Source organism: Camelus ferus, chromosome 4, assembly GCF_009834535.1.
Source record: "Camelus ferus isolate YT-003-E chromosome 4, BCGSAC_Cfer_1.0, whole genome shotgun sequence".
NCBI lineage: Eukaryota > Metazoa > Chordata > Mammalia > Artiodactyla > Camelidae > Camelus > Camelus ferus.
This window is the reverse complement of record NC_045699.1, coordinates 44,544,637-44,605,584: the sequence shown is the minus strand read 5'-3', so window position 1 is coordinate 44,605,584 and position 60,948 is coordinate 44,544,637. Positions and strand designations below refer to the sequence as shown.

At 46.3% G+C, this 60,948-nt stretch overlaps 2 protein-coding genes across 6 annotated transcripts; one reads left to right on the top strand and one right to left on the bottom strand.

The window, feature by feature from the left end:
* The first annotated feature begins 1,791 nt into the window (after positions 1-1,791).
* Positions 1,792-23,557, top strand: ZBTB5 (zinc finger and BTB domain containing 5). Of its 2 annotated transcripts, XM_032478003.1 has the most exons (3): positions 1,792-1,934; positions 19,341-21,516; positions 22,170-23,557. In XM_032478003.1, exon 2 carries the CDS (start codon positions 19,345-19,347, stop codon positions 21,376-21,378), a length of 2,034 nt encoding a protein of 677 aa, XP_032333894.1. In that variant the 5' UTR covers positions 1,792-1,934; positions 19,341-19,344; the 3' UTR covers positions 21,379-21,516; positions 22,170-23,557. The 2 variants fall into 2 exon arrangements, with proteins under 2 accessions (XP_032333894.1, XP_032333893.1); XM_032478002.1 differs by lacking the exon at positions 1,792-1,934 and adding an exon at positions 2,051-3,301 and having other exon boundaries at positions 19,341-23,557.
* GRHPR (glyoxylate and hydroxypyruvate reductase) lies at positions 12,863-33,122 on the bottom strand. 4 transcript variants are annotated; one of them, XR_004319316.1, is made up of 12 exons: positions 32,967-33,122; positions 31,863-31,993; positions 31,395-31,467; positions 30,578-30,694; positions 29,340-29,428; positions 28,135-28,239; positions 27,287-27,422; positions 25,935-26,065; positions 24,424-24,731; positions 23,852-24,336; positions 22,902-23,026; positions 12,863-13,065 (listed from the first exon to the last, which is right to left on the bottom strand). XR_004319316.1 is itself a non-coding variant. In XM_032478004.1 (9 exons), the coding sequence occupies exons 1-9, from the start codon at positions 33,047-33,049 to the stop codon at positions 24,610-24,612; spliced, it is 987 nt and encodes a 328-aa protein (XP_032333895.1). In that variant the 5' UTR covers positions 33,050-33,122; the 3' UTR covers positions 24,388-24,609. The 4 variants fall into 4 exon arrangements, 1 of the variants encoding a protein (XP_032333895.1); XR_004319317.1 differs by lacking the exon at positions 22,902-23,026; XR_004319315.1 differs by lacking the exons at positions 12,863-13,065; positions 22,902-23,026 and adding an exon at positions 20,984-21,117.
* Between the last annotated feature and the right edge of the window lie 27,826 nt (positions 33,123-60,948).

Genomic DNA, 60,948 nt, shown 5'->3' with positions numbered 1-60,948 from the left:
ACTACTAAAGCTGTGATCAAGAGTCTCCTACTTATTTTTCCGCATGTCTTTATTTAAGTAGAATTTCTGTAAAGGAATTGCCAGCTGTAAGGGAATGAATGCATAACTTAAAATATGAAGATACGAAGTTATCTTCAGAGAGTGGCAATGATACTCCCAACGACAATATAGGATGGGGCTTTTTTCACACACTCTCTTAAGTCCTGCACATACAAATCTTTTTAATTTTTGCCTGTAAATCTGAGATAACATCGAGTTTACAGTATGTTTCTAAGAGTCACGTATGTTAAAGGACCCCTCACATTGCCTGGTTTATTGTCAGCATTACTTTTTTTTTAATCGCCCAATCTAGCGGGCGTGTAATCTACATGTGTAAGGGCTATAAAATGTCAGGGAATCGTAACAGAATTTACCATCCGACTTAAAGAAAACCACCCCAAAGGCAACATTTCCAACCTGGTCTGGAGGGATGGATCAGCTGTAATGATAACTGAGTGTTAAGTTCTGAAGTGGGGTGTTCCCTTCTTAAGATAGTCCCGCCCCCACTGCCACCCCCAAAAAACCGAGCGGCTTTCCCCAGCCTGCCTTTGTCTCCGGAGCCACGCCGAGCTCCCGGACAGCTCCCACCGGGCAAAGCCCCTTACGGGCTTCCTTCTCTCCTCTTCACCGGGGAAGGAGGGCTTCATCCCTGTCACAGGGCCCAGCGACCTCGGAGGCCCTCGGGCCGGTGTCCCTTGGAGCTTGGGCTCTCCATCGGAGCTTGCACCTGGGAGTCCGGGAGCAGCCTGGAGCTGGCTCTTTTCTGACAGCGTCCCACCAAAGTCTGCGACTTTCCGCATTTCCAATTCTGTTCTGTGGAGGGTCAGTTCTGGAAACTACAGGCTTAGCTGACCTGCGGCACGGAATGCGGAGCAAAGTGCAAGCAGGGAGCCGGGAGCTGGAATGGGCAGCCGCTGGGCAGACTCCTCAGGCCCCAGCGTTTCGAGACGTCGCCACCGGGACTTGACGTGGGGCGGCGTCGGACCCAACCGCCGTCGGAGGGACAGCATTTTCGGTTCAGCGTCTTTAGCTTAGAATTTTGGCTTAATTCAATCTAAATGGCGTCTTGGAATTCATTTTATTTTTTCCAAAGCCTACGAGGTGGGAACTCAACCTCGAAATCAGAGTATGTGCGTGGGTCTCGCGAGGGGAATTCGCATCGAAGAGAGAGCCCGGGGTTACCGACGGGCCGGGCGCCGCGAGGGTGGGCAATTCAGGTCCAGCCAGTGGGGAGACACACCACCTTGCGGGTTCACCTCGCAGCTCGCTCACACCTCAGGCAGTCGCGGTTGTGATTGGTGACACCAGGTGGAAAAGCCGCTGGCCTCAATCACAACCCGTCTGGATTGGCTTCCGCGCACAGTCGCTTTTCTATAGTCCAAACCCAGTGCCGCTTAGTGATAAATCCCGCCTTAAAAGGCGTTTGATAACAGTTTTACGTGTTGTAAGGCAAACCATGATTGGTCGCAGCGCTCAAGGATTCGGTCCGTAGTAAACACAGCGAAGCTCCCGGGCAGCGGATTGGTCGGTGTTCCGAGGGCCGAGTAAATTCTCCGGATTCCGCGCGCCAGCTGGCTGCCCTTCTGCCCCGGCCCCGCCCCCTCCACTTCTAATTGGTTGCAGCTCGGCCGGAGGGGAGGAGGAAAGCTGCGGAGTAGGCGACCTCGCGTTGCGTCACTTCCGTTTACTGCCGGCCGTGGCCGCGGTGTTCTCAGAGAGAGGCGGCGAACGCGCTGAAGGAGCTGGGGGACGAGAGGCCGGGTGGGTGGGAGGGGGAGGAAATCCCATCCCGGGGGGGCCAGCCTGGACGTTCTCGCCTCCTCCGACGCTGTCGGGTCGAATAGGAGAAGGGTCACCGCCTCCTCCAGCGAGAAGGGGGGCGGAGCCCGGCTCAGGTAAGGCGACCCTGTCAACGCGAGTGGTGGTGGCGCGCGCGGGCGCGCTCACGTGGAGACGGTTGCGCTCTGGGGGAGCTGGGTGGGCGGCGCGAGCAGGGTTTCGTCCAGGCTCCGGGTCGCGCGCAGACGCGTACCCGTGCCCCACCTCGCCTACCCTGCCAGTCTTTCTGAGGGGGTATTGTTACCCTTGGAGCGGAGAGGCCAGGCGGGTGGGAGGCGTGTTCTTCTGCGCAGGCGTCTCCGGTGTCCCGACGACAGGCTCTCTGTCTGCCGGGTGGAGCGGGGACTCTTGCCCCCTCGGATGTGCGGCGGGCGGCGTTGGTTACTGGGATCAGATGGTAAAGGCCTGGGACCACAGCCTGGCGGAGTGAATAGAGGGTCTTCGGGATGAAGTCGGGTGGCTCCCTTGCCCCCATCCTGGGTCTCTTTGAGCGACGAGGTTTCATTTCACCGGAGCAAGGCCAAGGCGGTCTGGAATCGGGAACCGATGGCTGAACCTGGAGGGGTGGAACCAGTGTTTTGGAATGCCCCAACTTATCAGAGGACTAAAGTGTTTGCAGGCTTTCATTGAATACCCACTGCTTCCAGGCTTGTGCTAGGAGCTGTGGGGGATGCTGTGGTAAGAACAGCCTTCCCCCCTCCCCTTGTTTGGAGGACATACAGATTTGTATGTAAATGTTAACATTAGGTAGTGAATTAAGGTAGGGGTCGACGGTTGGTTTTTTACCTTCCAAAAAAGGCCATTTGTTGTTTAAGTCAATCTGCATTCTGGCATAGTGGAGGGTACTGTGGAAGCTAGTTTCTGAAGAGGACACAAATCCTAGGTACTTAATGTGGAGAAAAATTTTTAGGTAAAACTGCAGTAAAGTCTTGATTACGAAGCAGTATGCTTGGGTTCTGGTTAATTTGAATGAATGGAAGTAAGAAACCATTCACCTTCAAGAATTGAAGCAAAAATATTTCCGAAGTATGTTCATGTACTTTCCAATTGTAGTAGGTAGATAATATTACATACATTGGATATTTCTTTAGAGGTTGAAGAGAATGCTGTGCCTGAGTCATCATTGGTTATCCTTGTTTGGGCTAGTGTGCCTTAGACGATTAAAAGAAGGTGGGCTTGGTGCCTCATAATTTTCTGGAGAAACTGCATTCGGTAAAGTGTTACGATTGCGGTGGTGAGGATGGTAAGCTAAAAGAGCAGCGGTGGGAGAAAGAGACTAGGTGGGGAGACGAGAGAGAGAATTTTACTGAAAAGCCTCCAAACGAAGGGAAGGCCTTCCATTATTGCTTTAGTCCTCTCTGGAAATCCCAGGAAACTTGGGAAGACCGGCCCCACCACCACTGTCAGATTGGTGATCTGCCAGGTAAGACTGGTTGAGGACCTGTTCTGGGCCCTTGCGTTTTGCTAAAAAATGAGCCAGGACCTTTTAAGTAAGAGTCCTGAAGTCAACTTGTGTTCTTATTTGGCTTTTCTCTCCTAAAAGTTGTGTCAAAACATGGTATAGTTAGCGGAGGATACTGGCAAGCTATATTCTGGCTATTTGAGTTGTCCAGCAAAATTCTGAAAGTAAGATTTGGAAGAAGAGCATCTCAGAGTGGGTGTTTACCTAAACTTAGTGGTCATTGCTCTCAAAAGAGACTGTCACAAGACTATCATAAGATGTTAAAGTCATTTAAAAAATCACTTGGATATGAAATGCATGTAAATGTTTAGTATTTAAAGTACTTAGAATGAATTCTATTGAATTGGAGTTCTTTTTTTATTGAATTATAGTTGGTATACAGTGTTGTGTTAGTTTCTGGTGTACAACATGGTGATTCAATATTGATATTGAATATAGTTCCTATGCTATACAGTAGAACCTTGTTGTTTATCTATTTTATATACAGTAGTTAGTATCTCCAAATCCCAAACTGCTAATTTATCCCTCCCTCCCTCCTTTCCCCCCTGGTAGCCGTAAGTTTATTTTCTATGTCTGTGAGTCTCTTTCTGTTTTGTAAATAAGTTCATTTGTGTCTTTTTTTTAGATTCCACATATAAGTGATGTCATATGATATTTGTCTTTGACTTACTTCACTTAGTAGGATAATCTCTAGGGCCATCCATGCTGCTGTAAATGGCTCTATTTCATTCTTTTTTATGGCTGAGTGGTATTCTGCTGTGTGTGTGTGTATATATATACATATATATATATATACACACACACATATATATATATGTATATATATATATACACACACACATATATATATATATGTATATATATATATATATATACCACAACTTCTTTATCCAGTCATCTATCAGTGGGCATTTAGGTTGCTTCCATGTCTTGGCTATTGTAAATAGTACTGCTATGAACATTAGGGTGCATGTATCTTTTCAAGTTAGAGTTTTCTTTCAATATATACACAGGAGTGGGATTGCTGAATCATATGGTAACTCTAGTTTTTTAACTAAACTTTCGTGTACACTGAGATATGACAAAGCTTGCTGTTGTGCTGACACAGAATCTTGAATCTGCCTCAGTTTCTCCTTGGAAAGGAAAAAAAAAACCCAAGGTATTGATTTCATGTTAGTCTTGAAGTTTTTTTTAATGTAAACTTGTTGTCAGCAAATACTTTTCCCCCGTCAGTTATAAGCATGTGCATCCTTTTATACTGTACTTAACAGTTCTCAAATAAGGATGTTGTCTAGGAGAGCCAGATTGTGTTGGTGTAGCAGGTGGGATGGAGTGTAACACTACACGCACCTTTTGTCTAAGTATGACGTGAACTTCTCATATGCTAAATATCAGCTGTTTCTGAGTGAATTATTGCTCTTACAGTTGTTTTCATCATTTTCAGTCACTGAATAGTGGCTTTTAATCTCCAGATTCTAATGGGGGGGGGGTACCTTTCATTTGATTAATTATACATCTATTTACTAAAAGCTTTGATTTATCTTTCTGACAGCTCAAACAGATTAGGAATTGTGCTGGTGTACTGACATTTTATTGAAATATAGGTAGATTACTGTCTTAGTATCTAAGATTATTTTATCTGTAGATAATTTTCCATGTGATATTCTGACTTATTTGAATGGTACGTTTAAGGTTCCAGTATTTCCCTAAACCACATTTTAATCTTGAAGACAGGATGCCATAAGTAAGCATTATGTGGAGCTTAATTGGCAGCTTTTTTCCCACTAATGTTAAATGAAATGTTGCATTTTATAATCACTGGCATCTTAAGATTTAATGAAACTTGGTACAGTTAAAAGAATTTTGTACCCAATCAATTCATTGTTAATTGTAACCAGTTAATTTTCCAAATCTGCCTTTGTACTCTGGAGAAAGAATCCTATTGGAAGTAATACTTTTTCTCATATATACATGGAAATTAATGTATTGTTTTGTTTCTTTGACAAATTTTAAAGGATGATTGTATATTGGATCTGCTCTGTGGAAACTATACTTGGTGTTATTTTGTGTACTTGATAGCAAGCTTACACATGCTTTATTTTCAACTTCTTAAGTTTCAAACGATTAGGGTGAATTGCTCCCCCTTTTCTTCTGTATATGATATTGTTAACTTGCTGTAATTGATTTTTCAATACATCTTAATCAGTGAATTATAATTTAAAATTTGCTTAGCTGTCTTCTAAAAATGCAAGACCTTCAATTTTGTAGTCCATCTGTTTTAAGAGTCTACTGCAGAGAGGATTTGAGGAAGGACAGGAAGAAGAAAACCCACTGTTTTGGGGTTCAGTTTTGAGAGGAATCCACAGATGGTACAAAAATCTAAGCACACTTAGTAATGTACGTCATATTTTATTTTGAGTAGAACGTCAATAGCAACTTAGCAGGTGAGGTATCAGTCACTTGCTGAACACTATTGATTTGATAAGTGATTCAGAAGTGAAGAAATTATACTGCTTTGAAAGTAAACTAGTTATAATAAATGAATTAAATCCATTTTTCATCTTCTCTCCTGGAAAGTCACTATCAGTAATAGTGTCTGCAGTGCTCTGGCATGGCTTTCTTCTTGATAAAAGTTTAGTTTTTTCCTTAAGAAATACCTATCTTGATCTGTCAGGGGTAAAAGGCAATAAAAGCTATTTAAAAAAATTGCTGAAAAGGTTGTGTGTGGTGGGGGCAATTGGGATGAGTGTCAGGCAACATTTTTTAAATAACAGAAGGAAAATTTATTTAGACTTACTAAATAGATGTTAAGATAGATTTAGTCTGAAATTTATAAGCAGTTAAAAGATGCCATTGATAGATGGTTTCTATAGTTTTTTGCATACCTTTGTGAAGTTTGTGTGATCTTTAAAGCATTTACTGGCTACAGATGTTTTTTTATCTAGATAATCAGCTAGCTGGCTATTTATTTTAAGTTTCAGAAAAATATAGTACCCAAGAAAGGGAAATTTCTAGGACAGTTAAAGTGCAGGTGTAAAATTCTAAGCAGGATAAAGCAGTGAAGTTTGTCGTAAATTGTTTTGACGTTGAAGTGCAGTGCTGTCAGAGTGTCTTGTAACTGACTGTCTTGGGCATGCCTGTCTCTCAGACAGCATTCTGTGCTGGGCCTCCACCCTGACTGACGCAGTCTTGGGCAGCCTGACCTACCTGACAGGCTTGGGCAGACCAGGATCTTCCCTCATAACAGGGGACCCTGCCAGCAGGAATGCGTTCTGTCTCCCAGCCCCTCTTCTACCCAAAGCTCTGCTGTCTAATTCTTGTTTGGCACCAGCCTCATGGAAGGCAGGGTTGGGAGGAGCCAGTGGCAAGGACCAGCAGGAGGAAAAGGCAAAGATTATCTCGCATCCTCCTGACCTTCCAAACTGGGGTCTGTTGGCAGTGGTGAAGGCTTGGCAGTGTGGTCTATGGCGGTGGTGTGTGGCATCAGTGACAAGGAAGGATTTGAGGAAGAGAAGAGAAGGCCTTCCTGCCAGCTCTTTGAAAACCCTTGCTCTAATTGCATTCCCTTAGCTGTCATTTTACACACCTGTCTTTTCACTCTCACTTTCAACCCTTGACCTGACCCTGCTTTTCAGCTTCATCCCTTTACTCCCTCCAGTCTCCTACTCCTTATTCCTCACCTGTGCTCACACTAGTATCTGCATACTGTCTCTCCTCTGAACATCCTGTTATCCGCCACTGGGCTCATGTCTCCCTGGGGGCTGCTCCCATACTGCAAAGTGAAGTTTTGTGGTTGGACCTAGGTTCACGTCACTTCTCCTTCACTTACTGTACTAGTTGGGTGATGTTGGCCCCAGACACGGGGATGACAGTCACTGCTTGAGCATCATCTATAAGAAATACTACATGTCAAGTACCTACAGGACCTGGCTCTTAGGAGGCATTCAACCCTTTCATCAACTAACAGAAGTATAGTGGTGAGTGTGGTACAGTGCTACTGACAGTTTGCTACTGTAGTGACAAGTTAAAGGCATACTTTGTGAGTGATTTTGGAAGGTACTATTACTGAGAAAATGCTGAGGGATTTCATTTCTTTCACAAACTTGAGTAGCACAATATATGTATAAATCAAAGGCCGCCTTTACACTAAAGTCTCATTGATCCAGTATCTTTGAAGAATGAAATCCCACGTACATGCATTTTCCATATATGTGAAATTTACCTACTTCAGAGGTTTTCAGACTTTTTGACCTCAGAATTCCTGTACACATTTAACAATTATTGATGACTCCAAAGGGCTTTTGTGAGTTAGCACAATCAGTATCTAACATATTAGAAAATAAAATGGAGGGAGAAATTTAAGTATTTATTAAAAGTAATAACCCATTACATGTTAGCATAAATAACATATTTTTATGAAAATTAAGTATTTTCCAAAACAAATATTTAGTGAAAATCGTGGCATTTAAAAAAAATAAACTTTACTTTTTAAGAGTTCTCATATGCCCACACCCAGGTTTCCCTATTATTAACATCTTGTGTTAGTACGATACATTTGTTATAATTAATTAATGATTATTGATACTTCATTATTAACTATAGTCAATTCTTTATTCAGGTTTCCTCAGTTTTTTACCTCTTGCCATTTTTTTGTTCCAAGATCTCATCCAGGATACTACATTACATTTAGTCATTTTGTCCGCTTAGGCTCCTCTTGACTATGACAGTTTCTCATACTTTTCTGGTTTTCAGTGACTTTGATAGTTTTGAGGAGTACTTGTCAGGTATTTTGTAGAATGTCCCTCAATTAGGATTTGTCTGATTTCTTTTTCATTAGACTAAGGTTACGGTTTTTTTAGGGGAAGATACAGAAGTAAAGTACTATTCTCGTCATATCATCGTGTGATGCAGACCAAGGTGCATGCTGTCAGCATGACTTACTCCCGGCCATGTTGCCTTGGTCACCTGTCTGAGATAGTGTTGTCAGATTTTTCCATGGTGAAGTTACTCCTCTCCCCTCCTTTTCATCCTGTGCTCCGGAAGGAAGTCACTATGCACAGCTCACCCTAAGGAGTGGAGAGTTACACTCCTCCTTAAGGGCAGAGTATCTACATAAATTATGTGGAATCTGTCTGCACAGGAGGTTTGTCTCTTCTCTCCCATTTATTTATTTTTCTAATCATTTATATCAGTATGGACTTACGGATATTTATTGTATATTTTAGGTTATAATCCAGTACTATTTGTCTTTGCTCAATTGTCCCGCTTTGGCCTTTGGGAGCTCTGGCTCCTATTGGGTCCTGTGCCCCTTTCACATACTGCCATTATGATGTCTGTTTGTTGTTTTAAGCACTTTCTTACTGTCTGGCTCTATAAGATGCTGCAGGCTGATCTTGTGTATTTCCTGCCCCAGTTCTAGACTGGGTTCCTTTTTTAGAGAATAGTATTTGAAATCAGGATCTGGGCACCAAGAATGCTCACAGTGGCATTGTTCTTAGTATTTTTTGCAAATCTCTTTACTGTCTGGTTTAATAGAAGGTAGGTGGAGTCTCATACCTGCTTCTATATTCAATGTGTTGTGATATACTTTGTTTGTTCTCTGGGTTTTGTTTGTTTGTTTTCTTTCTTTCCAGCTTTATTGAAGTATGATTGATAGAAATAAAATTTATATATTTAAGGTGTCCAGCATGAGGTTTTGATGTCTACATATATTGTGACATGATTACTGCAATCAAGCTAATTAACATATCTGTCACCTCACATAGTTATCTTTTTTGTTTGTTTGCTTACTTTTTTAAACAGCTTTTTAATAATTTTTAAATTTAATTTTTTGTATTTTGGGGGGAGGATTAGGTTTATTTATTTATTTACTTACTTACATGTTTGAATGGAGGTACTGGGGATTTAACCCAGGACCTTGTACATGCTAAGCATGTGCTCTACCACTGAGCTATTACCTTCCCTGTTTAAAGCTCAAATTTTATCATAGACAAGTACTGTAAATTGTCTTCATTGAAATGACAAGCTCTTTTCATTCATTTTCAAGAAAATATCTGGCAAATAGTCAAGACTGAATAACCATAGTTTGTCATTTGTTCCAAATAAAAATGGTGCTTGATTAAAACAATTAGTTCAGTTTACAACTGAAAAGTTACACAAGTATTTTCCCTCGAGACAACGTTGTATTTCGTACACAGCACAGTTACTTCAGGTGTATTTCACATTTCATCTCACATAAAATTAAAAAAGATTTTCAAGAATCAAAACTAAATAACAGTTGTGAAGGGAAGGGGGAGACTAGATCCCCTGTAGAGTCAGCGTTCTTGCCTTAGTGGCTGTGTCCAGCACGGACAGAGACAGCTTTCTGGCCGGATTATTCCTGTTGCCCAGTTCAAGCTTAGGTGCCCAATCTTCCCATCAGTTCTGGGAGCAAACCAGTGACCTTTCAGCAACTTATTTTTATCCTTAAGTTAGTTAGAATCAGTTTCTGTTGCTGCAACCCGAGACCATATTGTGACTGGTACTTTAAAAAATACAATTAAAATATATTTTACAAAAGTTATGTGAAAAGTGATGGTAGTCTTTAGTTCAGAATTATGTGCCTCATGGGTAACTTCTGCTGACTTGCGGTAATCATTAACATCAGTTATGAGCATTCACTGTCCAGTACCTCCTACTTCCAGCCGGAATGGATACATTGCTTTCCCCACCTCAAACCTTCCCTGCCTTTACCTCTGTCTAGAATGTACCGTACATCTCAGTTTATCCAAATCCAAACCGGTATGTAGCTCTGTTGTCAGTGCCACCATGAAGCTCGAAATACCCTTTGCCTTCTCTGAGCCACTGGGTACTGTCATCTCCTATGTGGCACTTAACGCTTTCTACTTGGTAATACGGTTATCTGTGGATGACCTGTTTCCACTAAGCCCCTGTGACGGTTAGAACTGACTGTGCAATAGAAATCTCTTTTCCACAGCACTTAATCTTGAACAAAGTAAGTGCTTCAAAACGTTGGATGGATGAATTTGTATACCAGATACACGAACACCTTCCTGGGCATCTGAGATCTCAAGGGCTGATCGCCCCCCAGTACGTGCTGCTGGGCCCCTTTTCTCCCTTGGTGGGTCAGCTGTCTCTTTTTGCAGCTGTCAACATGCAGCCTCCTCTTGCCCTCATTCTAGAATTGCTGTTGCTCATCTTCAGCCATTTAGGAAACTAAAAAAACTTAGATTTTGTTCGTTTAAAACAAAAGATTGTGTGAGGCTCGAGGGACTTTCCTATGAGGAAATCTTGCATACCTAGACTTTGATCTTTACTGTGGGTGTTCTAAGATTTTCTTTCTGGCTTTTGGCTGATTTCAGAGACAGTTGGGACTCTCAGAAAAATTAGTGTTGGGTAATATGGTGTCATATTTCATCTACATACAAAGTTCATTCAACAAATAATTTATTAAATTGTATATCAGGCACCTGGGGAGAGAGAGAGAAAACATAGTCCCTGGCCTCAGCAAGCAGTTTTTAGCAGGAACATTTTTACTTGACACTAGAATGTAAGTAGGGCATTAATAACTTTTCTTATTCAAACTGAATTATGAAGTTCTGGGTTAGCTAATCCCTAGGAATTCTGAACTGGAAAACAAGGTGAGAGTGGGGAAAGTTGGAGGGTAGGGTGAGATCATAAGGGCTTCTGGCATTAATAGCGTGACACTCCCAGTCATGCTCACCTTTAGTCATTGATGGATTCCCTTTCTAATAGGCTTAATCTGTCCAGTTTCTGAGCCAGCCCTGACACAGCAGAACCAGAGAGACTATGAAGTTGGTCACGCTGACAGATCTGGTACCTGGAGTTAATCTTGGGTACCTGTGTGCCCACTTAGTCCCACTTAGTTGGTCAGATCAGAAGATGGATGAATGTTCTAGGACTCCAGCACTTGGAACACTGTCCAAAAATCCTAGCCTGCTTGACTGAGACCTTGCCTAGTTTTGTTCTCTTACATTTATTTTCACTTTATATCATCTCTACAAGTGGGCAAAAAAGCTCTGTTTATTTTTCTGCTAGGGTTTTATCTAGATTAGGGATGCTGAATATTAAAATTCCTTAGAATGTTAAGATTCTTCTTACAGTGCAACTTTGAGGTCCTGTGTTGGCAGTCAGGCAACAAATCATTTGATATGGTGATAGATGATGAGTATGGGTGTACTTTTCTTTATGAACTAATATGTCATTGAGAAACATGTGGGTCTGTCAGTTTATAAATCAGATAGTTTAAAACGTGCTATTAACTAACTGGCTTATTCTCCTAGGAAACAAATGAACCTTTTTTTTTATTAGTCTAAGTAAAGCATTATTAGAAAGGTAAATCTATTGAGAAAACAGTCAGCTCTTGATTATTCATATAAACGTAATGAGCAGTGGTATAAATGTATTTTCTTAACTATATTTAGTTTGGAAATTACTAAAACTCTGTTCCTGCAGATAATAAATATCTAGTGTACACTTGCTTTGAGTCAGACACAGTTACAAATTGGTAGATTGCTTGCTGTATCTCCTCCAGCCATATAGACTCATAGTCACATTTTGAAAGCCTTTAAAGAGATCTGAAGCTTTTTTCCTCAGTTAAGGAAGAAGGCTTCAGACAGGCAGCTTTTGGCAAAACACTCATCTTCTCAGCATGAGCTCTTGTAGAGCTTTTAGACTGGATCTCTTGAGTTTGCTAGAGATGCTTGTGAGTTTTGTGATTCCTGATTCCTTTCCTTCCATCACAGCAGAAAGTAATAAATTTCATATATTCCAAACTAACTGATTTTTAAAAAATACCCTTTTAGATCCAAAAGCGTTGGATAGCCATGTTACTTAGTTTTTTTTGTTTTTTTTTGTTTTTGTTTTTGTTTTTTAAGATTTTGAGTTCAACTTTACACTGTGTTTATCCAGCATAAATCAGGTTAGGGTAAGAGCGATTCTTTGGCTCATGGAATAGAAAGTCCTAGGGTCATGCTAACTACGTCATGGCTGGATCCCAGGGTCTTGATGAGATCAGAACACTGTTTTTAGATGGCTTGCTTATATGCCAGCTTCATTCTCAGGTAGGCAAAAATTGCCACCATCAGTACTAGACTTGCATCTCCCTCACAGGTCGCAGTCTGGGTGAAGAGGGTATCTCTGTCTTGATAGTACTAGCAAAAACCTCCAGGGCAGACTCTAACTGGATGGCTTGGGTCACATACCCATCTCTGAAACAATGATTGAATGAAGGGGAGTGGTTACCTAAGTAGCCGGGCCTCCCTGGGTCATCTGGAGGAGCTGAAGATCATCTGGAACTCAGAGGTTTGGGGGCGGTCTGGTCTGTACCATGTGGATGGACTAAGAATGGGTGAACAGTGATTTCCCCTGAAGACATTAGTAGACAGACCCCCCAAAAAATGTCCTTTGGAGACAGTATTTGAATATTGATTTGTGGGGAGATGTTAACAAGTTTCAAATTATTCTAGTTATTACTGTGTAACAAAACACTTGAAAGCTTAATGGCTTAAAACAAAACAAAACATTTTATTATTATCTCTAATAGTTCCAAAGGTTGACTGGGCTCAGATGATTCTCTCTTGGGGTCTGTGATGTGGTTGTAGTCAGATCATGACCTGGGCCGAAGTCACCTCGAAGTCATGGAGGCAGCTGTTGACTGTCAACTAGATTTCAGCTGGGCTTCCTTACAGAGTGGTGGCTGGGTTCTAAGAGCAAGCCAAAAAGACCAGGTGAAAGCTGTGTCACCTTTTATGACTTAGCTCACAAGTCACATAGTGTAACGTTTGCCATAGTCATAGACTTGCCTGGCTTCAAGGGGAGTGAGCAGAGACCCCCGCCTCTTGATGAGAGTGTTAGTGTCATATTGTAAGAAAGCATGTGAGTTGGGAGATCTTAGTGTGGCCTGCCATCTTGGAAAATACAATCTGCTATACACACTACCTTATTTCAAGTGACTAGTTTTTATAAAGAACAGGAAGTATAAATTAGGCTATGCCAGTTCTTGGTTGTCCTTATATTGACCAGATCACTTTGTTGCCTAATGTATCACATAGTATCACTATAAAGCTCTCCAGCATTCTTTCTCCCTTCCTATAACGCTGATTTCCTAGTTGTGAATTATCTCTGTCCCCTTCATGTGTAATCTTTGTTGATAAATTGGCAGCTAGCCTTTTGCTACAGAAGTCAAAATAGAAAGATCCTTCCTCTTTGCTTCTCCAGCACAGTCATGAGAGGTGAGTGGGTCCCTAAGCTCCCCACATAGAAGCCCTCCCTGGAACTTCGAATCTTGAGCATATGATGTCCATACTGAGGGAGCTGTTGGAGGCCATTTATTGCAGGAGCAGTAGTCCAAGGAGCTCTCAGATAGCTTTCACTCAGGTAAACCTGATTTGGGTTCTGTTGGTTTTAAGTACAAAGCCTTAAGTGACAGACCATCATGACTACAGCTAGCTGTATTTTAATACCCAAATAAATAAGGTTTCTTTAATTATGCCAGAAAGCTCAACTGAGAAAGTATATTTACTCAAGAAAGTTGTTAAAACAGTGATTACTAACTTTTATTACAGTGGGGTCTCTTAATGCTAAGTGGCATCTTAGAATCGAAGAGAAGAATTGGGATTTCTAATTGACTTGATCATAGTTTTTGGACAGCAGTGGGAGATTGGGAATAAAACATATATTAAGTATACTTACAAAAATATCCTTTACTAACAGACAGTATCATCTGTTTTATCCATGTGGTTACACATCACTTTATTCTTCAGTGTCACCAAGTGTATGTAGCAGATACTGTCTGTGCTCTGACCAGGTCCCCTTGATTGCTTTTACTAGTTCTGTGCACTAGTTATGCAGCTTTGAGTGAAGCTTTTCCTCTGATGGCTGGTGTCTGTGACTCTTGAGAATTGTCCTTGAGTGACTGGCATCACATTATGCCTGGACCCGGAGAGCCTAAGTGCCTGGCAGTTTCCGTCTCCCTGGAGAGGCTCTTAGCTGTTGACTGACAAATGCAGGGCTATGAAAGACCGGTTCCCTTGCCTTGAGGTCGCTCATACTCAGTTATTTATACTCCAGAGTTCCCCTAGTAGACCAGGCTAAAGCTGGGGTTTTGCCCCAGATTGCGCCCTGAGCTTGGCTGCTGCTGCTCCTTCTCTCTACTGCTTCCCATTCCTAGTTGTTTTATTGTTACTGCCACCACCACCTCTGCTACTGTCAGCACTGCAGGCACTGCAACGTTGGTTCCCGTCTCCACGGCAGGAGAAAGAGGCAAGCTCACTGTCTAGTGCACTTGTTTTAACCTAAGGGGGCCCCAGTTGACTTGGTCTCTTAGTTCTCAGAGTGACTCTGAGGTCGGTACAACTTCCTGAGACAACTCCCTGTTTAATTTCGTTTGCTTCTTGAACCAGAATGTTTCTTCCCTGTGACTGCTATAAAATAATCGCCTCCTTGGAACTTGACACTTACTAGGATATGCGGTTTTTTTTCCAATTACTGTGAGCAGTAGTTGCATTTTGTTTAATCTCCCCAAAGCCTTGAGCTCTGTGGTCCCTGATTGAGGCAGGTCGGGGTCAGGGGCACAGGTGCTGTGCTTGCCATGGGTGACCCTTTACTCCTAGTGGGGAAGGTTGAGAAAGCAAGGTGACAGTGGGAAAGTATGTGTTTCAGTGATATATCTTGTTGTTGGAAACTCTTCAAAAGCAGAATAAAAATAGGAGGTAAAAGAATATGGCTAATGTGGCACTGCTTTGAGGCATTTTACTCTGTTACTTTGCAGGTACAGCAAAGACCTATGAGTTGGCACCGTAGACCCTTGGTTTTTAATGGGTTTAGAGTTTGCTCTTTTAGTTATTTCCCAGGGATCCTGAAGGTATGTATTCTGTGGTCATTTGTCATTTCACTGAATCATAACTTGGTGGGGCCCCGAGAGCAAGTGGGTGAGCCTGGTGTGCTGCGTGGCATCCACGTTGCCCTCTGCTTGCAGGAATCCTTGTGAAGTGCCACAGTGGTGTTCATGAATTTGGAGATGTGCAAAGATCTCAGAGTGTATGCCTTTAGAATGTCAAGGATCTACCATGTTTTTTAAAATTTCATTTTATAAAAGTTAATGTGTATATATATTTATGTTTTAAGAGCCACATAGTTCCATAAGGCTTGCTTAGAGATAAAAAAATAGCGGTTCTCTCTTCCATCCTTTTCCCCTCCAATTTCCCCCTCCTCAGAGGCAACCACTTCCACTCGTTTCAGTTGTTTCTTCCACTGCTGACTTCTGTACTTCCAAGTAACATGCTTATATGACTGTTTCTTGAGGTAGTATTTCAGACAGTATTTCTTGACTACTAGGGAAGGTGAGAATTTAACTTTCTTAACACCACTTCTCCTCCAGTTCCCCCCAACTCCACCCCACACCACCCCTGCCCATGCAAACTGGCCTTCCCCTACCCTTCCAATATCTCAAATTTGGCTCCGTGTTCACATTATTGTGATTCTGTAAACATTGTCTACAAACAAACCACATAGTACACTGCAACTAAACAACCATTTATTTTTCCTGGAGTTAATTTAAAATTTTTCTTGTTTTATGACCTATCTTCACATTTTTATAGAACTGTTAACTTCTTAGAACTCTCAGCCATTCCATGTGATCTATCCATTCTATTTTTTTCCTTTGAGGAGCTCCTTCTTGGAGTCCCCCAGTCCTGCTTCAGTCTGACCTGGCTGCTCCCCAGCCCTGCTGTCTAGCCATCATCTTGAGCTTCATCACCATCTTTAAAATTCTCTTTGCCTGTTTTCTAGGCTAAGTCTCTACGTCCTATAATCTTTGTCTTCCTTTTGTTGGTTTATTCCCAGCTTCATTAAGCACAACCTTTAGTAGCTGCCTGAGAAAGGGTATGTGGGAGGTAAACATTTGGGTTCTTGTTTGTCTGAAAATGCCTTGGTCTCCCCTCACAATTGATTACTAGTTTGGCTGGATATGATCTAAGTTGGAAATAATTTTCTTGGAGAACTTTAAAGGAATGTCACTTTTTACTTTTCGATATTGCTTTTGAAAAGTCTAATGCCAGTTCTATCCCCGATTCATTGTCTGCCTGCCCCCGGCCCCCAACACACTTTCAGGAGTTTATCCAGGTGTTTCAAAATGTCACTGTAATGAGCCAGGTGTGGGGGTTTGTTCATTCATATTGCTGAGCACTTGGTGGGCCTTTTTAGTCTGAATAAGTAACTTCTTCAGTTCTTGGAATTTTTCTTATGTTGTTTATCACTTTCCCCATTTTCTTTTCTTTTTCTGTAATCAGATCCTGGATTTCATTAATTAATCTTTTTTTTCTTATTCATTCACATTTATTTCTCCTTTGCCTTGTGTGTGAAAATTTCCTCAACCATATTATCTTCCAACCCTTCTAGTAACTTAAAAAAATTTTGCAATTTTAAATTTTTAATAATTTCCTTATTTCCTGAATATTCCATTTTTTAAAAATGTTAAAAACATACTCTCTTCTTGTTCTGTGGATATGGTATCCTATTTCTCTGAGGATGTTACATTATAGGTATTTTTCCCCCTTAGTTCCCCCCTGCCCCTTGCCCCACTGTTTCTGTTTCTTCCAGATGCCTGTTTGTTTAGGGCCTTGTCTTTATGATGATGGAGGTGTTTCCCCCTCCAGTTTGTGGTGCTCCTGACTGCTCAGACTTAGGAGTGAAGCAGTGCGTGATTGGAAACTGAGTGAATGGGCCCTGAGGACTATGGGCTTCACTACAGGCAAATTTGATGGGGACCCAGGTGTTCCATTGGAGGGGCTCCCCAGACCTAGAGCCTGGCTGCCAGCCTTCTGCTGGTGGGCGGGGTGAGGGGAAGCAGCTCACCTTCTGGTGCAGACTTTTAACTTCATGCTCCAGCTGTTGCTGTAGCAGCTCATCCCAGCCTCAGGCGCTCACGTGGTGTCCCGAGTACAGTTTTGCCTTTTCAGCCACCCAAACCCAGCCAGAGACCTCTGCCCGCAGAAGGCCTTCCACACTCCCTCTCCCACCCCTGGCAGAGGCAGGTGCCCCTTCCTTGTCCCCTGTAGCATCTTATACTTCCTATCACAGCATTATAATACCTTCTTGTATTTGAATGTTCATTAGTCTGTTCCCCCTGAGGGCAGGCACTGGATCATTTTATCTCTAGTGCCAGGCACACTAGATCTTCCATCTGCATGCATTTGTATTCTGGGGTTTAACCATTAGATTCTGCCTCACCCCATCCCAGAACACCAGAGGTTCCTCCTCTGGAGAGGGTGGAACAGGGTTTTAAACTCTGTGGCTCTTTCAGCTTCTGCAGAGTTGGTGGGTGGAGGGCACAGAGGAGCGCCTCTTTGGGGCTACTGACCCTGTTTTCCAACCACATAATGAGAATCTGTCATGAGCACAAGTGAAGGATACAGAGACTTTGAGTCAGCAGTCACGTAGTTCTTAGGAAGTGTAGCAGTTTTTTTGGAGAGAGTAAGCAATTCTTGTTTCTGACTAGTCCAGAGGATGAAAATGTGCAGATGATTAATGGTTACAAACTCCACTTTGGAAAGTGATCCACCCATAGGCCATGTGGACTCTTCTTTTTTCCCCTTTTTAAATTTTAACATTTATGAAAAATTTCAAATGTATAAAAAATAAACTTTTGAAGCAAATGTCAGACCTCATGTCATTTCATCTGTAAGCATTTCAGTATGTTCTCTCTTTAAAAAATACTCTTTTGAAAAAAAAGAAAATCAGAATGCCATTATCACACCTAAGGGGAAAAACACCCAGTGACTCCTTACCGTCATCAGAGAGATGTGCGCTATCCCCAGCAGTCAGTCTCGTTGGCTTCACAGAAGTCCTGCCGTTCAGAATGGACTCTGAGGAGGTGGTTCTGAAATTTGTTCATCTTGTTTCTCTTTCTCTATTATTTTTTTTGAAGTTTAAATTATTGAGTTTTGTTGAGGTATAATGTACATACTATAAAATACCTTGTTTTAAGTGTACAATTCAAATATTTTCAGAAAATTTGATGTATAATCATCATAATCTAATTTTAGAACATTCCCATCATGCCCCCTAAAGTCCCTCTTCCCATTTGCAGTCCCTCCCTGGGCTCACCGTCAGCCCCAGGTCTTTCTCTCTAAATTTAATCTTTTCTGTGTCACCGGTGTGGAACTTCCATTAGATTATTTTTTTTACTGACTATACTTCCAGCCAGTCCTCTTGTCTTGGCATCATCTTCACTCCACTTCCCCTGGCACCTTGGCAAGGAGTTCCTGAGCCTTTGAGGGGGTGTTGTATATAAGTCAGTGTTTTATTCACTGCCAGTTTAGGATTCTGCTTTCTGGCTGTGCTGAGTCAGTCAGCACTCATTTGTTCACCTGCTCACCAGCTTCCAAAATGCTGTGGATATTTCTTTCCCATTCTTTTTTTTCCTTGTGAGTTTTTACCTTTAAAACGACAAAACCCCCCCAAAAATTTTTTACTGTCTTGTTAATGGGGTTTCAGGAGTGAGCAGGAGCAGGGTCTGGGGTAAATGTCGTGTGTGCAGTCTGCTACCACCTCTAACTGGAAATTGTCCCCACTAATATTGATTTGCCCTTTTCATTTATTTATTTTAGGTTTCTAAAAGACTCTGGAATTTCCTGGAGTTTCTTTGTTGTCCTGAGGGAATGCAGGACTCTGACTTCTCTGGGGTAGATACTGTTTCACCCCACTTTGGTCTTCTAACACGGGCCCTGGGTGATAAGAGTGGGTCTCTAAGGGAACAGCCAGTAGCTGATCCGCTTGTGTGCGTGCTTCCGGGGCTGTCAGCTGAACCAGCATTTGCTTCTCATTTGACAGGTTTGTAGCCTGTGTGCCCACCATCAGAAACATCACAAGCTTTAAAAGGTTCAGTCCTGGCCACTCACGCCTTTCTTTTCATCACACTTTCTGTGCTCTGACTCTGACTTAAGCTTTTCTAAGTCTTGACACTTTGTTTTGCTCCTAGGATCATGGATTTTCCTGGCCACTTTGAACAGATCTTCCAGCAGCTGAACTACCAGAGGCTTCACAGCCAGCTCTGTGACTGTGTCATTGTAGTGGGGAACAGACATTTCAAAGCCCACCGCTCCGTCCTGGCAGCGTGCAGCACGCACTTCCGAGCCCTGTTCTCAGTGGCAGAGGGAGATCAGACCATGAACATGATCCAGCTGGACAGCGAGGTAGTGACAGCGGAGGCCTTTGCCGCACTGATTGACATGATGTATACCTCCACCCTCATGCTGGGGGAGAGCAACGTTATGGATGTCTTATTGGCAGCCTCTCACCTGCACCTGAACTCTGTTGTTAAGGCATGTAAACATTACTTAACGACAAGGACGCTGCCCATGTCTCCCCCTAGCGAGCGCATTCAGGAGCAGAGCGCCCGCATGCAGCGCTCCTTTATGCTGCAGCAGCTGGGACTGAGCATCGTCAGCTCGGCCCTCAGCTCCAGCCAGGGTGGCGAGGAGCAGCCAGCCCCCATCAGCTCCTCGATGCGCAGTAACCTGGACCCGCGGACACCCTTCCCCATGAGACGCCTGCATAAGCGCAAGCAGTCTGCAGAGGAGCGGGCCAGACAGCGCCTCCGGCCCGCCCTGGATGAGTCGGCCATCTCCGACGTGGCGCCAGAGAATGGGCCGCCAGGGGTTCATTCTCGGGAGGAGTTCTTTTCACCAGATTCTCTGAAAATTGTGGATAACCCTAAGGCTGACGGGATGACCAACAACCAGGAAGATGGCGCCATCATGTTCGACCAGTCCTTCGGTGCTCAAGAAGATGCCCAGGTGCCCAGCCAGTCCGACAACAGCGCTGGCAACATGGCCCAGCTGTCCATGGCCTCCCGCGCCACCCAGGTTGAGACTACTTTTGAGCAGGAAGCCGCAGCTGAGAAAAGTAGTTTTCAGTGTGAAAACCCTGAGGTTGGCCTTGGTGAGAAGGAGCACATGAGAGTGGTGGTTAAATCCGAGCCCCTGAGCTCTCCTGAGCCTCAGGATGAAGTGAGCGACGTGACCTCCCAAGCGGAAGGCAGCGAGTCAGTGGAAGTGGAGGGAGTGGTGGTCAGTGCCGAGAAGATAGACCTCAGCCCCGAGAGCAGCGACCGGAGTTTCTCAGATCCCCAGTCTAGCACTGACCGGGTAGGGGACATCCATATTTTGGAAGTTACAAACAACCTAGAACATAAATCTACTTTTAGCATTTCAAATTTTCTTAACAAGAGCAGAGGAAGTAACTTTAGTGCAAATCAGAGTAATGATGATAATATCCCAAACACCACTAGTGACTGCAGGCTGGAGGGGGAGGCCCCTTATTTGTTGAGTCCAGAGGCTGGGCCTGCGGGCGGGCCCCCCTCGGCCCCTGGCTCTCACGTGGAGAACCCGTTCAGCGAGCCCGCGGACTCGCACTTTGTCAGGCCCATGCAGGAAGTGATGGGCCTGCCGTGTGTGCAGACCTCGGGTTACCAAGGAGGAGAACAGTTTGGGATGGATTTTTCCAGGTCTGGTTTGGGGCTGCATTCCTCCTTCTCCAGGGTAATGATGGGCTCCCCAAGGGGAGGAGCCAGTAACTTTCCATACTATCGCCGCATAGCTCCCAAAATGCCAGTGGTCACCTCTGTCAGGAGCTCCCAGATCCCAGAGAACTCTGCCAGCTCCCAGCTAATGATGAACACGGCCACGTCCTCCTTTGAAAGTGGCCATCCTTCGCAGCCCGGCCCCCCGCAGCTGACGAGGGCATCTGCAGACGTCCTGTCAAAGTGCAAGAAGGCCTTATCAGAGCACAACGTCTTGGTTGTAGAGGGAGCTCGCAAGTACGCCTGTAAAATCTGCTGCAAGACTTTCCTGACCTTGACAGACTGCAAGAAGCACATCCGTGTTCACACAGGTGAAAAGCCCTACGCCTGCCTGAAGTGTGGCAAGAGGTTCAGTCAGTCCAGCCACCTGTACAAACACTCGAAGACCACCTGCCTGCGCTGGCAGAGCAGCAACCTTCCCAGCACTCTGCTCTGACCCGACCCCCGCGAGAACGCCGATGCCAGCTGTGGGACCGAAACTAGTCTCTTTTGGTTCGTGGTCAACACCATTGGGTTTGAGGCTTCACACCGGGAATGGCTCTTGCAAATTCCGATGACGAAGAATGGAGAATTAGTAGGTGTTGTGCTTGTGCGGGGGCGTTTCCGAGTGAAATGTGCGCTTTCAGAGAAGGGATACAATCCCTAAAGCTTAAGTTCTTCCTTAGGGCTGAGTAATGCAGTCAGAAAGTAGTTTGTAATTGATGTTAAAAGTGGCACATTTAAAAATTAAAACTGAAGTACAAAAAAATTTTTTAGCAATTTTTGTAAAACTGAAGCTTTTAAACTTCCTATATACCTTCTGATGGGAATATTATATACCTGTTCAGTGATGCAAAATGCACTTATGTGTAACCAGTGGCAACTCTGTGCCTGTCTTAAAGGAAGGCGCTTGAGGACACGCCTGTCTGCCACAGATGCTTTAAAATGTATCACGAGCTAGTCCCTAGGCCTCAGAAAGTACTGTATTTTTAAATTTTTGCCTAATTTGCAGTCACAGACACTGCACTTTGATGGTGCTGACACTGGGTTCAGAATGAGCATTCTCTGGACTACTAGGTGTATATAATTTTGAAAACATCACTGTTGCATAGATGTTTTAACAATTTTTCCTGGTTTTAAAAACAAGGTTGGTAAAAGGAGTATGTACTTATAGGGAGTGACGAGTAAGGTATTGTTTCCGTATGTGCTGTTTAGCAGTGTTTTAACCAACTTGTATTTGCGTGACAGTTCCATGTTTGGAAGTCAGGAAGAAGCTGGTGTCTGTCTGTTCTGATGAAGTGAGTCCTGTTTTGTGGGATCTTTCATGGCACGTTTACCCCTTGCTCCATCCCGACTTCAGGGCCGGTCCATCCGGATACGTCTCACCCGGTGACAAGCCCCTGCTCTGCTTTGCTTCTTCATGCTCTCATTCCGCATATGGCATCCTTCCCGGGCCTGGATCACTGTCTTCAGTTCAAAACTAACTAAAAATGAAGTCAGTCCTCCTCCTAGCATTGGGACAATCTGAGGAGACATCAGGGCCACTGCCCTGGGCCTCTTGGGGCCCCATCCTATGGTCTTCTGACCCTGTGCCATCAGGGCTTTTGGCAGCACCCATCAGGCTGAGCCCTGGCTGCCCTGATTCCAGGGGAACAGCACAGGTTAACGTGTCTCTGCAGAGCTCACGAAGTCAGTTTAATTCACGCAAGAACATGAGTTCATCTTTTTTTGTATAGCTTTTTTAGAGACACCAAACAACTGTCCTTCAGTTCTTGTGCTTAGAAAGCTAATCAGCATGTGTTTTCTCTTAATCTAGTGTGTGCAGTTACACATCTGTCTGTGAATAAACTCATGATGTTCATTGTCGGGTTCAGCATCTCCTATGAACCGATTCCTGGGGAGGAAAGCCAGAAGGGAAACCTCTGATTCCTCTCCTTTCAACAGATGTGGGACAGAGAAGGTTGGAGGCTGGGGAATCACCTGTGAAGTTGTGTGCGGGTGATTGTTAGCAGTTGAGTTCTGACTTGATGTGAGGAGGCTCTCCATCCACCCCTCCGTGGGGACCAGTGTCTGGTGAGATTAAGCTGGGAGGCAGGTGGGTCAGCCTGGAAAACGAGAGAGGCCCTGCCTGGCCTGAGAAGAGGAACCGGTGGCACCAGGAGGGGCAACGGCAGCCCTCCTTCCCTTCCACCAGGAAGCTGTCCCCTCACCGGAGCTCCGGCGTAAGTGGCCTTTGCTTCGGGGCCCATCTCTGCTACAGCAGCTGGAACCCTGCCTCTCCACTGCTAGGTGGAATCTGGAATTGCTCATCTACCTCTTAGTCAATCAATCAGTTTCTGTGTGTGAGAAGCAAGCTTGTGGGCCAGTGTCCTTGTACACACTGTAGCACTTACAAAATAATTCAGAGGTTCCCTGGAAAACCCAGTCCCAGGGTTCCTATGACCGGTAGTTTCTATCTGAATTATAACTAGTATTGGGTACCTGGATTTTGATTGGTTAGCCTTAATTATAGCTTGGCATAATTGTTTCTGGTGACCAAATCATAAAGTTCTGTCAGGGCACCCATTATCAGTGGTGCTATGCTGGTCAAAGTTTGAGACTTTGAAATAAAAAATTTGTCATATTCATGCCTCTAACTAATTGTGTTCTTTTCTTTGCCTTAGGTTATTAAAGTTGAAACAAAAAAGTGAAGTGGTATTGCTTTCTCTGCTAACCCTGCTTCGACTAGTTATTTTTTAAACCAAGCTTCCTAGAAAATACTGTCATGCTGTCAGTAACAATTATCGGTCGTTCCCCTCCGTTCATCCCTTCTGCTGTCCCTGCGCTGTCTGTCTCTGAGCTGCAGACGAGTGTGAGGTGGTGCTCCCAGTCCACCCGGTTTTACTCCCCGAGGGCCTGTTGAATTCGTGTGTTTTCTGGTGCTCCCTTACCTGCCTCCCAGGTTGAAAACTCCACTCTCCAGTTCGGTCTGGCCATGGGGAAGAGCTGGACCCTGAGTCCTTCGGCAGAGCTGGTGGCCTGGCCTTGGGAGAAGTGAGGTGATTAGAAAAGGGTGTCCACCTGGGGGGTGGGGGTGGAGGAGGGGAGGGACATGGGGAGCCAAGTGTAAAGGTTCTGAAACTAATTTTAAAACAAAAATTAAGAGAGATGCACCTACCTTGATTATGCTTGACCAAAATATGAGTACCGTGACCTTACCTAGTTCACTTCGCCATGTGTATTTAATTTGCCCAACAGTTTAGGAAGCAGATCCAACTGCTCTGGGCTACGGTTGTTCCATCTTCAGTGAGGGACACTTGAAGGCATTTTAGCAGAGGACAAGGGTCAGGTGGTTCGGACAGGTTCTAATAATTAAAACGCTGGGGGTGAGGACAGGGGTGGGAAGCAGAACCCGCAGGTCACCAGAGGCCCTGATCTGGAAAGGGAAGCGGATGCTGGTTGTTAGCGTCTCACAGTCACACGCCCAGACGGTCTCAGAGAATTCTTTAATAGAATTACACACTTTGGGCTCAGATGTTTCCAACCACAAAAGTGGCAAGCACGTCTATCAGCACCAGTCTCCCCTCCGTGGAATCTGTACAGATCAGACTTTTCTTTGGCTCCCATCTTGTAGGTCCAAATCAAGCCTGGCTGCGTCTGACACAGTCCCGGGCCATTGGCCTCCTGGCCCTTGGTGTCTCCCGTGTGGCTACAGCTTGAGTTCACTGGGCATCGGCTCCCCTCTCAGGCCAGCCAGCAGGTTGTTAGCTGCCAACAAGGACATGGTGTTTCGGGTTCTGTGGGTGGCACTGCCAATGTGGGGCAGGATCACTGGAAGGGAGAGGGAGGGAGGGAGAGAAGGGTGGTTCAAGAGCGTTAACGCAGGCCCTGTTTTCATGGTGAGGGTTTGCCAATGAGAAGAATAAAAAGGACCTGCCTCACTAGTCCTTGGTTTGCCCTCCCTCCTGTCACTAACCACTCCACTCCCCTGGGGCTGAGGGTCAGAGAGACACCCAGACACAAGGGTGACAAGAAGTATGTATCCTGAACTCAAGAATATTGGGGCTAGAGGGGTGTTGGAGCTGATGTAGACTCAGTCCTTCAGATAAACTAGGTATCAGTTTAACTGCTCACCCACACCGTGTGCCCTGGAAAGTAACACGCCAGGGCTTCTAATCTACAGAATAACAAGAGGAAAGGCTAGACAGCACAGCTCCTTCTGGCCCCAATGCAGAGCAAATCAGGTCACTCTTGTCCCCAAAGAGCACCTTCCTAAAGCCGTACCCAGGGCGCAGAGCTGGACTCCCAGGCCTGGGGGGATGGGATGGCCTTCCCAGCTGCGGGCAGCGGCCAGGCCATCACAGCCGATGTTCCTTTCAGACTGGCATGGGGGTAGGGATGCCAGAGTTTCCAGGGCTGCAATAATGGAAGCATTCACTGTGGGGAAGGCAGCTGAGGACCCACTCTGTGGGTTTCCATTCCAGAATGTAAAGGCAGGGGCCGGGCCCACACAACCTAAGGCTGAATTACACTGAACCACTGAATTACAGATCAGTCTGGAGACAGAAACCACACCAGCTACCAGAACAGAGAAGGTAACAGAAAGAATTGTTAAGTAGGCACAAAGTCGTTAATGGTAACCGAGGAGGTTAAAGAGGAATGCTAAGCAGGCAGCCTGGGCCCATCGGGAGCTCATTCTCAGGCCCCACCCTAGAGCCGAGGCAGAAGCCCATGGGGGCCTGGCACCCCGTGTTTGATCAGTCCCTGCAGGTGACCAGTGAACATAAAAGTTTGAGAACCGCTGCAGTAACATCACAGAGGTAAAGACACCAGAAGCATCTACCCCACCCGCCATGGGCTTAGGGGCAAGAGGATGGATTGTTAAAACTTTGAAGGCTGAGGAGGGCCCCTTTGGTCTGCGGGCTGTGGCTTGGGTCTCTGAGGGGCACAACGCTTAACCAGAGTGTCAGGAGAACTGCGATCCGCCTTCACCAGCCACTGCAGGAAGTGTTGCTGGCAAAGTGCCGTTCTTACCACAGTTCTTCAGGGTCAGGAGAGGGTGGTTTGTAGGCAGTGGTTCTGGGGTCGTCACATCCAGTCCAGCAGCTGCAACCTGACCGCTGGCCAGGGCCTGGTACAGGTCGTCCTGGTTCACCACTTCTCCCCTGGGAAGACAGCGTGACCCAGGCTGCCTTTAGGGCAGAACCACCCACAGAATGAACTGTCCATTGCCCTGGCACTTGGCACTGACTTTCAAAGCAGTCTCACGGTATACTTATTTATAGTTTGTGCAGATCAAAGAACCCCAGCCCTGTCACGTTCAAGCTGTGCAACCTTGGGCAAGTGCTCCTCTGTAAGATAGGGAGACTACCGCCTAACTCCCAGGAGTGCCTCCTTACACACTACTGCACGAACAGGGCCCACAGCTGCATTTGTGTTGGGCCCTAGACCACCCACTGACAAGCACCGCAGCAGGCCCGCAGGCACCTGTCTAACTAGGGCAGAGACCCAAAGATACACCCCACTATGTCCCTCTGAGCGAGCCGCCATTCTTCCCGTGACTGAACCACTGGAGTAGAGAACTGATTTGCTTGAGACTTCATATTGTGCACTAAACAATGCCTGTGCAATAATCAGTAATGCAGGGCCCTGCAGTAGGGGGTATGTGATGGAAGCAACAACACTGTTGGCCTCAGTGTGAGCCAACACTGTTCTTGTACATCTCCCTCTGCGCTAAGGGCACTCACTGCCTTTGCAGCTAAACGTTAGTAATTATAGGCACCCCTGGGGTGGACAAGCCCTTGGGGTGACCTCATCCCTTCCCATTGCGCATCTTTGCCCCCAAACTGATTAAAGCAGGTTCCAAGGGCACCAGCTAGGAAGCGGTTGGAGCGGCAGAGAAGGAAGGTCCCCTCCATAGCCTAAAGGAACTCTAGGAACATTTTGAGGAACCAAGACAACCAGGGTTTTGGGTCTATCTTCCCAGGAACAAGAGGGTTCAAGCTGTCACTGCCTCACAGACAGACCCAGGCTCAGCGCCATGAAGGTCGGCCTCCAAAGGGCTGTACCCTTCGTGGTTAGAGGAACATGGGCCTCCCCAAGGTTACCTGGTAACTCGCTGCCATCTTGTCTTCACTCCCTAAGCAAGACCAGGGGTCCGGCTGGGAACCAGCCTGGCCGGGCCCTGCTCTAAGCACATGGGACGTGCTCTGGGATTTTTACTGTATTTCTGAGTTGGCTGGTTCATTGGTTTATGGAGAGCAGTAAGCTCAGCCTGAGTCTCACCAACAACCCACAGGGAGAAAAAACCTCAGATCACAACAGCAGGGAGAGCCCCTCTCCAGTCTCACCCAGTGACCCAGGGGTGCCAGGTGGCCCCAGGATACCTGCTGACATTGACAAACACGGCCGTTTTCTTCATCCGCTGGAAGAAGTCCTTGTTGCAGAGCCCCTTGGTTGCAGGTGTTAAGGAGCAGGTCACGATAATGAAATCAGATTCGGCAGCCAGCTGGAGGGTGGACACTGGGGTGGGGACAGGTCTCCATCAGATACTGAGTTTCAGGTTAGGGGAAGCAAGAGGTGGGAAACCTGACCGTTCCTCCCTCCTCTCATAACAGAAACTCCCGAGATGCTTCCTAAGGCCTCGTCTCTACCTGGACAACTCTGGTAACGGTACAAAGTAGACAGCCACTTGTGGGACCCTGGTGTATTATTACATCATTCAGCCAGCCCCCTGGTCTAAAGGTGGGGAAACTGAGACCAGAGAGGGGCAGGAGCTTGTTCAAGGTCACACAACAGGATCTAGGCCACTCTGGCTTTCACCACCTCCAAGGCCCAACATGCCGAGGGGGTGAGGAGTGACTGAAATCCAGCCTGCCCTCTGCTCCCCAAGCTGTGCACCTGCCAGGCGGCTGGATCCACCCGGACACAAGGCTGGCGGTGGCACTCACTAGTTCCCTGAGGAACCTGTGAAAGTTTCCTTACATGTGTCACCATCCCTGCTGCTCTACCCACACATAGGCACTGGTGATAAGGGACTCTGAAAGACAGGAGACCTGGATGAGTCCCCGCGCTCCCTGCATGTGCCTCTGTGTGCAGGGGCAGGAAGGTCAGGGAACCCCGCGGGCCATAAGGAGCTGCCACATTCTGCCTGAAAGCACCGCTCTTACAGACAACACGGAGCCCTCCAGCTGAGCACCGGTGCAGCTCCTGCAAAGCTAGAGGTTTTACTTACCAAACTCTGCCTGGAATTCCTCTGCTTCCTGAGGCCTGGGCTGGCGCCCTGCATATAGAAATCTCTGGACGCCGAATGGTTTCAGACGCCGAGCAACAGCCTTGCCTGGAGGCAAGGAGTCAGAGTCAGTGTTTGTTCCCAACCCCTCAGAACACAGGGGCAGCTCCCAGCAGCTTCAGGGAAGGGGAGCCCTGGGAAGAGGTGAGGGAGGTGGCGGCAAGGTCCTTCCATCCGCACAGTGCTGACATTAAGTGGTCCTGCTGCAGTGCACTCAGCCCCGCCAGCCCAGACTGCCCTTAGGCGCCCATGTGACAGCCCTTCAGGGATCTGGAGGCAATGCCACCGCTTCTCTGTGGCTATGACTGGCTTATGCTGTCCTTGCTTACATGGTTCTGGCCATCTTAAAGGCTGTTTGCTAACCTTCCCTGAGCACTGGACCTCACATGCCAGGAGAGGTCTGACTACACGGTCCAATTCCTCCTTCTGGACCCTCTGCTTCTGTTAATGCCCTCGACTGGTGACACTGCCAACCTGCCACCTCGCCCTGACTCTAAGACCTTTCCACATGTGCTGCTGCTGAGACAGGCTTGGACAGCTGGATTTTCAGACCACATGCCCCAAAGCTGGTGGGTTCCTCCAAGCACCTCTCTAATGTGAGGGGCAGGGCTGCTAGCAAGCCAAATTATCCGTACTTTCCCCTCTCACCCCCACCTCTGCACCAGGCAAGATGCCCGAGGACTGACAACCAGCAGCTGCCTGGTGGAGTTCAAGCCTTTATGTCAGACTTCTCCAAACAGGAGCCACTGGAAGAAAACTAGCTCTGCCCTATCTCAGGATCACAGGCAAGCTCGGCCCACTGGACCCTCTGGTTCCTGAATTAAGGCTTTATGAGTCAAGGCCTAGGGGGCACAGGCTCTCCCACAGTAAACCTCTCCTAAAGATCCCCACCCAGCAGCCACCATGGAGCTGTGATCATGAAGAACACTGGCTCTTACAACTTGCTTCTACCACCTAGTGAGTTCTTAAGGAACTCCTTGTTTTATTTCATTATATTTTATTTTTTGGCCTGTGTTTTATGAAGCCATGTCTTCTCACTAGAGATACCCCTACTGTACCCTTTTCCGAAAAAGGACTGTCAGCATCCAGACACAAGGTGCTGGAGACTCAAACCAAGCCATGAGAGCCTGGGCACTGAAGAGCCTCACCTATGCGCCCCAGCCCGATGATGCCGACGGTGCTTTGCGTGAGGCCACAGCCACACATCCACAGGGGCTTCCAGGTGGTCCAGCCGCCACTGCGGGGAGGGAGAGGGGCGGGTAAGAGGCCCAGGCCTCAGGCAGAGCTGAGGGACCCCTGCACAGACCCCGTACCCAACAGACACAGAGGAGCTGGAGTCCAAGGGACAGGCCCCGCCCTTCAGTCAAGGATTAAGAGGAGTGTCAGTTATCCCTATTGCCACACAGCGCTGCAGAAAAGCAGCAGGAATGACTCTTCCTTCAAAGCCATTAGGGACACAGAACCCAAGGGCTGGGAGGGGCCTTAGAGGTTCCCCTCCCACTTTGCAGATGGGGAAACAGACAGTGACCTGTCTGAGCTCACACAGCCAGGGCAGAGTTGGGAGTAGCAGGTCGCAAACCCAGGGTGTGGGATTCCAAAACTAGTATTCTCAGGGCTCCAGGGAAGCCACAGGCCCAGCCCTGTTGCTCTTGGTGGACAGGGGAATGGAGCTTGTCTTGAGTCACCTCCAATGAAGGTGCCAACTCCCTAGACAGGAGGGTAAGAGGCACAACCAGCCCCATGCAGCCTCCCTGCTACATTCCCCACCTCCAAACCCCTGCTCCAGGCCCACGTTCTCTGAGGGCCTGCATTTATACGCCATCTTGCCTTTGCTCAAGCCAGTCCCTGCACCTAGAATGCCTTCCTTGACTCTGGATATACAGACCCAAATCTCTGCTCTGAAACCCTCAGACCAGATTTTCAAAGTTTTCAGATTTAGTAAGGTGGTAAGGTGCATATGCTATGTTCTATGTAACACCCTCAGCAGCATCTGGGTGGCACCTGCATCAAGCACATCAGTCTATCTCCAGCAAAATGAAACCACCTTCAGTTTTCAGAGCCTTTGGGTTTCCACATGGTGAGTGAGGGATAGTGGATCATCCCCCTAAGCGCTAGGGAGGATGCCACCGGCTACTTCTTCCTCGAAGCCTTCCCTGATCCACTCTCCTCCCCCACCTCCTCGCCACCCCTGTCCTCTTCTCCCATGATTTCCCTTCATGCCCAGTTCATTCCAGCTTTGCTGTGTACTTTAGTATCTTGGCTGAGTCCGTCTCCCCCACTGACTGGGCACACCCAGGGACAGGATCACGTCTGGGCCAGGAAGGCAATGGGTGCTCAGCTACCAGCTGCTGAGCAGAGATGACTTCCTGGCCAGGCGTTAACTCACTTCTTCACCTCCTCAATGGCCTCCGGCAAGCGGCGACAAGTGGTGAGCAGTAGGGAGACAGCGAGTTCAGCCGTGGTGTCTGTCAGGACATCTGGGGTGTAGCCCACACGGATCCCACTACGAATCAAAGATCTGGTGGTAACATTAGCCTCAAGTACCATCACCGATCTCTACTGCTGGGACATTCCCATGATGCGGCCTTCCTCCCTCTTTGTGCTGCCTGCCAGGAAGCTCAGAGCTGTAAGTGAGCAGTCAGGAATGGTCAGCCCTCTTCCCATTTCAATTATCTTCCGTTTTGGGAAGGATATAAGATGCAAGATCAGGGGGAGGTATTTACAGCTCAGCAGTAGAGTGCGCACCTAGCATGCATGAGGTCCTGGGTTCAATTCCCAGTACCTCCATTAAAATAAACAAACATACAAACAAACAAACCTATTACCTCCCCCAACCAAAAAAAAATTATAAAAAGATGGAAGATCAGTGTCTAAAGTCTGGGGCCAGAACTACTTAACCTGTCTGAATTTCCTCATCTAAAAAAAGGAAATAATACTTGCCTTTTCTACTTGAAAGAGTTGTTGTGGGGGTCAAAAAAGTGAATGAATGTGAAAGGCTGCTACCTGGACAGATGTTACCCAGAGTTTCTAACTGCTTGCACTTATCTTAACTGACCTGTGCACACGTGGGCAGGTTTCATCATCAGCCACATTTTCACTGGTCAAGGGGTATGAAGTAAAAACAAATACTCAGTTCCACCTCTTCCCTCTCTGATAGTCACCTCTCACTCCAGGACCCCTTCCAGAGCCCAAGCTGCATTTACCGCTTCTTGATTTCATCCAAAGCCAAGTGGTCGACACCCGCAGACAGTGTGCTAATGACTTTGAGATTGGGTCCTGTTGTGCAGAAAAAGCATTATTTGTATCTTTCCTCATTGGATTCAAAGCCCTCCCACATTGCTACAAATGGTCTAGAAAAGGCAGGGCCCTGCTAAAGGTCATAAAACAAGGCTGTGCAGAGCTAGATGAGGGCCCAGGGCCCTGGCTCCCCTGCAGGCCATGGACTTTGCCCTCCTGAGGCCTCCCTCTGGGGACTCAAAGCCGAGAGAGCAGCAATGTGTGTGCCAGACGGAGCTGCACACAATGTTCCCCTTTGGCCCAGGACCACAGTGAATGCCCTCAGAGCTCAGAGAGGTGACTGAAGACCTGCTCAGGCACCAGCAGCAGGCTGATGTGCCCAACAGGGCCAAGACACCCTTGGAATCCTCCCCAGGCCTGCTGAGCACACATACCTGCGGCATCCAGAAGCTTCTTGTCTATGCGGTCGGAGAGGAGGCAGAGCAGGCCATGGGCCCCGGCCACGCCCCGTTCCAGGTCCTTGCTGGGGATGGGCTCATCGGAATCCCACTGCTCCACCTCACAGCTGAAGGAAAAGGAAAGACCACTCAGAAGTGGGGGAGCCCCACAAATGCCCCCAGGCCCCATCAGAAGACCCTTCTCAGAGTGGGGAACATTGTCTTCTGCTTGCTCTGGCCTCAGGCTCTGGCACTGGTTTCTGAGGCTGGGTTCCACCTTCTCCCTGCCTGACACAGGCAGGGCAAACCTGCATTATGTCCTGCTCAGACTGCAGCTGGACAGAGCTGAATTCAAATCCCAGCTCTGCCACATACAGAGCTGTGTGACTTTGGAGGAGGTACTTAACTTCTCCCAGTTTTCTCACCTGTAAAGTGGGAATTATAGTACGGACTTCACAGTGTGGAAGGATTAAGAGTTTACATAATACGATGCACCTGGCGAGACTGGCATGCAGGGTCCAATTTAACAAGTGTTACCAGAGGACCCGGCCAACCGTGCAAAGGGACCAGGCCAGTGACTGTCAAATCTCTGACCCGGCCAAGTTACCTCCAAGGGTAAAGAATTAACAGCCTGGACCTTGCGTCATGGGCCGTCTCCCCTCTCCCCAGGCCCATGACTGAGGAGGGCTCCAGCTCTTTCCCAGACCTCCACTGCAAGTACCAGGGGAGTTGCGGGTCCCAGCGTCACTGCAACGGGTCTGGAGAAAGCTAGGCCCCAGAGAACTTTCTATAAGCTTCCCCAAAATCTAAGACCGTTCCGGCCGGGCACAGGTTGGAAAGTACGGCCAAGGCCCAAGCGCAGGATCCCGGATCTCTCTGACCCGAAGGATTGCCCCGTCCACACCACCAAAAATAACTGGGACTCGAGAGGCTGCCCCCAGCCCTCCCTGAGACGCTGAGTCACGCCGCGTGCGGGGCGCCCAAGGCCCTGGAGCCGTGCCCGCGGCTCCGCAGCCGCTTCCCGCGACATCACCCGCAGCCCGCGCTCCCGGCGGGAGGGGACTCGGCGCGCGGAGCGGTGCAGGGGCCCCGGGCTCTTACTCTGAGGCCTGGGCGAGCGCGACGCTACCCTCGGCGGGGATTCTGCGCGTGACGAACACCTTCATGAGTCTCACCAGCCTCATCCACCATCCAGCCGCCGGATACTAGGCCGGGACCCCGCGGGCCGGAAGCAGCACGGGAGGGGGCGGGGCCGCGGGCGGGGCGGGGCCGGGACTGGAGTGGGCGGGGCGGGAGGCCGAGCGGGGGCTGTGGGATTGCAGCTGTGCGGTGGCTACTCGGGGGTGGCAGTGACAGTGTGTTGGGGGGGCGTGACCCCAAATGTGTGCCTTGTGCATCTGTGTGTGTGTGATCAAGCCTTAATCAAACTGAGACTGGTTCTGAGACTGATGCCAGACTCTTTGGTGCTCTTGGCCCCCAGGGCCTCCCTCTGAGTACCCACTGCCCCAGAGGCTCCAGACTGGCAGGCATGTCATGGGGTTGGGGTAGATAAAGGGGCATCCAGGGGGGACTCCTGTGTGAACGTGTGTGGATACTCGTAAGGGTGCCTACAACTGTCAGAGTATGCCTGTGTTGGGCGAGGAGAATGCAGTCAGGGACAATCCCCATTCCCAGGGCCTGAGTGCCCTAACCATCCTCTCTAGGTCTGTTCCATGATGATCACACTGTTCCAGGCAGGGGTCTTTGGTCGCACAGACTGGGCTCTGAGCCTAGCCTATTGTGCATACACAGGAGCCTGGACCAGGTACGTCTGAATGCAGCTACGGCCTCTTTAATACTTGGTTCATTTCCCCATAGGAAGCTCACAGTTGTGAGAGGGACTTTAATTGGTTGTGGGTGACCCAGTCTGCTGGACACCTGCTGATTGGCTGGAGGCAGGTCAAGCATAGGTCGAGGGCCAAGGTGCTGGAGCCACGTGGGGTCATGCACAGACCAGAGTTTGCAGGCAGATGGACTGGGTCTGAATCCCAGCTCTGTCACTTACAAACTGTGTGGTCTAGGTCAGTTCACATTCTCTTCCTAAACCTCAGTTTCTTCAGCCACAAAATGGGGTTATCAGCACTTACCTTTGAGGGTTATTGTGATTATTAAGCAAGCAATGTTTGCATGGGCCCTAGGCCCATTCATCAAGCACCCATGCCATGAAGGAGAGAGGTGAGGAGTTCAGGCTCTGGAGCCAGACTGCTTGGGTTTAAATCCCAGCTCTTCCACCCACCAAGGACAAGTCGTTAAATTTCTGCATGTCTCAGTTTCCTCATCTGTAAAATGGGAATAATAGTAGACCCCCCCCCCCCCATGGCTTGTTGACTTGTTGAGAGGATGACTACATATAGTGCTTACAACAGCAGGTAACATATGTCATGGGTGCTTGATAAATAGCAACACATCCAAGGAAACCTGTACCCCAGGGACAACAGTTGGTCTGAGACGTAGATGCTGAAGCCAGACGCAGGACAAGTGGGAGGGGCCCAGACCCGTCCCTCAACTCTGCTGGCTTCATCTCTGCCAATAACTGTTCAGGTACTTTCTCCCAGCCTTGGGAGCACCCAGAAGGCACTCAAAGGCCCTACTAGTGGTCTCTTCTCTGCTGACTTTATCAGAATCCATTCTGCCCCCTCAGGGCTCAGGTAGGAAACAGAGACAGGCACAGAGAAATGACATCTGCAGCCTGGGGTCACACAGCAAGTCGCTGGAGGGGCTGGAGCTGTCCCCTTTGGCCACCTGGATCCCTGACCGCTGCTCTGCCCTGCCATCTCCCTCCTGTAAATAATACATTAATACATGTCTTATCCACGGACTGTTTATCTGCTAGGCCACCTCAGGAACAATTTCTGAAATACCTCGAATATTGACACAAGGTATTTTTCTGTCCCTGAGGTCAGGGCTTCTGGGGACAGCAAAGCCCTGTGGCTCCATCCTCTGCTAATCAGTGGTGATACCTGAGCCCACTCCTCCCCCACATCAGGAAGGGCCAGGACACTAGGCAAGCCTGTCCACTGGGGGCAGGAGGGGACATGACATGTCGATAAGCCCCTCCCCCAAGGCAAAGCATCCAGCTGGTGCTCATTAAGTGCTACCAGGTGCTAGCCTTGGAGCTGGGGCATGGAGCCAGCCGAGCGCCCCTGAGGAGGATCAGGGGAAGTGGTACGGAGAGGGAGGGTCTGAACTAGAGAGGGGTCGGAGGCCTGACCTGGGCTTCACTGGGTCAAATTACCTATTAAGCAGCTCAGATGTAGGGAGCTCTTAGTCAATTCCAGGCAACGGCAGCCTGGGAGACACCGGGGCAACAGACTGAGGGTCAGGGCCACAGCTCCAGCCGGGGAATGGAAGTTTGGAACATGCAAAACTTCAAAATGACAGTAAGAAAAGAAGTTTTTGTAGAGCTTTTATAAATTCATGTTTGCATTTAAATCTTGAATCTATTTGGAACATTGTGTGTGTGTGGTTTGAAGTGGGGTTCTCCTTAATATTTTCCAAATGGCTAACCAGTTATTTGAGTACTATTTTTAAATGAGCGTTTTTCTGTAGTTTTGGAATAGATAATAAATGCACAAGATACACATTCCCAAAGGTACACAGGGTATAATGTGAAAATTGCTCCTCCTACCCTGCCACCCCCCACTCTCCTATCCTTTCCCCAGAGGTAGTCACATCTGTCCAGAAATGTTTAATACATATAATAATATGCATAGAGTCTTCACATAAATGGTAGCATATACACTCTGCATCACCTCGTTTTTTACACTGAACAGTGTATCCTGGAGATCATTACACATCCGTACACATAGAGGTGACTCATTCTTTTTATGGATGCAGAGCATTTCACCGTAGGCATGAACCTCAAGTAACGAACAGTCCCCTACTAATGGACACTTAGAATGTTTCCCATCTTGACTACTACAATGCTGCGACAAGAGCCTTTCACAAATGTCATTTTGCTCGTGGGTAAATGCGTCTGTAAGATAAATTCCTAGAAGCAGAGTTACTGGGTCCAAAAAATGTGTGCTGTAAATTTTGATAGATATTGATAAAATGCTTTCCAGAGAAGTTGTTCAATTTATACGATTAGTAATGTATGAAAGCACCTATTTCTCCAGTGTATTATTTTTCAATGGTGTCTTATTGTAATTTTAATTTACAGTTCTCTTTTGAGCCAAGTTGAGCACTTTCCGTACATTAAGAGCCATTTCCTTTTCTATAAACCATCTGTGGATAGCCTTTGCCTATTCAGACGAACTGGGCATCTTCGTCTTAGTGATTTGTAGGCATTATTTGTACAATAAGGAAATTAGCCCTTTGTAACATGAGTCGCAAATATGGTCTTTCCCCGTTTTTTGTTGTAGGATTTTGTTAATTATTTTTAATGCAGAAATTTTGTATTCACATGGCTTCTAGGTTTTGTCACAGAGGGTGTAGCATAGTGTATATATTACTGCATAATGAATATTATAATGAAGCCAAAACATAGTGGCTTAAAGCAACAACAATCATTCCACTACTATCTCTGATGTTTCTAGAAGTTGTCTGGCTTGGCTCAGTGAAACCTCTCATTGAAGCTCTTTCTTGGCTGTGTAACCGAGCAGGACCCTATGGGACCTTCCCAGAACAGACCTCTCCCTGCCCACATCATGTCTTCTGCCTGCCTCTTGTCTGCAGGAAAACTTTAGTCTCAAAGGCTTCCCCGAGTTCCAAAGAGCTCATTTAATCAGAGAAGTGAGAAAATGCAGAAAGAAAGGAAAACAGTCAAGCAAGACAAAACAATAACAGTTTAGCCATTAAACAAAGTCAAGAACCTTTAGTTCCCCCTCCAGGGCTATAGATAATATTCTGAGCCATGTCCTTTGAGCTCTTTGGTAGATACTGAACCCCCCACCAGGTGGAAGAAGGTAACTGTGTGCTGCCCACACGCACGTAGCCCCAAGACGAGCTGGAACCAGAAGGTTGACGATACTGACTCCTTATCACCTCACCACTAACCAATCAGAAGAATGTCCAAGAGCTGGTCACACACTCCACAACTCCCCTCCTTCACCATGTCTTTAAAAACTTTTCCCCCAAAGCCACTGGGGACTTCTGGTCTTTTAAGCACTAACTGCCTGGAAGAAACACTGCACTTCCCTTTACCACAACGTGGTGTCAGTAGATTAGCTTTACTGCATGCAGGCAAGCAGACCCAAGTTTGGTTTGGTAACAGTTGGGCTGGAGTCAGCTGAAGGCTTCCTCACCCATGTGTCTGGTTGTGGAGGCTGGCTGTCAGCAGGGCCCTCTGCTGGGCTGCTGGCCTGAACATCTACCCAGGACCTCTGCATGTGGCCTGGACTTCCTCACAGCCGGCAGCCTGGGCCATTCCAAGAGACAGACAGGGAAGCTGCCAGACTCTCAAGGCCTGAGCCTGGAAACGGTGCTGCCCGACTTCACCATATTCCATTGGTCACGCAGTCACCGAGCCCAGATTCTAGGAGGGGACAGAGACCCTACCTCTTCATGAGAAGAGTATGGAAGAATTTGGGGGCCATGTTTTAAAATTGCTTTTTTACATAAAAAACCTTTTTCACATTGGTTTAGTTTTTTAAGACATATATCTCATGCTTTCTAAGCCTGGTACATTTATGGTTTAGTTTTTTTACTGAAATTTTGATCAGTTTCCTTTTTTTTCATATAGCTAGGAAGTTATTCAACACTTTTTTGAAAGAATTCATCTTTTCCTCACTATTACACTAAATGTGGGTCTTTTAGGGTTTATTTCTAAACTCGATACCCTGCTCTGTGCTGTTGAGCTTTCTTTCTAGTTGTATGTGACTGGTCATTTGTGAGACAGTAAGGGGGTGTTGTTGGAAGCCACAAGGTTTGTGGTCATTTGTTATGCGCCCAGTACACGAGTAGAGGTGAGGACATGCCTGGGGGCCCCTTTAGAAGCAGAAAGTTAGGTACTTGTGCCTGTGTCATTTCCAAGGCTCTGTGAGAACAAGGCTCGCTCAGGTCTGCCTCTGCCGCAAACTGGCCGGGGGCATCAGGCAAAGCACTTCTGTCTGATCCTTGGTTTCCAAACCACACAATGAGGACAATCATTTGATGTCGTGGGGGCCGGTGAGCAGTGAGCCCAGGGCTGGGGCCTCGGGGGTGCACCGGAAATGTTGGCAGAAGGAGATCGGCTTTCACGCTCGCCTTTTGGCCAGCGGGAGAAAATGGGCCCCCAGCCATGTCCATGTCCATGCAGCTGCCTGCCTCCCTGTCCCTGACTGGCTTCACTCCCCAAAGCTGTGGCATTTGCCCCCTGAAGCCCCCTCCCCTGCTCCAGGCCTAGGACCCCTCCTGCCCTTTGGTCAGGGGTGCAAAGAGCTCAAGGGTCTTGGATTAGGTCAGCCTGGGTGAGGGGTCTGCTCAGCCCTTGGGCATCTGTTATGGTCATCTGGCTTCTGCCTGAACTCTGAGACTTGTCCCCATCTTGACTTTTGGAATCTGGAAACTTACGGGCCTGAGCCAACCCAACAACCCCCCTGAGCCTTGACCAGCCAACCTGGGCACCCTGCCTTACTCTTTTCTCCACTGTTGCCCTTGGCCCTGGTCAGAGACCAGCCTTGGTCCTCTGGGCTGGGGTCCCACTGCAGCACCCTGGGACTGACCTTGTAACCTAGACCCCTCCCCACACCCACTCAGGCATAGAGTGATCAGCCCGGCATGCACCCCAGAGACACCTGAAGATCAGACAGCTCGGGGGCAGTTGCAGGCTGGGAGGCAGGGAGAGCACAGCTGCCTCCTGGGACCGAGGGAGGGGCTGGAAAAGGCAGCATGTAGAAAAGTGCCCACCAGTACCGGGCACAGTGTGACTGTCCAGAAATGCTGCTCAAGTCTCCGATTCAGAATTATGTGCCACTCAGCTCTCTATTCAGCACATGACTGGTAATAAGATTATTCTGACATGCTATGAGAGCTAACATTTACTGAGCGCCAGCTGTGTGTCCGTGGCTGTCCTTTACATGTGTTATCTCATTTAATTTTCACAGCAACCCTTTGTGGTGGGTGCTATTATTATTCCCATTTTGCAGATGAGAAACTGAGGCTCAGAAAGTTTAAGAAACTTGCCGAAGGTCTCCCAGCTAAGTGGCTGAGGTGATATTTAAATCTAAATATGAATGAGTGTGAGCTGTGCTCTTATCTCCTCTGTTCCCCAACCAGCCAGTGAGAAAAGAAGGGGAAATGGTGTTCTTGATCTTGAGAAAGGTTCAAGGTGCTGCAAGGAAGCGGAGTAACTACCTGTTGGATGCCAGAAAAGGCTTCTTTTAGGAGCAGACTTTGAGCTGGGCCCTGAATCTTGGGGAGGTTTTGGAGAGGCAGTCAGGAGACAGACCAAGGGCACTGCAGTCATTGGCTGGCTATAGCAGGAGCAAAGGTCCTGAGGTGGAAAGCACAGGACCAGATGGGGAGCTGGCATGTGTGGGGAGCTGGCATGTGTAGGGAGCGGCTAAGGCAGGCTAAGCTTTACCCTCAAGCATGAGGATGTGGGAATTATGGATTAGGCTGAACAGGGGAGAGCTGCTCTGAGCCGCATCCCCAGCCAGAGTCCCTGCCTTGACCACTGTCCTCTCTGCTGCCCCCTCCTGTTCCCCATATCCCTGCCAGTACCAAGACCCCTAAACTCCTGGAGACATGGCAGGGAAATACTTGGCAACTTGAGATAGGTCTTAACTGCTGGCCTAGCCCAAAGCCTCAGAGCACCCCACAGGGTCAGGACCCCTCACTCTGTGGATGGGCTGGGGCAGGAAAGACTCCTTCCTGTGCACCCTGCACTGACCCCCCTGAAACCCTCTCCTTTCTTCAGGAGCCCAAGGTCACCTCCCTTGTCAGGAAAATGCTTAATATCAGTCATGCACACTCTTGTAAAAGGAGCTCGGTTTCTGTGGATACCCTTATCTCATTCTGGGCTCCAAACTAGCTTTATATGAAATGGGAATTTCACTGAAATGTCTTGATCACATCAGAAATCTTAGGCATGAACCTTTTTCAATGAGACTATCACTCCAAACACAGAAAAGGCAAAGGCAATTCAACTGCCCAAACCAGTCTGTGCAAACAGGACCTTGAGTGCAATATGGAAATACCAGCAGGGTTCCTACGAGGCCTTGACAAGATACCTCCCTTCTCTGGGCCCTGATTCCTCATTTAAGGAAGACAAACTAGAGCAGGGATTGGCAAACTTTTCCTGAGAAGGGCCTAGTAGTAAATACTTTCGGTTTTGTGGGCCATATGGTCTGTTACTCAGCTCTGCCATCCTAGCCCGAGAGCAGCCACATTCATAAGTGAATGGGTGCGGCTGTGTTCCAATACAACTTTATGTATAGACATTGGAGTTTGAAGTACATGGAATTTTCATGTGTCATGAAATATTATTCTATAGATTTCTTTTTTTGAGCAAGACCCATTCTTGCATGGGCATCAGACAAAAATAGGTGGCTCGATTTGGCCTATGGCTGTGGGTAACCCCCATACCTCTGGCTGGAGCAGAGCTTCTCACTTTAATGTGCACATGAATTACCTGGGCCTCTTGTTAAAGTGCAGATTCTGATTCAGTAGAGTCGGGGTAGACCTGAGAATCTGCATTTCTGGTAAGCGCCCAAGTGCGGCTGCTGCTGCAGCCGGCGCACGGAGCGCACTGTGAGTAGCAAGGGGTTGGGGACTCTGCCAGCTCAGCCACTCTGGGACCCTAAGTTTCCGATTCCTCTATCCACTGGAGAAATGCTCACTCAGAGTTCTGGACGCAAGTGGGTCCCGGCATTTTCTGCACAGTCTTCACCTCTGCTTTTCTTGCTTTATTTCCTTACTTTTCATGTTTCTTCTCTCTCACCTCCTGCCAGTAGAACGTAAGCTCCTTGAAAGCAGGGACTTTGTTGCTTTCTTTGCCACTGTCGTCTTACAGTCTTGCACATAGCAGGTGCTCAGAAAATATTTGTTGAAGAAATGAATGAATGACACCTATGGTGCCTGGTCCTGCCTCCCTTACTAATATCCCCGCTGGGACTTTGTCATTCTATCACCACCTAGTGGGCACTTTTGTGTACTGCAGGGCAGGGGAGAAAAACGCTCTACATGTTCAAGTCTGACCCACGCACAGGATAGAGGAAGACACTGTGGGCAGAAAACTACCAGTTCTGGTGCCCCTGTTATTTGTATTCTTGTCTGCTGGCACAGAGCTCCTTAGAGGAGAGCCTTCCTGGAGGCGGTGGCATTTGAGCTGAACAATGAAGCAGTAAGATTTGGAATGGTGGGAATGAGAGGGAGAAAAGGCATCCCTGGTAGAAAGAACAGCATGAGCAAAGGCCTGGAGGCTGGAAAGCATGGGCGTGTCCAAAAGGGAAGAGAAGCAGAAGCGGCTGAGATGGGTAGTGGAAGGTGAGGCAGGATAATGACATAGAAGGAGGCAAGGAGGACCCAAGGAAAGGCAACTTCCACTTAGTGAGTGTTTGATCCGTGTCAGGCACTTCGCACACACGAGTTCATTAAATCCCTGCAAAGGTCAGTGAGGTAGATTTTAGGACCCCCATTTTACAGATGAGGAAACTGAGGCACAGATTGGTGAAGTGACTTGCCCAAGGTCACCCAGCTGGTAAGGGGCAGAACTGGATTTGAATTGAGATGATCTGATTCTCTCCTCCCTGATGGGAGTTCCTTACCCCGATTTGTGCTTGGAGGGGGTGCATGTTGGTAGGGCACATGTAGGAAGGTAGGAGCTAGGGTCCAAGACACTCAGAGGCCAGAATGCTTAGTTCCTCTGTACTATCTCAGGGCCTGAAAGTGACCTGGGAGCCTCCCTCGGCTCACCCTCATGGTCCTAGAGCCCTGGCCTGGGCAGCAGGATGCCTAAGTTCCAATCTAGGCTCTCTTCACCTCTTACAGTGCCCATTATACAGATATGAAAACTGAGGCCCAGAGAGGGAAAAGAACTTCCTTGATGATGCACACCAAGCTAGGCTCAGTGTGGCTTTCATGCTGGCCCCTGCCTGGGCTCCCATCTGATGGCTGGAAGCTGATGCTGCCATTCAAAGGACCTAAGCTCTGGACACAGAGGGTAGCAGAGGGCCCAGTTGGGCCCCTTGCCCAGCCCAGGCCCTTGGGAAATGTGTTTGAGTTTCAGTTCCCAGTGAAGTGTGTCCCCAGGGATGTGGTAAGTGTGTGGAGCTGCAGGCTGAGGGGGGACTCCCCAAGGAAGGAGGGGAGACTTAGCAGGACCCGCCCCACATGCTTCCCGGAGACTGGACTCACCAGGGCAGAGGGAGGGCTGGGGGCCACCCAGCTCTCCAGCAGACCTGGATTGCCCCTGGACTTTCAGCCCTGCTGCAGCTCTGCATCCAACAAATGGAAGCCTCCTGCCCCTTTCTCAGCCCCTTGGCTGGCTCTCCTGGGGAGCAGAGGGCCCCACCCTGGGGGACTTGGACATGGGGGAGCCACCTCCACCCAGACTGAACCCAGCTCTGTGTCAGGCTTCAAATTATGTGCTCTCCATCACACAGGCCTGACAGTGGGAACTGTTACAATTCCTCAAGAAAAAGGAGGCTCAGAGAGGCAGAAGGACTTGCCCAAGGTCACCAGACTGGAGCTGGGCCTCAAACGCAGGTCAGAGTGACAGCATAGCATTTGACCACAGTACCATGTCTTCTCTGACCCAAGCCACCAGCCAGCTCCAGTGGCTCCTTCCGGCCACACCCCTGGCTGTTGATGGCCTCAGGCATGTCTCAGCTGTGCTAACATGGGCCTGACCAACACACTCCATCTCTCCCTCTAACTCTCACCGTTCTCCTCACCTGCCCATCTTCGCCGCCAATCAGGAGCAGCAGGAGGACAGAGACAGGGTAGGATCCAAGCCTTTGTGAGGCCCCCAGGCCCAGCCAGCATGGACACTCAGCGAACATGTTCTCTGTGAGTGAGAGAACCCCTGCAATGGCAGACACCATCCCTGTTTTTCAAATGGGAGAACTGAGGGTTATTAGGGGACTGTGACCTGCTGGGTCACCAGCAGGCTCCAGGCAGAGCAGTGACCTGCCTGGGCTCTTGAGATTCAGTTTCCCCCCAGGGCACGATTTAGCCTCAAACCTCCCCCAGCAGCTGTGCGAAGTCCTCCATATGGCACCTGGGCCGCTTCCCTGCCTGCCAGGCAGAGGCCCATTGCCCCAATGCTGCGACCCCACTGATATGCAAACCCCTGAATGTGCTTGGGTGGAGACAGCAGGGGAAGATCACCAAGGGCTCCCTGCGGCAGGAGCACGTTACTTCTGCTGGGGATTTCTACCAGAACCGTTTCCATAATCCTTCTCAGAGTGTGGCTGGGGTTTAGTAATGAGCTGTAATAGCCTGAGTATCTCTTCTGTGAGCTGGGAACAATGGTGCGTTCTTAAACGAGTCCTGCTCCTCTTTTCTCGGTGACTGAGTTCAGCTGTGGCAAAGTGGTGGGGTGGGGAGCAGGGATCCAGGACCCTACCAGCAGCAGTGCTCACACAGGGCCAGAGCCCAGCTCCTCCATGATATAGATGGAGCCGTGGAGGCCCACGGTGGCTGGGAGGTTGGGGGCAGCACGACTCCTTAGGCAGACTTGACTGTGGGTGCAGCAGTGTGGAGCAAGGGGTTCCCCAGAAGCAGGCTCTTAGCCAAGGATTCACATGCAAGTGGTTTATCCAGGAAATGCTTCCAGAATGAGCCCAGAAAGGAGTGGGACCCAGGAGCTGGGAGCGCGGGGAAGGGAGAAAAACGGTGCTGTTTCTGGCCTCATCCTGCAGAGGGTGGTTTCAGCCTGAACCCAGGGGGAGGCTCTGGAGTGTAAGTTACATCTCAGGGTTGTTGAAACCCCCAGGAAAGGGAGCTGGGCTTTCATACTCCCTGCACGCCATCAGTCAGCGCCATCTGTGGAAAACTGGGCTGAATACAGCTTCCTGGAAAAGGAGGCATGGCCTTGCCGTGTGATGTGGGAGCAGGACATGCAGGTTGTGCTGAGGAAAAAGGTTTGAGCAGGACCCGAGGGAGGAGCTCAGGCACACTGCTGGAAGGCAAGGTGGCATGTCGACCTGAGGGAGACCAAGGCCCAGCTCTGACTTAGGACAGGCCGAGGAGGTACATGGACCTTGGAGGGGTGGTTCAATTCCCTGCAGACTGCAGGGGAAGTGCACTCAACCATTTCAGCAAAAGTCCCATAAACCACCTCCGGAAATCCCTCTCTTATTTGCCGCTGTTTGGGGCCAAAACCCTGAACTGTGACGAGGAGGGACAGATAGCGTAGGTGAGACGTAGAACTGTCTTATTCAGTCAAAACCGTTCAGAAATGAGTCACTGGCCTGACCTGGGTCCCAAGAGGCTGCACCAACAAGAGCCTAGGGCCCCAGGCGAGGTGGGCATCAGGCCTGGGCCCAAAAGACGGAGCCACAGTTGACGAGGGGCGGCTCAGGGAGGTGGATCTGTATTAGTGGGGACTCTTGTCCCTTTGCTTGACTCCACTTCCCTTCTCTCCTTCCCTCCTGAGAGGTCCCACCTGGACCTCCTGGCTTCCAGTCTCATCTCCAATCCAGTCTCCTGGAGTTGCCAGAAGGTCCCCCCTAAAAAAGCAAATCTTTCCTGCCCCTTCTCTGCCTACCACCCTCCATGGCTCTCCATTGCCCTCAGGAGAAGGACCAAAGCCCCAGCGTTCTCCCACATCCTCTCCCCGTGATGAAGATGCTTAGCCCGAAGGGCTGAGAGCAGCAAACCTCAGGCAGAAACCAGGAGTCGCAGCGGCTTCCCTGAGCCCCAGACCAGGCAGTGCGGGCAGCAGCCCAGCTGTCCAGAAGGAGGGAAGAGCAGCCCCAGACCCGCCCCCAGGCCTCCCTCTCTGCCTTTGCCTCTGTCATTAATTTATGGAAAGCGTCTAAATTGAGAGTGAACACAGTCCCGCAAATCTTATCTAATCCCTGCCTCCACTGGAGAGAGCAGCGCTCCAGGGGTGGAGTTTTTCTTATAGTGATTACATTTGGTTTTATTTCTGGAAAAAAAACTGAAAATGAAGCATTTAAGGTCTAATTTCCCCAATCACCTGTGGAATGAGGAGGCTTCCAGGTGGTGCTTGGTGAGGCTATAGGGAGCCTTGCAGTCCTGCAGCCCAAGGAGGGCCTTGGGGGCCAGAGTCTAGCTCTTTAAAAATTCCTCTTAGCTCTACCTTTAAGCACAGCTAAAATCCAGCCTCTTCTCTCCCCCTGCTGCCTCTGCCCAGGTCTAAGCAATGGTCACCTCTGCAGTGGCCCCATGGCCATCTCCCTGTTTCTGCTTTTCGCTGCTCCAGTCTCTGCTCACAGTCAGCCAGAGCCAAGCCTGTTGCTCTTCGGAGAAGCTCTCCAAGGGTCCCCCCTCCCTGGGGGTAACTCTGGAGTCCTATCAGGCCCATCAGAGCCACAAGATGCCCTCTGGTCTCACTCCCCACTTTCTCCTGCCTCCCTGGGATCCTGCACTTGCTGTTCCCCTGCCTGGATCATTTTCCCCGATATCCACAGTCTGTACCCTCACTTCCTGCAGATCTCACTCAGAAGTCCACCCACTGCAGCCTTCTCTGATTGCACCCATGCCCCATTCATCCTCTGCTCTCCTCACCCTGCTTTATTTATCCCCTTACCACTCACCACCAACCCAAAATATCGTTCTTTTTTGGCATATCATCTAGTTTCCCTGTATTCTCCACTGGAAGGTCAGCGCTAAGAGCAAGGGACTTGTTTGTTCACTGATATATCTCCAGTACTGGGAGAAGTGCCTGATACACAGCAGATGCTCAATAAATATTTATCAAGTGAATGAATGAAGTGCACTGGTCATTTGACAGAGGGGGGTGGGCAGAGCTCCCCAAGATGTTCTGGGGGTGTCCTCTCTGGGTGGGTGGAGTCAGCCTGATGGTACTCCCTGCAGGCAGTCTTCTGTCCAGGTTCTAAATGGAAGTTCTGGCTGCAGGTGGCAGCTCTGGTCTCTCAAGAAGACTGATTTTCCTTTGGTGCAAACACCACCTCTTCCAGGTAGCCCTCCCAGAACACTTCCCAACCCTCAGGGAAAGTTTGCCCTAGCCTCTCCTGGCCTGACACTTTCTCTTTTGTGGTCTGTTTTGGGTGTCGGTGTCAGGCCAAGCTCCTGGGGGGCCCCTGAGTCAGATCTGGAGAACACCTGGATGGCCCTCTCCAGCTCACGCCATGCGGGGCCTCTCAGTCATGCCTTCTCCTCACTCAAGCCTCACAACAACCCTCTGAGGTAGTCATTATTATCCCCATTTTACAGATGAGGAAACTGCGGTCAGAGGCCGCAGAAGTGACTTACCCATGTCCCACAGCTGGTGTCACAAGGTGGAGTGTAGCTGGGCTCCTGTGCTCCAAAGGCAGCCCCACTGCGTTCAGTGCAGTGCTCAAAAAGCGTTTGGGGAAGGAAGGGAAGGGCAAGCCTGAGTCCTGGGGCTCCTGAGTGAGCAACGAAGATGCTGCCAACACAGCATGTGCCAATCTGCTGCTGGGCTGGCTCATGGGGCCCATCCTTGCTCGGCCAAGCCTTGAGCTGGAGACTCTCCTGGAGTTCTGTGCAGGGAAAGAAAAGGCAGTAACTCTCTCTTCCAGAAGGTTGGGGAGCCCCACCAGGGAGATGTAAAGAACACACATTGTGTAACCATGCCCATCCCTGGCCCTCAGTCTCTCACTGGGTCAAAGACAAGGCCCAAAAGGGTTGACTGATGAGCCAGAAATTAGGGACGGATCCGGGACTGGTGACTCGACATCACTGCTATCTTTGTTCTCTGATTCGACCTGCTATGCCTGTGGTGCCTGTATACCTGGGACTTTCAAAAGTTGTACCTGTCTAACAGGATCAAAGAGCAAAGGAGATAACACAGGACAGTGCCTGGCAGAAAATAAATTCTGAATAATTGGACCATATAATTATTAGCTGGTTCCAAGAGAGGCACCTATATTGCACTGCCTCCTTCTTCCCTGTCTTGCAAATGGCTGTCACAGGCCTGGAGCTGCAAACTTGGTAGTTAAAAGAAGACCTCTCTGTTTAGGGGGAAAAAAACAGTTAAAATAAGAGTGCCCCATGGTCATGGTGGAGATGGTGTGGCAAAACTAACATGGTGTGGCAGCATTTTTATGAGCATTTTAAATACGCAAGGTAAATATTTTATGAATGTTGAATATTAATAAAGTCTCATTTTGTCTGAATTTCCCCACCTTTTAAAATGTATGTCAAGAAACAAATAACATAAGAGCTGTCCAGTTAAGTGAGCTGTCAACTGGGTTTACAATATTGCCAAGTAGGGCATTTTTTAAACTGGTAAGCAAGTATAAGTGTCTCCTCTTTTCTTTTGGTCAGGATTAGTCTCGAATTCATAGAATTTTGAATTACATCCTGTCAGGGCTAGCCCCTTCCTGGAACAGGACGTGGTGGTCCTACGCACACCCATGTGCCACCAGGGCCAACCATCTGGAAATGGCCCTTAGACAGAACCTATTGAGAACTGTAAGAACCATGTATATACTTTGGTTATATACTCTGGCATTTATCCTAATGAAATAATTCCAAAAAAGCAAAGCAAAAATGTAAGCATATAAAGATGTTAATTACGTTGTTGTTTATAGTTGAGGGAAATGGTAAACACACTCAGTCTACAACAAGAGGGGAATAACTTAATGAATTATGCTTAGGCCCTTGATGGTGCTCTGACCAATAAAAGTGGTCATTTTGAAGACTATGTAACGACATGGATGATGTTCATGTTCAAAGGTTTCATATCAAAGGAGAAAATGCAAAACTGCATGGAGACTCTGGTCTCTACTGTTGGGGTAATTTTCTTTCCTTGTTGTCTGGTCCTCACAACAGCCCTCTGTGGTAGATAAAACAAGGTTGTTAGCTATTCTCCATTCTCCAGGGGAGGAAAGAGAGATCACAGGGACTCAGATTCTGAACTGGGACAGCTCCTAATGCAGAACCCAGCGCTGCCTTGGAAGAGCGTTTCCCTGCGGCTCCCAGGTGAGGACAGTGCCAGACAAAGCTCAGTTCCCACACCCCCTCCCCGTCTCATCCAGGAGGGGCACCCCCTGGGCTGCCTGTTCTTCCTCCTCACGCTGGGATTTCCCATCTTGGGCAGTTTGGAAGAACCCCAGTCCCCAGCCCCACTGTACTCTGAGCTGGGCTGATAGGAAGCCCCTTCTGCACAGTTGACCCATGAGATCATGTGGGAAAACCCTTAGAAACTCTGATACGCGCTGCAGGTGCTGCTGTTCCTATTATTTAAAAAAAAAAGTTGTGATGTGAAATCTTCCCATCATGCAAAGTTTGTTGGTAATCATATAACAAACACTCCCCTCTCCATTGCCACCTTAGGAAATAAAACCTTACAGGGACACTTGCAGTCTCCTCCGTGTCCCTTCCTGAGCCTCCACCTCTGTCACAAAGGTAACCCAAACCAGACAGGGGTGTTTATCTATAAATCTTAAGTAGTATTGTTTTGCATTCTTTTAAACTTTCAATATGTGCTTTCATATTGTCTTGAATTCATTCAACAAATTCACTTGGCAAATATTTGTTGAGAACCTACTGTATATGAGACACCCTTTTAAATCCTGGGAACATCAGTGAACAAAACAGACACAATCACTACTCTTGTGGTGCGTATATTCCCATGGGGTGAGCCAAACAATAAGCAAAATTTATGAATTATAGATAGGTTATATAACATGTTAGAATGTGATAGGTGCTAAGGGGAAAAATAAAGTCAGAGAGGCGAGGGTGGAATGTTACAATTTTAAGGAATATCATATCTTTCTATAACTTGCTTGTTTACACAATAGTATCTTTTCTTTTTTATGAATGTACCATCTTTATTCATTTTCTTGTCAATGAACATTTAAGATTTTTGCTTTTAGTCACTATAAACAATATTGCCATAAACGTCCTTGTAAACGTGTCTTTGTGCACACCTGGAAGAGATTTTCTGGAGAATGTACTCTAGTATTGCTGGGTCTGGGGCATCTTTGACTTAACTTAGTTAGATGGTACCAATGGCTCCCAAGGAGGTTGTACCAATGGTTCCCACAGCAGCATATGAAGCTTCTAGTTACTCTACCTCTTCTCTAACACTTGGTAGTGTCAGATTTTTAAAAATACCTGCTGATCTGATAAGAATAAAATATTACATCTTTGTTTAAATCTGAATTTCCCAGATAACCAAACGGTTGAGTACATTTTCGTAAGTTTATTCATCATCTGTGTTTCTTTTTTAATGACTGGGAATTTCATTGATTTTTGCCTGTTAATTTTATACCAAGTAATCTTGCTAACTAATAATTGGTCTGTAGATTCCTCTAGGTTTTCTAAATAGGCAATTATATCATCTGTAAATGACAGTTTATCTCTTTCTTTTGAAATGTATGACATTGATTTATTTTATTTTGTAATTAATTTATTAAAAAATTTCTGCTGCTAAATGTATTAATTTATTTTAGCAAAAAATTCAGAAGTGCAATGTTGAGCAAAAAATGCTATAGTCGGCATCCTTATCTTTTCCTGATTTTAAAGGAAAGGTTTCTATTGTTTACACAAATAATATTTCCTTTTGATGTTTTTATAGATATCTTTTATCAGTTTAAGGAAACTCCCTTTTATTTCTAATCTGCTTAGAGGTTTATCATCAATCAGTATATACTTTTATCAAATACCTTTTCTGCGTCTACTTTTGTGATCATATGTTTTTTTACTTCTTTAAACTATTGATGTGGTAAATTACCTTTACAGTTTTTCTAATACTAAGCCATCTTTGTATTCTTGGGGTAAACTCAACTTGATTATGGTACATTATCTTTTTTATATACAGTTGAACTTTTTAATAATATATTACTTAGGATTATTACATCTAAATTTATGAATGAAATGGGCCTGTAATTTTCCTTTCTCATGCTATAATCTTTAACTTTTTAAAATTGAAGGTTAGTTGGTTTACAATATTGTGTTAGTTTCTGAGTACTATACTTGTTTTGGTATAATTTTGGTATTAAAATTACATTGGCCTCAAAGAATGAATTTGGGAATATTCCTTATTTTTCTATTCCCTGGAAAAACTCATATAATATTGAGATTGTCTATTATTGAAATGTTGGTAGAATTCACCTATAAAACCATCTGGGCCTTGAGTTTTCTTTGTGGGAATGGTTTTCAATTATTGCTTCAATTTCTTAAACAGTTATAGGACTATTCAGAATATCTATTTTTCTTTCAGTTTTGGTAGGAATGTATCTATTTCTACTACAACTTCAAATTTGTTGGCATAAAGTTGTTGATAGCATTCTCTTATTATATTTTTTCTCAGTAATCTTTTATTTGCACACACAGCCACATAAAAAGATAAAATCTCCAGATATTTGGCTGTCTTTATCTTACTATCTTTTAAGCCTCTGTTTTAACTATAGTTATGTTACTCTATCATGTATGATGTCATTTATTTGTGTATTTTCTTTTTTTCCCCTTGATCAATCTTCCCAGAGATTTGTCTGTCTTTTTAAAGAATTAACTCTTAGTTTTTATTGGTCTTCATCATTGCATTTTTGTTTTCTATTTCATTGATCTTCATTTTGTTTTTACCATCTCTTTCCTTATATTGTTTTGGGATTTACTGTATTTTTTTTTAAACTTCTTAGATTGGACACTAAGGTCATTAATTTGCCCTGAGGTTGTGTGCCCCTAATTGAACTAAGCTAAACAACAGTTGTTTTGTGAGAACTGTGGAACAAGGGGGACAGATATGGAGGCCCAGGACCCAATGGAGGGAGGAGTAATCTAATCGAGACCCTCCACAGTGAAGCAGGGCTCCAAACCTAATCTTGATGCAATGTTGCTTTCTCTCCAAACTATAGTAAACTGATTAAAAAATAAAAAACCCGCAAGAGGGAGAATAATAGCAGAGTTGTCAGCGACAGCATTTTGGTAGTTGGAAAGTAGATAGACTGCAGAACCATGAAGAGGTCTTGACCCAGGCACACTGCGTATCTCAGGACTGGGGTTAATATGGAGTGGCGTGGACAGAGAAAAGACCCTACAAATTTGCAGAAAAAAAGTAGGCTTATACAAAGGATTATGACTCAGAAAGGCATTGGATTTTTAAAATAGCACCAGCGGAAGCCAGAATGCAATGGAGGAACATGTTCAAAATTCTGAAAGAGAGTTTATGGTTAAATTGATGATAAAAATGAGCAAAATAAGCCAACGATTAAAGTAAGTCAATTATTCACTCCAGGGAAAACAAAGTTTTGTGCAGGAAAAGAAAATGATAGTAGCCTACACAGCTCATTTGACAATAGATTTAGAGCCAAAATAAGGCAAATAATGAATATGAATCTAATCAGAATGACAACGATATTGAGAGGCTGATGATGAGGGACATGTGTGGGTGTGGGTGTGTGGGGTAGAATATGTGTGTGTGTTTTGAAGGGGTTGTGTTTAGGGGGAGGGGGTTGGCAAGAGAGTTAAATCTTCTCTTTGCATGATGAGAAACCATCCTGAAAAATTCAAGAAGTAGCAATATAAGCATGTTATTTGGAGAAAATAATAGCAGATATCAGAAAGACTGAAGGTTGTATTTCTGAGACTGAGAAAGAGGAGTAGTGTGGTGATGGAGGGCGGTGATGGGGAGGGGCTTCAGGGAATTGCTGATTTTCATAAGAAACCATGTAGAGTTTTTCAACTTTTAAGATTATGTGCATGTTTAACTTTGATAAAAATTTTAAAAATTCCCGAAGTGGGATCGCTGGGTCAATGGGCATGCATGTTTTAAAAATCTTTACCACAGCACTAAACAGTGCACCCATTTCACCCTCTTCCAGAAGTGAAATAGTGTCTAATTTCTAGTCCTTGCAAACACCATTATCAATTTTCACATCTATGCCAGTTTGATAATTTTTTAAAAAACGTATCCTATTGTGGTTTTAATTTGCATTTCTTTGATTACTAAGTAGTTTTACATAGTTAACATATTTAACCATTTTTAGTTCTTTTTTTATTCATTTCCTGTGGCAGTTCTTGGTCCATTTTTATCTTGGAGTCTTCATCTTTTTTCACTGTTGATTTGTAAGGGCTTTTAAAATAGTAAGCCCACTAATTTTTGATCTATCACATGTTACAAATATTTCCAGCCCACCTTGGGTCCTGCTTTTAATTTTCTTTTTTGATGTGAAGAATTTTTCATTTTTATGTGGCTAATTCTATCTTTTACTCTTTTTGCCTTGGGATCATGCCTGGAAAGCCCTTGCTCATACATGGGCTTTTACACATAAAGCATTTCTTATTTTGTCTAGCATTTACATGCAGTGTCTCACTGAGTCTAAGTGTTTCATATTCTAAATCTCTGAAACTGGGATGTGTTTATAATCACTGGTGCTCAAGTGGCATCATTGCCTGCTTGCCTGCCGCACATCAAAATGTGCAGAAAGTGAGATATTAGTGGAGCGCTCTTTAAGGGGCATGATCACGTCCTTTCCCTCCAGGCACAGAGCTGGACTGCTCTCCCCAACCCCCTTGCAGTTCTGTGTGGCCCTGTGACAGAGTTCTAGCCTTTGGATGGTGGGTAGAAATGATATAAGTGACCTTCCTGCTTGGCCCATAAAACCTCCAGTACCACCATCTCCTCTTTGTCTCTCTCTGCTGTCAGAGGATCTCAGAGGTTCTAGGTGATGGCAGAACCAGAAGGCAGAGGAGTTTAGATCCATGAAAGGCCAAATGGGAGGTGCTTGCTGACCAGGGATCCTCATTGTTCTTTGTGTGAATAAGGAATAGACTCATCGTGTTAAGTTATTGAGATTTGGGATTTTGTTTATTATAGCAGCTAGCATTGCTGCTACCTAACTGTCACTCTTGTCTTAATTCTGACTCACATCTGAATCCCTCTAGACTAGAGTTGAATGTTTTATCATTAAGTATGATGTTGGTACCTGACTTTAGATACATGTACTTTCTCTGGTGCTTTAAAAAAAATGAAGTCTTGGCATTGGAGTTATTCTAAGTATGTAAAATTAATTGGAAATTTTTAACCTTTTTTTTAAGCTCTGGAAAAGGTTAACTAGCATAGGAATTAATTGTTATGTGAAACTTTGACAAGATTCATCCTGAAAACTGCCTGTATCCTTTTGCAAGAATAGTGCTTAAACAAGCTTTAGTTTCTTTTTCTTTTTCAAATTAACTTTTTAAAGTCTTAATTTTTTTTAGAGCAGTTTTAGGTTCACAGCAAAACTGAGAGGAAGGTACAGAGATTTCCCATATACCCTCTGTCCCAACACATGCATAGCCTCCCCCATCTTCACCATCCCCACCAGTTTTGGGGTGCATTTTTAACCAAAGATGAACCTACAGTGACATATCATTATCACTCAAAGTCCATAGATAACCTTAGGGTTCTTCTTGGTGTTGTATATTCTATGGGTTTGGACAAATGTACAATGACACTTATCTGTCTTTATAATATTATACAAAGTATTTTCACTGCTCTAAAAATCTTCTGTGCTCCACTTATCTTTCTACCACCTCTGACCCCTGTCAACCACTGATCTTTTTATTGTCTCCATAGTTTTGCCTTTTCCAGAATATCTTATAGTTGGAATCAAACAGTATGTAACATTTTTAGATTGGCTTCTTTCCTTTAGTAATGTGCATTTAAGATTCCTTCATGTCTTCTCATGGCTTGACAGCTCTTTTTTTCTTTTTTAAGTGCTGAATGATATTCCATTGTCTGGATGTCTCATAATTTATTTATTCATTCATCTATTGAAGGACATCTTTGTTGCTTCCAAGTTTTGCAATTATGAACAATGCTGTTATAACCATCTGTGTGCAGGTTTTTTTATGGACTAAGTTTTCAAGTCTTTTGGGTAAATACTAAGGTGCACAATTACTAGATCCTATTGTAAGAATATGTGTAGTTTTCTAAGAAACCTCCAAACTGGTGAAACATCCAATGTGTCAGTACAATCTTGCATTCCTGCCAGCAACGTATGAGAGTCCTATTGTTTCACATCCTCCCAGCATTCAGTGTTGTCAGTGTTCTGGATTTTGGCCATTCTAGTACGTGTGTAGGGGTATATCACTGTTGCTTTAATTTGCATTTTTCCTGATGACATATGATGTGAAGCATCTTTTCATATGTTTATTTGCCATCTGTTTATCTTCTTTGGTGAAGTGTCTTTTAAGATCTTTAGCCCATTTTTAAACCAGGGAGTTTGTTTCCTTACTGTTGAGTTTTAAGGGTTCTTTGTATATTTTGGATACAGGTCCTTTATCAGGTATTGTCTCCCAGTCGGTGACTTGTCTTCTGATTCTTTGACTTTTTTTTTTTTGCAGAGCAGAAGTTTTAAATTTTTATGAAGTCCAGCTTATCAATTATTTCTTGCCTGGATTGTGTCTTTGGTGTTGCATCTGAAAAGCCATCACCATACCAGAGACCATCTAAGTTTCTCTTCAAATTAATTTTTTTCCTTAGTAGTAAAATATAAATAATAGAAAAAGAAAGTCACTCATAATTCTACTTTCCAGAGATAAACATTGATAGAACTTTCATGTATATCCTTTCAAATATACACTCACATTACACATCATTTACTTACATAAATAGGGTCATTTTCTACACATTCCAATTTGCAATTTTTACACTTGACAATATATCATATATTTTTTCCACAATAATATATCTACTTAATTTTTATATGTCTGTTTTTCAGATCCCCAAAGCAGCATATGTTCATTTATAGTTCAAATATTACAGAAATATGTAATGCAGAAAGTGAAAATTTCCCCATTTCTTATATGGCCTCTTATTGGGTTGACCTTGTAAATGTTTATTTTCATATAACATTATCCATTTTGTAAACCTTTCAAATCTATTAATCTAGAGCTATAGTCTGAAAAAAAAATCTCTACTTCATTTAAGATCTATCATCTTTCTTTGTCTCCATCCAGACAGAACCATTCAAGGAGTTTTTCACACAGTTCCCTCCATCTTCTCCACTTTCCAACATCTACTTGTTCTTCAAGGAAACTTCCAGCTTCCTAGGACAGAATCAGTCCTCCCCTCGTCCCTGCCTCTACACAATTCTTCCTGCAGCACAGTCTGTATCTCTCCACACTGCCCTTCAACACCACTAAGGCAGCTTGAGGTAGTGGAAAGATCGTGGACAGCTGGGCTTGAGTCTGAGCCTTACCACTTTCTAGCTGGGACCTTTGGCCCCTCAATTAACCTCTCTGCTCATTAGTACTCTCATCTGTCAAATGGAACAACGATCGTCCCTACCTCACAGGTCGCTGGCGCTTAATATTCTATTTGATGTGTGAGTGCGTCCCCTGCCGGCTCCCAAGGGCAGGGTCCAGACCCAGGGTCTTGGAAATCCCAGGAAACACTGACTTGAAATCCCCAGAGGAAGCCCTGAGAGACCAAGCACAGAACATGGCAGGTGGGTGCAAGTCACCCATGGTTGGTTGTCCCTTCCACTGGAGAAGCCCAAAGGAGCCCAGCGGGCCCAGAAACCTCTGGGGAGGGCTGTTTTCTCACACTCTCATGTGCTGCCTGGCTAGTCTCCAGCCTGGGTGTAGGATGGAAGAAGGCCAGAGTGATGGTAAGTAAAAGCTGTTTCTGCTCAAAAAATTAAAAATAGGATTACCATCTGATCCAGCATTCCCACTTCTTGAGTATGTACCCAAAAGAGTTGAAAGCAGGGACTTGAAGAGATATTTCTGTCCATAGCAGCATTATTCACAATAGCCAAAATATGGAAGCAAAACAAGTATCTTTCATTAGATGAATGGATAAACAAAATGTGGTATACACCTACAGTAGATTATTATTCAACCTTAAAAAGGAAAGAAATCCTGTCACATGCTATAACACAGATTAACTTTGAGGACATTATGCCAAGTGAAATAAGCCAGTCACAAAAAGGCAAATTCTGTATGATTTCACTTATACAAATTACCTAGAGTAGTCAGAGTCCTAGAGACAGAAAGTAGAATGGTGGTTGCCAGGGTCTGGGGAGAGCGGGGAATAGGGAGTTACTGTTAACTGTGTATGGAGTTTCAGTTTTGCAAGACGAAGAGTTCTGGAGACTGGATGGTGGTGATGGTTGCATAACAATGTGAATGTGTTTAATGCCACTGAACTGCACAGTTAAAAATGGTCAAGATGGTAAATTTTCTGTTACGTGTCTTTTACCACAATTAAAAAAATGCTTCAGGGGCTTTGTAGTTGCCCAGGCTGGGGATTTCCAAGCCACTACCCAGAGAACGTGCCCGTGGGCACCGAGGGCACTGAGCCTCGACCTCTGAATCCTGAGCAGACTTTGCCCACTGCCTTGTCCACGTAGCAGATGTCAAGCAGGAGATGGGAGCACATGCTGTCCCTCCCAGCCCTGATGAGCTAAGATGAGAATTAGAGAGAATGGAAATGTGTGCTTTTAAAAAGTAGATAGAGAATTAAAAATACAATTGAAAATCACGCTCACTATTCCAAGATTAAAAGCATTCTTTAGAAACTGGGTTTTATTAGAGGACATGCTTCCTGCCTCATGTAGGAGGGAGGATGCCGGGTCACCGGTGCTCTCTGTAGGGGGCAAGCAGGTGAAATGATTATGAAATATGTCAAATAAATGGTCCTTTTTTCTCCCCAGGAGATAAGGAAAGGTAATTTGGTCTGTCAGTCGCGCACACAGAAGACGTCATGGTCAACTGCATTAATACTGAATACTTTGTCCAGAGTCACAGAGCTAAAAGAAATTACAGAATCTTTCTCCTGTGAATTCTGGCATGACTCTCAGCAGACCTTTCCTCACCTGAATTCACAAGAGAGATGAATAATAAAAGGCAGGGTCTATAGTGGGACCCAGAGCCTGCAGGGCTGTCCCAGGCATGGTGGTGAGAGCCAGCCTTTTCCTCGCATACCTGTTATGCCCTGTCCCAGCCCTTCCTGGGTCCTGTTTCAGCCAGACAGGATCCTAGCTGTTTCCTGTGCATCCTCGTGCCTCCCTGCCTGGAGCCGTCGCTCCTGCTCCTCTCTCATCTGCACTGTCAGAGCCACCCATCCCAACAGGTCCCAGGTCGCCTTCCCCTCCTCCGACTGCATCCTCACCCCACCCAGCCCGCACCCTCACTTCCTTCTGCAGTTGTTATGGGAATTTTGCATCCATATCTTCTTTCCCTAATACCCCAGCCTTCCTGGAAGACAGACAACCAGGCAGTCTCCCCTTCTGTGTCCACTCTGGGGACGGGCATTTATCAGTGGAAGGGATAAGTTCATGAGGTCTCTGCAAGTTTTTTCTTTTACAATCTAATAAAAGCATACAAATAGTAGATTTTTTTCTTTTCTTTCTTTCATTTTTGGAATTGGTAGTGGTGAAGGGGTGTTGTCAGGGCTGGGGTGGGCATTGGGATTCTCGCTAAAACCGCTGTCAAATTGTTCAGTTGCAAGAGACATTCTTTACCTCTACCTCCTCCAGCAGTGGGGTCAGGCAACCCTGCACTCAGAGCCCTCACCCAGGGGCTGGACAAAGCCTCTTCCCTTCTCTGCTTTTGGGGACTGTTTTGGTCTCTGGAATAACTAAACCTCTCTCAGTGCAGCTATATTCCCTCATGTAGTAAGTGCTGCATTATTTTTAGGCTGTTTTACCCAATTAATTTTATTAGCAGTTAATTATGTATTAACAGTTTAAGAAAATAAATATTTGCTCAGTTCCTTAAACTAAATCATTAAATATGTATTTATTCCTTTTTTTAAATGCACGACTGTTGTCTCCTACAGATGGAAAAGACATGTTTGAAGCCATCTGGGCCTCTGAAATAGACCTTTATACAAAGGTGCCTTCTTGGCTGTATGGGCCGGGCTCACAGGGGGCTGGGAGGGACCTGGCACGTGAAGCCCACAGCATGTTGCAGAGACCTGGGCCTCACAGGTGAGGGGGAGGCCCACTGTCAGACTGTCACAGCTTGGCAGTATTTGGGGTGAGGGGAGGTGGGTGCAGTGGGGAGGTGGGTGCAGCTGAGAGTCAGGTGCACGAGGGAGTGTGAAGGTGAAACCAGCACCTGGAGGATTGTGGCTGAAGGAATAAACCTCCTCTTGCCACCTCTAGGTGGTTTGGTGAAAGCCTCCCGGATGACAGAACACCTAGTCCCCTGGGACCCAGCCTCACCCAGGTGTGTGGCCTTGGGCCAGTCAACAGACTAAAGCAGCGTCGACTCCCTGCGTCTATAATAAGTACAGCTGTGCTGAGCCCTTCTCACTCTGACATGCTGTGAGCCTGTGGATCACTCAAGGTTGCCCCAAATCTCTGATGCACATAGTGAGGGCAGGCAAAGGCCAAGGCTGCTGTAACAGGTGGCTGCCGTTCGAGCTTCCAGACCCACAGTTAAGGGAGAGATGCAACTTTCTCCCAGCATTCCCTGTGGGTGGAGGCGCCCAGTGACTGTCTACACCAGGAGTCAGCACACTGAGGCCTGAGGGCCAGACCCTGCCAGGTGCCTATTTTCGTATGACTTGAGAGCTAAGAATGATTTGTACATTTTGAAACGGCTGGAAAAAATCAAAAGAAGAAGAATATTTTGTGACACATAGACAGTCCATGAAATTACAGTGTCTATAAATAAAGTTTTATTGGAACGCAGCCAGGTTCATTTGTTGACACATCGTGGTCCTTTTGTGCTACAATGGCAGAAATGAAAGTCATGACAGGTGATGTGGCCTGATAAGCCTAAAATATTTGCTATCTGGCTCTTTTACAGAAAAAAGTGTTGAGTCTTGATCTATGGTACTTTTCTGTGGCAATTACAAGGAGGATTTTCTTTACAACAAACTAGATGGGATATTCCAGTTGCTTGTTGTAATGAGATATGATGATAACTCACTTAATAAACACCTAAGCACATTCTTGGTTGGGTTACTGAGGAAACAGAGATAAATCAGATCTAGTCCCTATCAGGGACCTCTCAGTCTGATGGTGTATACATGTAAATTTCAATATAGAGGGATTAGCTCTACAGTGTATATTTTTTACAAGATACGTGGCAGCATAGAGGAGGGAGTGACTATCTGGGGGAAATCAAGGAGGACTTCAGAGGTAATGACTCAGCATCATACCACATTCAGCTGAGTAGACTGTGTATTATATGTCTAGGATGTCCCCTATGGTTACATAGTGCATACCTGTACAAGTGTACATTGCAGCCCTGTTGAGTGGGTCTTGAAGGACTCTTGGTCATAAGTGAGAGCTATCTAACTCACTCGAACCTAAACAACAAGGAACTCATCGGCTCCTGAAAGGAAGAAATCTGAGTGCAACCAGGCATGGCTTATGTGTGGGCTCAGGCAGTGTTGTCAGGGCCTCTTCTCTCTCTCCTAGTTTCTTGGCTCTGCTTAGCTTTCTTCTTTCCATGAGTTAGGCAAGACAGTGGGAGGAAGCCCAGACATACAACCTCCTGGCAAAAAGGATTTCCAGAGGAAACCTCCTTTTCTCCCAGAACTATACAACAATCCCAGAAAAGGATTCTGATTGGCTGCTTGAGTCACATGCTCACTCCTGAACCAATCACTGTGCTGAGGGACAGGGCAGTGTGGTCCTTGAGATCATCTACCTCAGAGGTAGGACTGGAGGGTGGAGCTACCATAATTGACAGCCTCATGGAGTTGGGGAGGAGTGGTTCTCTCAAGGAGACTGGCAAACAAGCCATACATCCACTGCAAAGAGTCAGAAAGACCTCTTCCAGCAGACCAGGCAGGAAAAGCCTATAATCAGGACACTGCAGTTCCATCCCCAGGGTCTCTGCAATGCATGAGGCCATCATGAGCAGAGGCTCTTGAGAAGTACCACTGGGCAGCCTTGCCCATTTCAGTTTGTGAGAACAGTCAACTTCTGAACCCAGCTGGAAAAGAGAAAGCAGGTATCCCTTCCCCACTTCTTCTCTAGGATGTTAGAGCTCAAAGTGTACTCAGAATTTACCTATTTGATTCATGGAGCTCTTTAAAGTGTCAACAAGACCAGCCACTGACTGGGAGAAACTATCTGTGAAAGACATATCTGATAAAGGACTGCTATTTAAAATATACAAAGAAATCCTAAAACTCAATGACAAAAATAAATAAATAAACTTGGTTAAAAAAATGGGCCAAAAATCTTAACAGACACCTCACCAAAGAGGACAAACAGATGAGAAATAGACATATGAAATAATGTTCCACATCATTTGCCATCAGGGAAATGCATATTCAAACAACAATGAGATACCATTACACACCTATTAGAATGACTGAAATCCAAAACACTGACAACAGCAAATGCACTAGAATGACTGAAATCTGGAACACTGACAACAGCAAATGCTGAAAAATGCTGGGAGCAACAGGAACTCTCATTTGGTGCTGGTGGGAATGCAAAATACCACTTTGGAAGACAGTTTGGCAGTTTCTCACAAAACTAAACATGCTCCTACTACAGGATCCAGCTATTGTGCTCTTTGGCATTGAACCAAAGGAGCTGAAAACTTATGTCCATGTGAAAACCTGCATAGGGATGTTTATAGCAGTTTTATTCATAATTGCCAAAACTTGGAAGCAACCAAAATGTAAATGAATAAATAAACTGTGGTACTTCCAGACAATGAAGTATTAGTCAGAACTAAAAAGTATTGAGCTAAAAAGCCATGAAAAGATTCCATGGAGGAATCTTAAATGTGATAGAACACAATCTGAAAAGGCTACATGATGCATAATTCCAACTATATGACATTCTGGAAAAGGCAAAACTATGGAGACAGTAAAAGACAAGTGGTTGCAGGAGGTGGGGGTGGGCATACGGGAATGCATAGGCAGAGCACAGAGGATTTTTCAGGCAGTGAAGATACTCAATATGACACCATGGTGATGGTTACATGTCATTATACATTTGTCCAAACACGTAGAATGTATACCACGAAGACTGAACCCTAAGGATAACTATGGACCTTAGGTGATTATAACATGTCAGTGTAGGAGCATCTT

Bases quoted from the DNA above. Each gene is read 5' to 3' on its own strand.
- ZBTB5 (XM_032478003.1), top strand. From the start codon at position 19,345: ATGGATTTTCCTGGCCACTTTGAACAGATCTTCCAGCAGCTGAACTAC.
- GRHPR (XM_032478004.1), bottom strand. From the start codon at position 33,049: ATGAGGCTGGTGAGACTCATGAAGGTGTTCGTCACGCGCAGAATCCCC. The intron at 31,994-32,966 runs GTAAGAGCCCGG...CTTTTCCTTCAG, and splicing joins GCGCTCGCCCAGGCCTCAGA to CTGTGAGGTGGAGCAGTGGG. The intron at 24,732-25,934 runs GTAAGAACGGCA...TCTCCCTTCCAG, and splicing joins CCTGACCCTGAAGAACTGTG to TGATCCTGCCCCACATTGGC.